The 72,089-nt window shown below is 32.3% G+C and overlaps 1 protein-coding gene, 2 long non-coding RNA genes and 1 pseudogene across 3 annotated transcripts; 2 read left to right on the top strand and 2 right to left on the bottom strand.

Annotated features, from left to right (window-relative positions):
- LOC128159194 (A disintegrin and metalloproteinase with thrombospondin motifs 9-like) overlaps nt 1-3,882 on the top strand; it is a 10,014-nt pseudogene extending 6,132 nt beyond the window's left edge.
- Nucleotides 3,883-12,966: 9,084 nt separating this feature from the next.
- On the top strand, nt 12,967-66,476 carry LOC128160587 (uncharacterized). Its single transcript, XM_052823919.1, has 6 exons — nt 12,967-13,039; nt 19,600-19,845; nt 60,582-60,853; nt 60,973-61,143; nt 66,195-66,348; nt 66,436-66,476. The coding sequence occupies exons 1-6, from the start codon at nt 12,967-12,969 to the stop codon at nt 66,474-66,476; spliced, it is 957 nt and encodes a 318-aa protein (XP_052679879.1).
- LOC128160589 (uncharacterized) lies at nt 22,062-23,342 on the bottom strand. Its single transcript, XR_008240305.1, has 3 exons — nt 22,907-23,342; nt 22,521-22,670; nt 22,062-22,265 (listed from the first exon to the last, which is right to left on the bottom strand). It is a non-coding gene; the product is annotated as an uncharacterized LOC128160589 (long non-coding RNA).
- LOC128160588 (uncharacterized) lies at nt 42,109-45,112 on the bottom strand. The gene is made up of 2 exons (XR_008240304.1): nt 44,667-45,112; nt 42,109-42,405 (listed from the first exon to the last, which is right to left on the bottom strand). It is a non-coding gene; the product is annotated as an uncharacterized LOC128160588 (long non-coding RNA).
- Nucleotides 66,477-72,089: the final 5,613 nt, after the last annotated feature.

The raw sequence follows: 72,089 nt of genomic DNA, 5'->3' as shown, positions 1-72,089 counted from the left end.
CAATTTCTTACTCTTTGTTCCGTTCCAAGAACCATACATTGTGTTTTCTGAAGATTGATAGTAAGCTTATTTTTATTCATCCATTCTAAAATATTGATAAGGTCTCTAATAATTTACATATATATTCTATAACACCAGTTGCAAAGATTGACGCAGAAAGTCGTTTGTTTGTTTAACTGTTGCAAAAAAAATAAAAAAAAATATGGAAAAATGTTATTTTTAGGACGCTTTAATGTGGGCGTTGTGTCCTTAAAGACAAAAGGAACATAGCTTGCACAATGATATGAATTTCTTCTAGAGGATATTTTTCTGAGACGCACTTCAATACCAGATGACCTTATAGAACTTTCCATGGCAGTATGGTCAGGACATTTCTCCCGGCATATTTACTGTGCCTCGAAGTGTACCCAGCAACCGGACTGTGTGTCATTATTGTACACCATGGCTAACGGATCATGTGACCTCTTCAACGTGATCTACGACAGTGACGATAGCGGTGACGTCGACTATTACTGGGTGTTGGAGGACAGAGGAACTCGATGGGGTAAGACAAAAAAGCCCTCAAAACGGCGAACACATATTAATATTTTAGATCGAAATCGCCGCTTATAATATACGTACAATATATTCTAATTAGGGAGAATGGTCTGCTTAACATAGTTATATATTTACGTTGCAGTGAATAATTTATTTTTAAAATATAGTTGTATATCGGAGTTTAGCAAAAATGAATTATATTTTGAAGTCTAATAATTATGAAAATATCAGTCCAAATTAATTTTCACCCATTGTTCTAAAAATAAATCCTAGGAGACCTGAAGATAAATATTAACCAAAATTTAATAATAATAATAAAAAGACAGAGCCCGTTCATGAATTAATGATAAGTCAAATTATCAAAACACATTGTAAAGATTTGTCATTGGTTATATTACAGTTTCAAATATAAAAGATGTTCAGCAATGATTTTTCATCGATTTCTCAAATAACGAAATTAACTTCAAATTTATAAATATTGTCATTGCAGTTCCAGAGTCATGTCTCGCCCTCTCAAATTGTTCGGGTATTAAAACAGACGGAGAATACTGGGTCTATCCAACTGTAACAAATCGGAGAAGAACGAAAATATACTGTCACAGCCTAGCGACTGAACCTGCACATTTTATAACCTTAAAATACCCCAACATCTTTGTTTACCATGACGGATCAAATCAGATAATACAGAAGAAATAGTGTCAATTGGACATTCGTCTTCCGTTGAATACGACAGAGTTTTTAAAAGTGAAATTACAGATAGAGGTACCGCATGGTTTTTTTTATGTATAAACACTGATGGAATTATAGTTGTAAATTGTATGTTCATTATTTTTTAAAATACTTTAAAAATGCGAAATGTCTGTTTACAGACCATGGTAGTAAATGGAACTGATAGTACGTTCACATCGCTGACCGGATCAAAACCAGTCCAGTATGGATATGCTCATGACTGTAATGGGGAAAGCTTTAGAGACCATTGCTCTCACTTTGGGACAGCCACCATTGATACTAGAGGAACTGGACTGATCGTTGATCCTACAGTATGAGCTATTTTGAATACTTTTTGTAATGTTTTCTTAGCTGCATCAATTCATAGATTAGAAAGAAGCCCAGTGCACAAACAAGTTGTAAACCAGATATTGACGAATGATTTTTTCGTTAGCTATGGCTGTATGTTTTCCATGTGTTAAGGTATATTAAGCTAACATTTTTTTCCCGTGTAAAAATGCATGTTTTTTCTTATGTTTGTATATATTTGTACAACAATTCGTTGTAGTAATGGATTATTTAAAATGTGCTGTGAGTGTTAACATTGGTGAATTTGACTATTGCAATCTCAATCGATATTTCTCTGGGCCTTCGGTAACATCATTTGCATTGGTTCTTATGTAGATGTTATTTATATTGTGTGGATGTTACTTCATTTTCTCAACGAGTTAAAATAATGCATTTTTAGTGACTTTTTTATGCGAGATTTTTTAATGTCCATTTAAAAAGGGCTAGTAGACATTGAGGTTGGATGGTATTTTTCCAAAAATTGATGATTTTTACTATAAAAAAAGAAAATGATTAGTACGAGAAAAATACTATAAAAGTGATTTCCTTTACTTTCAATAAGACAGTATTTTAATAAATGCAGTGTCTTTTAATAAAACATAATACATTCTCAGAAAACAACTTTACTCCGATAACAAATATAAAAAACCCAGTTGATGGCAATGTAGAAATAACGAATAAACATATATTGAACTAATTTGGTTCTATATTCTTTTTTAAAATAGAATGAGCTAAAATGTTGCTATTTTCCGCTTCATTGAGTTGTCTCTTACATACATGATCACTATTGTGGTTATTATTTTTATTTTAACATATGATGCCGCCATTACCCCTATGTTAAAGGCATTTGTAGATTAATCAGTAAAACCTCAACATATCGCATTTACTGTAAATTCCTTAAATTTCGCGAGTACTTCATTCCGCGATCCCGCTGGTTTGTTTCAAATCGCGAGAATATAAAAAAGCGAACACTGAACTTTTCTCCTTATGTCTTATAGTGTTCAACCCTCACAAAATAATGGGGAGATTTTAAAATCCGCGAAGGATGCCTTTCGCAATTATATTATTCCTTGCGTTTTATCGGGATTTTTATCTTATATGGGCTAATGTATTTATCTATATGGAATAACTGCACATCATGCTAAAAACGCAAAAGGACTTTTTAAATTTTAAAACCATAAATTAAAACATCATAGAGCAAAGATTCGCTTGTAGAGTACCCTAGGACGTCAGATGCCAACATCTTTTTCCGTGCTTCTTACTAATGTTACATGCAAGAAGAATGTCTGATCCATAATCGAGAAGTAAAGAGAAGAAATTAGTATGCAATGTAGTAATTATTGTCACTCATGCAGAGGGTCCTAACTGATGGTACGTACGTAATAAAATCTAATTAAAACAATCACTAACCTTCCGAGTCAGCTGTTACATCTGTGAAATTGGGGCTTTTCTGAATAGAAATGGTCGTACTACTTAATCATGAAATTGTTGGTGTTTTACTACTCACGCATGCCTCGTAGAATCCCAGTGTCAGGTAAACACAGGCATTTGGAGCTAAACATATCTTTTTGACTTCTCAAATTCCACAATGAAGCGTGACGTCAATGGTTTACATCATTCACAGTACACACTGCAAGTTCGGGTCGTTTGTGCTTTTGTATTCCAGCCATTTGTAAAAAAAAAACTTTCGCGTTCCATGTATATGTAGTACTATTCATGATGTTTGGTGGGAAGTCAATTCAAATCACCGTCATCAGTGGGTTTTTAAGTCTAGCGTGGTTTTTGACCAAATCAGATTTAGGTTTTAAAGATAAGGTGTGTCAGAAGAATGCTCGGAATTAAGACTAAATTTCAGTTTGGTTAAATCAAAACCATCTCTGTGTAATGTAATCTTCATAAGCCTAACGTTAAGCCCATGAATCCCAAACCATGATATTTATACAACACCACAAAACAGTGAATAAGGTAAGGAATAAACATTTCTTATCAATGTTAAGTTGGTACTTATTATAACTTTCAGACTGAATTTGGTGTAGAAGGGTTTGGGGCGGCTATAGAAAAATTCCACCGTTCCGTGAATGGGGACCAGATTTCATTCACCTGTGCTGGATGGTGCGGCCTTTGTGGACCGATCTCAGGACATATAAAATTTCAGCATTCTATGGAATTAAGTGGGTTCGAGAGAGCTTTATTTGTCTTTTAAAAAGATTAGAACACTTCACAATTTAAAGGGTAAACAACATTCTAGTTTCAGCTGCTGACGGTCAAGCTGTTATTTGCAACAAGTGAAATTTAGTTCTTCAAGGACATAGGTATAGTAATACATATAATAAAAATAAGGCCTATAACATTTTAATTTAAAAAAGCCATTTAAGAGCATTTGTCTAAATATTTTCACCTTTTTTTTTTACAGTGGATGCGGAAGATATTAAACCAGCGTCTTCGACATTTGATGGATTTTAAAGTAACAATGACAATTTGTTTAAAATAACATCACTTATCGTAGCAGAGAGTTGCATTAAAGTTTTATCGAACATTTTATTGACAACAATGTATTCAGATGTACTGTATGTCACCTGAATGCAGCATGTTGGTGCAAATGTTAAATATCTTTGAAACTCTAGGTATTTTACAACATTTGTAATCGTGTGAACAACGCATGGTTTGTCTTTTTAAAGAATTTTAAAGAATTATTGTTATAAAAGAAAGGAAATTTTAAAAATATGTTTGTAAAAGTTAATGAAATTCATTCAATTATTCTAGAAATATCAATGATAGTTAATCGTAGGTCAACAATTGCAATTTTCTCTTATTAAGCCACTTACATGTATAAAGTAAAAGAATACCATAATTAATGCCTTCCTTATTTTGTTAATAAATATATTCTTGTCGGGTGGCTAGTCTTCGTAATGTAGTAATGTGTTTTTGTTTTAGAAATTGTTGTTATTAAACATTCTTAAAGATGTTTAAGTGATAGTTATGCCATTTTTTAATATTGAATATTCTAATATATAAAATGGTAGTCAGTTTTAGATAAAAAAAAAACAACAACCAAAAAACCATTGCGCCTTTCTTTGATTGAATCTCTTAAAAAGAATTAAAATTCTTAAATTATTGATTGTCATATTTTATCAATATAAATACCGGATAGTTAGTCTCTGTAATGTGGAAAAGAAATAATGAATCTCCAACAATTTGGTATTTAAGTCGCAACCTTTATTGGTAAGTCTATGATTTCAGTAAAATATTTTAGGATAAATTTCACACATAACTATAAATTGGCTGACTTTTAAAGTAGTTTCTCAACAGTTTAACATCGAAAAAATATAATATTAGATTGTTATATGGTATACAGTGTATAAAATTACAAAAGGCCCGTCACATTATTTCATTTTTTGTTATGCCGTATATTCCACAATGAATAACAATTAATCTGATGGGACTAATTTTAATTTGACTAGAATTCCCTGTTCCTCTGATGTCATTGGACAGAGTATTTTAATGTGTATTGATTCATGTACCATTTAAACATATGTGGAAATAATTAATAAAATTGAGACATCAGAAAGTATGCAAATATTTCTTAACTTTTCATTTCATTTAAAAAATTGAGTGACAATTTAAATCGATTTCTAACTCGTGTACCAAGATTAAAACGAGGCAGCGTCATAGAAAAGAGAATATATACCACATAATGTATTCAAATGCTTCATGAAAAAAAAAAAACTCAACCTAGAATACTAATAAGTAATATTTGGAAATTCTGTAAAACAAAGTTTCACATGTCTTAGATAATTCTACAAACATTCAAGTTTAAATAAATAAACGAAAATATCTCTTTTTGTAACGTTTGTGCAAAACAAATGGTAAAACAGCAGTTAAACTAAGTCTAATAATGGAATTTGATTGTAGTTGAATAACTAAGAGAGTAAAACTTTGCTTTATTCAAAAATCATTTAATATTTATTCATTTGATGAGATATCGGCGCTTCTGATTGGTCGATTTTTCTTTGATACCTGAATCAATAAAATTTTTGCCGGATCTACTTTTCTCAACTGTTCTGATCTAACACTATTTATAGAACGGGAATACACTGTCAACAAAATGTAAAGTTGTGTCTGTTTTATTGTCAGCAAACAAAATGCAACCTTGTGAATATAAAAAAATGAAAATTTAACCTTCAAAAATAAACAAAACACATTATTTGATTCACGAAATAGAGAATTAAGCGTCCTCTCACGATTTCGTCTGCTTGAGATCAATCAACATTTACAGCGAGGCTGGCTGTTCCTTTTCCAGGAATATTATAACGAACATATAGGCCTATAAACTATCACGGTAACATTGCTGTTCAAATTTGGTAACGATGATTTTTGAATTTACACACGTACATCATCTGTCATCAGAATAAGCGTCGTAAAGAAAAGCTATGAGTAATGCATCAACTCCTTCGGCGCATTGCAAGCGGCACAAATACCGTTTTAGTACATCACTGGCTATCTAGTTACCACAACGTTTACAAAAGTCGCTTATACATACAATTCTCTGTCGACATATCAGCTATTTTCATCCACGATCGCCTTTCCTTGGATGATTATGTCCAGTTGCATATTCCAGCGATCTCACATGAAAACTAGATTTATTACGAGTTTTTCTGCACAGTGAATAATATCACAAGCTATCGCATGTATTTTCCTTTCGTTTTCAATTCAGCCGGTTCAGATTTTAACTCACTATTTGCGTTTAATCCTTTAATTCAGCTCAATAGCTCTGCATCAGCTGAAGGAGCATCCATTTTGAATATTGTTGCTGTTGTTGTTTTGTATTCATACGCGCCGCTTCATTCACATTATTTACATTTTTGATCAATGACACTTCACATTTTTTTATTTGAAAATGTTTTATTAAATGATAAGAAATGAAGATAATAATTTTTCTATTGATCGACGTATCAAAGAAAAAATTGACCGGAAAACATCATCAATGCGCGTAGCGCATTGATGAAAAAGTCTTGTAATGTACATGTATGTTCAATATATTGCGGTGTTTATTCTATATCTTGTGATGTATATTCGATAATTTTATGATCTATGTTTAGTATCTTGTTATGGTTATTTTATATATTGTGATGTACATCCTATAATTATGTGATTCATATTCAATATCTTGTTATATATATATAACTAAATTCATATCTTGTGATGTATATTCTATATATTTGTGATGTATTTTCAAAATCTTGTGTTGTGTATTTTATATCTTGTTTTACTGTAACGAAAACATCTTCAGCAGCAATTTATAATTTATTTATTACATTCACAGTTTTAAAGAGGTAGTTAAATAAATTGTGTTTTTTCATTGTACTCGCTATCATCCTTGGATAAAATTGCATGGAAAAAATGTTGTTCAATGTTCATAAAATACGCTGTAGCCTTAGCAATCGAAAATAATTAACAAACTGTTAATATGTATATTGAAAGATTGACACAATAACAAACATTCAGACCCGCAATGTGTTTTCTACAAATTCTATTAAATGTAGACTCAGTGACTGAATTCTTTTCCGTTTTCCGTTTGGGGTATTTTGAATCACGTGTGTACACTATGTGTACATATAGATTAATAGCCATATAGATAAACACTTTTTAAAGTGTTGAATTTTAAAAAGATATTGTGTACATGCAAAGCAATGCAATGCCAGGGCTATCAAATTCGAACAATGTATATAGTGAGGTTTGGACTGATACTGGTTCTGTTTGTTCTACAAATAGCGAACATAAGACAAAGTATTGGAGTGTTTTTTTTTAAACAAATGAATATTGCTTTCTTAAAAGCTTGCATTACTAAACAAAGTATTTCATCGGAAGCATTATTAGTTACCTTAACTCTAGTACACAATGTTGTTGCGATGACACCCTCCACCCCCCCCCCCCCCCGGCCTTAATACTTATTTTTAAATCAGGAGTACACACGTCCTTGCATGTGGCAGAAGACAAGTTGTAACTTAACTGCCAACTATAAGTTACCGATATCATCTCTTTGGAAATGTATTTCTCCGTAAGTACGTGTAGTAACTGATACATGTAATTGTGAAAACCATAGAGGAATGCATGACCTGCTTTATACAATATTTCTTTTTCCAGCATGCTTTAAGTCAATGAAAATATGAAAATATATGCTTGACTTCATATCGGAAATTACTCATTTTCTTTATTCCCCTTTTCAATAAACAAAACAAACCAACAAACAAAACTGATCCAGATAAATATAATCAAAAATAAACCTAAAAACAAACTGCACATTCATCCTTCACCCACAATATTGCCTTTTCGATTTCTGTCATCGTTGTCGACCCGTGTAACAATCTATTAACTAGGTGCTTGCACGACATAGAACCCCTTGCTGGTCAACGTTTTCATTAACGCATATGAAGAAAAAAAAATTTTTTGATGTAAAAAAAGAAAGAAAAAAAGTTCTCAGTCTCTCTTTATGCTTGTTTGTTAGCGAATAATCTAAGTTCATTTTGCATATCCTTTTGTAATTTAAAAAAAAGCGATGTAAATTTTTTTCCATGCAATATTTCGGATAAAGCAATGAAGAGTAGTATCTTAAAACTTCATCCAAATTTTATTGAATCATTAAATTGAAAAGTGCTAACATTGAAAATCGTGTCCGATTTCTTTCTTTCATTTAAGGTAAAACTTATCTGATTAAAAAAAAACCATGATTCTTTGAGACAAAATAAATTGACATAATCAATAAGAGTTTGAGAATCTCTAACTGCAGGTCTGTAGCTCTTAGTTTGAAACAGAATCGGATGGACGACCTAGGGCCCAGATCGTTCATCCAAATTTCTTTAATATTGCAATTTCTTTAGTATGCAGATGCATGTTTGCGGAGTACTCACTAAGACTAAATGGTTCGAATTTTAAGTTTTAACTGCGTTTAAAGGTGATATTGGCATTCCGAAAATTTTGAAAATGATTAATGAAATAAAAATGGTTAAAAATTACCGTAAAATTACCGGCACCGGTCTTTACCATCAAGGATCTAGAAGGGAAGGGAGAGGGTTACAGACCCCACCCCACCCCACCCCCACCCCTGCAAATTTCCTTGAATTACATGTACATGTAAAAATTACCAAAAATATGCCCCGGACATCCCCTGGCACACTCAACCGTCAGACCCTCAACCCCCATCCCCGGAACATTTTCTGATCCGCGCATGCTCCCCCTCCTCGAAAAACAGAATTATTCTTCAAAACCCCCTTTAAAATTTCATGGTCTCGGCATATATACTAAAAGATTCATTGGCGCTTGCGTTCGATAAAAAAATCGTTTAAAATGTTTGGTCTTTTAGCTTCATACTGGGCATACCCATTGCGTGAAAATAATCGTCGTCCATATTCTGTCTATATTAAGTCAATTATGATGATTAGATACATGTAAGTTTCTCAAAATAAAATGCAGCTGAAAAAACAACATGCGGCGAATCAAACTATGGAAAACTTTTAAAGATCTGTATTGGCTTATATATACATGTAGTATAGTACTTTGTTTCATTTACTCAGTGTTTATACATCTAATATTGTACCATGGTCAGGTATCATTTTTTTGTATTCCGTCTTAAGTATGACGCAGCTACGACGGAAGACCTAATCGTTGCTTACAACGAGCTCGTCTCTAGTTTAGTTTTGTCTTATTTTATGCAGGACTGTGGCTGCACAAGTCATTGAGGCCTCTTCCAATTGCCTTATCACCTATCAACCCCATTGCTCACCATGTATTATTCATTTTCAGGTAGAGGTGCAGAACCGATCAGACCCAACATATAGCTATTTATGAGTCACGTTCAGCCTTTTGCTTTACAAAGACAGTAGGTTCTAAACAATCTAATTAAGCAAAATGTTTGAAGATTTACGAGACATGAACACGGTTGCATTATTTTGGTACACAATGGCCAGTAGTTAGCTGGAACTTGGTTTAAAATTTGGTATTTCTTGCAGATGAAAAACTCATTACTTTTTCAAAACGAATTCTCGTCTTAGCAATTTGTAACACACTTCTTAACAAATAAAATGAATCTTGTTTACGAAATGTCGACGCATGTTAAGATTAACACCAGATGACATTTGATCAGGTATCTTAAATGTAAATTAAAACCTTTGTCACCAAGGATTTAATTACTTGGAACAAGGTTATCTAGAAAATGTAAATGTTCACAATCCTTGAATCTGACACAGATCTGGGATAAAGAGGTGACACATACACATACGAACCATCTTCCATAGTATGCTGACTTTCGTAGTTACTGAATGAAGCACTCTGTCGATTAAAGTCTGATGGCACATACCGTACGCTCTAGTAGCAAGTACATTTATGAGTTGTTTCCTTCATGAACATGTTTACACAAAACGTCACATTGATTGTTTGAGTTTTACATTTCCATGACATATCAAAGCAAACAATAGGTTAATATATAAATACAGGTGGAAAGATAGAATGATAAATGTTATGCATATCATACATGCACAATATTCTGGAACCGAGTCGTAATTTTTGTGTTTCTTTCATAAGGAATGCTATTTCTCAAATAACGAAAATAACTTCAAATTTAAAAATATTGTCATTTGCAGTTCCAGAGTCGTGTCACACTGTCTCAAATTGTTCTGGTATTACAACAGACGGAGAATACTGGATCTATCCAACTGTAACAAATCGGAGATTTTATAGCTTTAAAATACCCCAACATCTTTGTTTATCATTGCAGCTCATATTGGATAATACAAAATCAACAGTATTAATCGGCTATTTGCGATTCGTTGAAAAGACAGAGTTTTTAAAAATGAAATTACAGATAGAGGTAAAACTTGTGTACCGCATGCTTTTTTTTATGTATAACACAGCTGGAATTATAGTTGTAAATGGTATGTTCGTTATGTTTTTAAAATACTTCAAAAATGCGATATGTCTGTTAACAGAACATGGTGGTAAATGGAACTGATAGAACGTTCACATCTCTGACAGGATCAAAACCAATCCTGTATGGATATGCTCATGACTGTAATGGAAGAAGCTTCAGGGACCCTTGTCCTCACTTTGGGACAGTCACCATAATGATTGATACTAGAGAAACTGGACTGATCGTTGATCCTACATAATGAGAAAATTTTTATTACTTTATGTAATGTTTTTTCTAGCTGCATCAATTCATTTATTTTCAAAAAGACCCTATCAAACAAACAAGTTGACATGTAACGTTGTCAAACATATTTTGACTGATGAGTAATTCAGATATATCGACGACCTATTATCAATCAATAATTGTTATTGCCATACCTACGTCGACTCCAAAAATCCCATGAAACTTGAAATTAAAGATACTACATAGTCTACGTCATATGTTTTATATTTGGATTGGACAAATTGAAATGTGAATACTGTGAGTGTATAATATAAAATGAAAGAATGTGTGGTTGTATACTTGCTTTACCCAACGAGTTAAAAAAAGTAAACTATATATTAATGAGTTTTGTCGAAACATATTTGAAATGTATGCGTGGTTTTTTTTCGTGTCTTTATTAAAAGACACAGTTAACGTTGGAGTTCGATGGTATTTTTCCAATAAGTTGACGTTTGTGATAAAAAAAATACCCAACGATTAGTACGGGAAAATAATATAAAAGTGATCTGTAAAGAAAAAAAATAAAATTTTTACCTCGAAATTTAATGCATGCAGAGAAGTCCCAACTTTTGTAATTGTGAATAAATATTTTAGAATAAATTTTTCACTGATAAACATAATATGCTTACTTTTTTTAGTAGTTTCTCAATACTTTAAGATCTAAAAATATGATTAAGGTTTCAATCGACATCTAAATAATCTTAAGAGTGAAACCAATTGAGTAATTTCATCTATTTTTAAGAAATCAAAATCAGTTTTTTCAAACTTTTAAATGAAAGTTGTTTTATCTCTTCAAATAAACCCATCACTTAATTCAAAGGCCGTATTTCCAATTATTCCTATTTTTGCCGAAAGATCTCTAGGGCATAACAAATAATTAATATGCAGGTCCCAACTTCAATTTGACTTCAAAACCCATGTTCTTGTGTTGTCAGAGATGAAGTGTTTAGGTAATATTAAATAGCTGAGTATTGTAAGAATCATTTATGAATGTAAAACATCAGAAAGTCCGCGGATAATAAATTTCCAAAGTATTCAGTTTGTTTTCTTTTTAAGTTACTTTTCAAATCGATTTCTTACTCATGTACGAAAATAAGGTTGTTTAAGTACGTTTTCTATATGTGTTTATTGGTGTATTTTAACTTTGTTTAGTGATTTTTTAAATCGATCTCTGTGTTTACTATTGTCGTTGTTTCCATAAACCTCAGAATTTTTTTTTGATTGCGTTTCCTTTGATAAATTTTGATAAATTTTACAATTTTTTTTAAAACTCTTGGAAATGTACATTTTTAATATACTTCAGGTACTTCTCTCATTACAACTCCATTCTTTCTTCGTTTATGATTTTGTGTGATCAATTGACACAGACTGGTACATTTTAAATTAATATTTCATAAAATATAAACAGGTAATTTGAGCGTACATTGAAGCTTAGCATTATGTCATCTTCACTTGAATCGCTCTTTTTAACATAGTTAATATTAACTTTACAGATCCTAGTGCTGAAGCAGTATATGTTCAATATTGTTCTGCTGCGAACACCCTATAAAATAAAAAAAAAATGGGTTAATAATATTATTAATGCAAGACATTGGCAACCCCAATTTTCTTTTACTATTAGATAGTGGGGTTCAAAATACAATGGCTGCAAAATTTTGAACCCCCTTAGATTTCTCTTTTGCTATTGGAAAGGGGTTTTAATAGATAATGGCGGCTAGTTTACGCTTACTTTACATTATTAAGGTTCAATCAATTTTACGGTCACTTTTGATATGTCCTTTTGATATGGTGTGTGCATATTTATATAAAACGACACCATAATATTCCTGTTGAAAAGGCCATAAGCATTCTTTTTCCAAAAGCACAATCACATGTAATTTTTAAAGATGTCGGCAACATATGGTTTTTGTGTTTTCAAATTTTGTTTAACATTGCATCATAAAATAAAAAAAAAACAGGTAGATTATTGAATGTTTTTTTTAATGTCGTCCTAAAAATTAATCTTTGATTGCAGGTAATCAATTACTCATACAATTAATCAATAAAGTTACTTTGCTTTAATTTAAAAATTGATTGAAAACAACCGCCATTTCTCGGAAATGAACAGCAACAGTATAAGTGCGAGTATAACAATTTTATCATTTCTGATACTGGTTCTTTACTATTAATTTGAAATTAAGTGCTGAACAATGCTACGCTATACACAAAATATAGTAATCGTTTTGTGTGTACGCATCATCCTGTCTTCTTTTGGAAAAACAGGTAGGAATTAAAATCTGTTGTTTAGGTAATCGTCAGCGGTAAAAATATATAATTTGTGTACCAATGAAAATTTATTTTTAATCTAAAAATGAAGCGATATTTTTGAGAGAAAGAGATTTTTCATGTTTTATTATATCATATTTAAATTGCATGTAATAACACTAAAGTATTGCGATTTGATCCACGCTGTACAATTAATTCACTTTCTCTAAATTGTTTAACTTGCGAGTATTCACAATATACATATACATTAAAATACAATAATGGAAATAAGTTAAAATTTAAAAAAAAAATGAAAAAGTGAAGGAGAAGTGTTGGGTTTAGGAAAAAATGTCCGAAGAATTTGAATCATACAAGAAAGTGTTTAAAGAAAGTGAATAGGCACTTTTTTTTAAAGATAAGTATGCTTAGTATTTTTGCAAATAATTTCATTTAGAAAATGATGACACTAAAATCAAATGACCAATTATTGCACTGTAGGTCTTGATGATAAACCTAAAAAAACACACATCTTTTAAATCATAATATTGTAAAATCAGTTTATGAAAAGTATTTAAGATAAATGTAAAATTTCATTAAAGGTTGATAGATATCACGGTTTTGATATCAAGTTAGATATTAAGTTAGATTTTCATATAAGATTATATTATTTTTTACTTTTTTGATATTTGTGACACATGGCTTTAATTAACAATGTTCAATTAATGAAACAGTGAGCATTTAACTTTGATATACAAAACTTCTATAAACTTTAGCAAAATATATATACACTATGCGTTTTTATTAAATATTTTAATTGCTTGAAGAAATACAATTTTGTAAAGCGTGTTTTAAAGGCAAATAAACAGAAAATTTGCATTGTTTGTTTAAAGTAAAAGTGTACTGAAAAATTCAGTAATTTTCTAAGGAATATTAAACAATGATAGACTTAATATCTATGATAGACTTGATCTTATATAAACAACCGAAACCTACAAAACCGAAAAAAGATATGCTTATAGATGATCTTATTTCAAGAAAGAATATTTTAGGGATTTCATGGTTTTTTTTATTTTAAAACAGTATTATTTACCATAAATAAGATTTAAACTGCCTTACAGGAGTATAAAATGTAATAGATATAAAATGTTTTTAGAAGTGTATTAATTACATATTACATTTGATAATGTATAATAGTTACACGATTTATTTTAATAAGTTACCCTTTTTCAAATTATTGAACTGTTTGAGCTGTTTGCCTGGTGTTTATGTTAATATGTTTTCACTCTAACTGAACATAGGGTGAACATTGTGTACTGACTACCATCAAGGAAGAGTCAACTTGTTGCTAATGCACATCTTTATTCAGTCATTGTATAACTATAATATGATGATTTACGACATGATGACGTGACTTGATGTAATGACACGTGATGTGACGTGATGTGATTAACTGGAAAAACAAAGAAAACATACACAAGTTTTGATGCTATGAATAAACAAACAAAACACACTCAGCATATGACAAATATCACTCTAGTAAATATATATGCCCCTGTTCTTGTAAACAATACTTTCACTTATATATATGCTCTAGTAAATAAGCAAATATAACAAAACTCGTACTACTAGCAAATTACACAATTCAAAATAAATATATATGTACGCCTATGGTAGAGTGCACAAAACATCGCATCCAAACAATGAAACCTTAATTTCCGATATATCATACAATAGAAACATGCTACGATGATACTTATTGCTTTAAATTTATATAACATTCTAGATATATCACTTGTGCCAACATCTAACATGTTACTAAAAATACATCTTCACAGTTGAACACTTTTGTTTACACATTTATATCTATCGTTTATACATAACTTTCTGCACAAAACAATACACAAGCAGATTTCACTTACCAACTTAGAAGTTTTCTCTCGTAGAAACAAACATAGTAAACATGGTAAATGTAAATGGTGTTCAGCACAGGGACTAGGAAAAAAATCTAAACTGCTCGTCCCCGCGAAAAATCCTAATAACAAAACCAAATCCGGAAATCCGGAATATTCTAAAATTCAAACTCAATCCGGAAAATGTATATAATGTCAAATTGGCTATAACACATTGTTTTGTATGGAAATTATCATCTAAAATAATATTGCGCTTTCAGAGCATTGCGCTGCTGCGCTACTTCGTATGACATGAGGAACGTCTGTATGTTTGTTTTATAAATTCACACTATAATTTTAGGTAAAGGTTTAGGTATAATTTATTTTATTTTTGATAACCAATCTGAAGCAGTAAGATAATATCAATTTAAAATGTTAAACCATTTTAAAATCGTTGCGTTTTAAATCAACTTCAAAAAGACTGTTTAAAGCATATAAAATTACATTTCAAAATTAAATTTACAGGAAATGTTAAGTAAATTTCAGTAATGAAAAAGGTGTCAGAAAAATAGCATCAGGCATTTTCAAATTAGATTTAAAAAAAAACTGTTTATTTTTAAAGCACACACCATATATTTTTAAAAAATCTTTTATCGTGTTAATTTTTAAATCAATGATGAAACCTTCAAAAATATATGTATTAAATACTCCTCAGTTGACAAAAAGTGTCATTAGCTGCAATTTTCAATTGAATTTGTGTTAGATTTGGAAAGTCAAACATAACGAGCAAACATTGTTGATTTTTTATTTTAAACTTATTGTTTATTTGTTGTATAAAAATAAATATCCTAGTTAAAGGTGTTTAAATGTACATTTTCACAAATATACATTTTTTAAAGTGTAACGATAATTTATCTATCGAAAACATGCGAATTCTAGCATTTTAATTCGCAGGGGAGAAGACATGGTAATGAAACATAACTTTTTTTAACCATTAAGTAAACGTAACTTGCTTTTTGATCTATAGTTCTATCATAGACAGCGACGCTGGAAAATGTACATATTTAACGTTATTTACTCTGTTGGGAATTTAGGAGCAAAGTCGAAAGATCACAGCGGAACGACTTTATTATTAAGTTATCAAAAGTACAATCAAATTCTACTTTATTTCTATTGTGCAATTCATGGGAAAAATGTCGTGATTTCAGACACCGACGCGTAAATACCCCATGCGACGATATTTAAACATGTTTTCATCCTAACTCAGCATTTATAAATCTTTGAAGAAACATGAAATGCAAACACATTTTCAATTTTGTTTTTTGTTTCCTTTATTCAAGCGTCTGTTGCTACGTACGATGTGGATCCTTCTTTAGGTGAACATATATACATAAGATATGAAATTGTTTTCCTTAGAAACGTTAACTTTATCGTCATGATGCAATGAGAATCTTTTCAGGGAAGGAATAAATTCATGACAAATTCAATACAATATAAAACTACAAAGTTCGGGAGAACTGAATTAGACAAAATATGAAAATAACGACACCAATAAATGTACAAAGAGTGGCTGGAATAAAGATGATTATACTCAAGATGATTGGCTCCAAAGTGTGATGGTCACACCGATGGTCACGGCAAAGTCCGATGGTCTGCGCCAAAGTCTGATGGTTTGTTAGAGATAGGGATCCCAAAGCCAGATGGTTACACTAAGGTCCCACGGTCTGTCTCCTATAGACACGGCACGCCAAAGTCCGACTGTCGAACATGCCAAAGTCCGAAGGTCCGCCGTTTGTTTACGCGCCACTCTACTCCGAAGTTGCACGAACAAATATTGAGGTCTATGACGTCACGTTATGAGACCGTTATTGTTACGTCAAAAAAAACCAATTTTAATTCAAGAATCCTAAGATGGATACCTTCTAGAAGAGGAATATTTTTTGAGAAAGTGAGGAAAACTGAAGAGGAAGAATCAATATTCGTATACTTTTTCGTTGGAATTGGATAATAACAAAGATTAATCGTTCTTTCACTGCATTAACTCGGTTTATTTTTTTCTTAAATTTCTTAGAGAATTCTGATCGTTTAACAATGAACACAACTCCCATGAGCAATTTTCATGAAACCGGCTCCGTTAGCGACTTTGGAAAAATTCGACCAGAACGAGGTCGACTTTGTAGATTTTAAACCAAATTAAGTCCTTCCTGCTGGAATAAATGTCTTTCTTTCTTGTTACTGGAGAGAGGGACGGGTGATAAAAATTGACACAGATGATTACAAGTGGAAGGTCTTTACAATGAAAGATTGTGAAAACGGAAAAGTGCACCTTCTCTTGAAATATCTGTTGCGCTTAAATATGTTTTGACGCGGGGGAGGGAAGTTGAACTATTCAAAAATTATATAAATAATGATTTTGACCTCAGTTTTTGTTTTTTTTAACTTCTAATTCGGTTTAATTATGAACCTACGTAAGTCATTTAGTATAAACATTGATTGTATAAACAGGATCGTGAACGATTTCGCGCCTTTTTGTGAACCATCGAGCTTTTAAATTTTTTTTTGTCTCAATGCTCTGTCAATATATTTTAGCAATACATTGCTGCGTTGAAGGAATGAGTTAATCATACTGTGTCTTTATGTATACACGTTGTTTAAAATACCAAGAAACGAAGACACCTAACCGCCGTTTTAGCATTTTACCTAGTCAAATTCATTATACTCATGTTTTGAATTATCTTGGGGTGTTTATTTTATAAATAAAATTAAACCTGCTGTTACTGAATTCAATTTTTATTTTTTAACTAAGCTATTTTGCGTAAATGCTGTCGTCAGTGACACACAGTCTCATAATAAATAGTTTCCTTTTATCACCGATTTTTTTTGATTTTACATTAGTGATATTGAAGCAGAAGATTAATAAAATTGTTATTTTTAATTATGGAAAGAGGAATCATTCTTAGAGTATCATGAAGTGATAATTTCGGAGGCTTTGTGATAGATTTGGACACGCCCCCGACCGAAATCATGACCTCATAATAATGAAAGAATGATTCCTTTTAAGGAAGGAGTCTTTTCTGGTTTTCGACTTGTCAAACGTAAAATTGATTAATTGTTCAGTAAATCAAGATGAGAGGAAATTAAAATAGAATATTTTTCTTTCTTTTTTATTATCGTACAACTTGGCATAGAAAATGTAATCAAAGTTTACAATCTAACAGGGACATTATTTTTGGCATAATATTGGCGTGGGAAAATATCACATGTTGCGCAATTCAGAATTGCTGCATATTAATGAGTTTGATTTAGCATTTTAAAAACAATTTTTTCACTAATGTAAACTAAAGATATGATACTTAGGTTTCAGAATATGCTTTTAAAATATGATTTGCCTATCAAACTACATGTTTATAGGCTTTTTAAAGCGCCCATTCTATACTGATAACACTGATTTTTGTGAAAAAATCAATTTTTCTCTCTTATTAAATGATCAATATATTAGTTTTTCTGTCAATTCATATCTTTTTATAAAGTCTTCATTTTACATAAAAATCAGAAATATTTTATTATTTGAAGCATAAAAAAATAGTAAAAATTTCTTCAGAAGTTAAGAAAATTAGAGGAAATGCGGGCTAAGCAATATCAATTTTAGTATAAATATTTATTCCAAATTGGTAGTATAAGCTGATAGACATTCTTATATTCTATCATTTCACTGAAGAATAGAATATTCAAATCTTAAACAAATATCTACAGAACTACAAAGAGCTACACTTATTATTATCATACTTTACGTTGAGGAAAAATGTAGTGACCTTGACCTGACCTTTATGCAAAAACAAAAAGGTCAAATTTGATAAAACTGATAGAATCATTTGGTAATATGATCCGTTTGACTGTGTCAAAATTTAATGAATTTATTATTATAAGAACTATGTTTGATAACGAGAAGACTCCTTCCTTAACTTATATTTATATAATTTTCAGCAATTGTACCAGTAAATATTTGAACATAAATAAACACATCCCGCTTGTGCCGCGATTGTACATTTTTTTAGAATTTATTGGACTGTATAGTTAAAATCGATACGCAGTGTTATCACAGGCAAAGACACTGAAGAGTGTAAATATTTTCTATTGCTCCTAGTGAATTGTCACTGTGCATTGAACATTAAAAAACTTTAAGCTTTAAATCCCAGACAAATTATATAAAAAAATAAAAATAAAATAAAGTTTTGCATTTTGAAATTTTGAAAAATTGCACAAGGTTTTTTTTCATCCTTAAAATTTAGATTTATATCTCAAAAAAATATTTTAAAAAATAGTTTGCAGTATTGTAAATTTTGGAATATCTTAAACGAGACCCCCCTAAAGTCAGAATTTCGTTGAATGAGATCAACTGTGGTGTTATTAATAAAACATAAGAAAAGATTAAAATATATGTTTGAGATTTTAGATAAAGGTGGTCAAATATTTCTTGTTTCAATTTACATTTTTGTTTTAAAAACAACATAGATATTTAGAATTAAATTTATATTCCCATTTATCACACAAGATTAAAAATGAATCATACAAATAAATGTTATATATACATTAACATATAAATCTTTCTTCAAAACGTTATCTCGTAAGGAGATACTTGAATATTCATAAAAATACTTACCAACAAATAAAAACAATAATTTTTTCCAGACGATATACTTCTGAGACGGACTACAACCCGTGTTGACCTTATTGAGCCAAACATGGCAATATGGTCGGGATATTTCCCCCGTCGTAGTTACTGTGCCTCCAAGTGTTCCCAGGAACCGGACTGTGTGTCCTTACTGTACAACATGGCTAACGGGTCATGTGACCTCTTCAACGTGATCTACGACAGTGACGACAGAGGTGAAGTCGACTATTACTGGGTGTTGGAGGACAGAGGATCCCGATGGGGTAAGCTATAAACGGACATTGAGCTGTACGAATAGTTTGTCAAGTAAAATAAAGCTCGAAATCTCTACCCTTATTAATCATTAAAAACATTTATGTAAAAACTAATGGTATGTTTAAGGACTACGTTTACTTAAAATAAAAAAATCTTATGATGGAAATGAAAAACCATCTGATGCGTGTTAAAGACTTTTAATTGTAGTGTTCTTTTTCACTTTAAAAAAAAGTAGGTAATGGATTTTATTTTTGAGTTAATGACCATTAAATATTTTTTTTTTAAATTAAGAAATATTACTTAAGAAATTACATTGTGTACCTACTTTCATTTTTGATAAACAAGCCCGAAATAGCAAAAATGAGTGTAAGGTGGTGAACACGCTTTGGCAGATCCAAGTCAGGAATAACAAAAAATGTCTCAATATATCACACAAGAAACCTCTCCACATATTCAAGAAAAACATAACTGAAAGTATTCCTCAGCCTCCAAAATATTTTTCATTTGGTAAACGCAATATTAATATTTTACATACCAAGTTGAGACACAACTGTATTTTGAATTATGATCTGTATAGAAGAAACATTATTGAATCACCCAATTGTATTTGTGGTCAAAAGGAGGATGTTTATCACTTTTTCTTTGTATGCAAGAATTATGTAAATGCAAAAAACAATCTTTTTCAAATACTTTTTAATAGGCTTGATGAAACAATTTTAATTAACTCACATTTGCTTCTTTGGGGTAGTGACAATTTGTCTTACAATACAAACTGCTTTATTTTTTCAGCAGTTCAAAAGTTCATTAATGAGTCTTGAAGATTTAATGATTAAATTCCTTTTTGCTTTTGCTTTCTATACTGTATATTAACGTTATCTACTATATATTTGCAATTACTTTGTAAATGTATGTCTATGAATTTAATTATTATAAAGTCAATAACTATAAGTAACATGTATTATTACATGTACTATGACAATTGTATAATTATATTGTATGTATTATCATTAGGAGAGGAACTTGTAAGTTGCAAGAACTTGTTTTCAATCCTTTTGTGTTATTTACACAATAAAATATGTTCAAATCAGGGATAGTCTCGATCAAAATATATCCTCGCAATGAAATAATATTGAATGATTACGTAACGAGTGAATATATTTACCGTGAGCCTATTTAAAGAAAACACAAAAGTTAAGATTTAACAAATGTCAAATAAATAAAATAAGTCAATTCGTTTCTTGAGTGGTCGATTTTAGTTTTGATACTCAGTCGTTTGCAAAGCATGACCTCTGGTGAGAGAATGGGATAAAACTTTTCAGAGCAAGGCAACTAAGAACGCGGATTGACTAATTAACGAAAAGTGCAGGACGAGTTTTTTATGCATCGCAGGCAGATACCTTGGATCAGACTTTGATTAATACAGACATTTGATAAAAAAAACTATTGCAACTTTAGTATTAATGGAAAGAACTTTCTAGAGCGGTGTGTCCAGAAACGGGTTGCCAAATTGATATCATGGCGGAAAGTGAAGGATGAATTAACCATCGGGGAGGTTTACAATATGTATGCAAATGGATAATAATGCATAATCTAGCGTGTTTTCATACATTTTCATACCACGACAGATTGGTTGTTAACTTTAGACATAATTTGTAAACATCAATGAACAGGTCATTGAATTCTACGTCTATATGGATAAATGATGTATGCAATAAACGGGGAGGTTTAATGGGGATGCGCCACCCCCTCCCTCTCCAGATTGTTTTTATCTAAAATTATCATAATGATTATAAAGAGTATTATAGAAATTATATAGAAAATTGACCTAAAGAACCAAGTTTATGGAGAGATACATTAAAAACCCATTCACTGGTTTGAAATAAATACAGTAAAAAAATCAGTTTGTTTTTCATTTCAATTTTGAAAAAATAAGAAAAGGAAAATATCGGACAAATTATATACAAATGAACCAAAAATATTGTTCAACAAAGTAGATACAAAAATGAACCAAACATATTGTTCAATATATAAAGCATTTTATCATAATAATGTGTAAAGTGTTAATTCCCGCGCATGCGCGGGTTATCGTCTAGTATAATAATTTTTTATGTCCAAGATGTCCTGATTTTTTTTCCAATCAAATTAATATTTTGATAAAAATCAAAAAGCATGCATGCACTTAAGCAGACCATATAACAATTTCTTTTAATGTTAAATACTAAGTTTAGTTTAAGCTGGTAGGACCTACACGTCATCTCACGTAGCTGTTCCTCGGTCATTTTCGGGAAATCATCGATGGTTGAAGCATCTCTTCACATCGAGAATTTCCTACTGTGCAAGCTCTCTGTCTTCACTCGCTCTTTTAGCCCATTGACCTGACGACTAAGATGCAACATTTTAGCCGCCACTGCAACATTGTCGTCATGGGCTATTTAGAAACAATCAAAATAATTTAACTGAAATGTCACTTTATTACAACGTTGGAAAAGTTCCTGTAAAAAGCTTTATGCATATGCGCGAAACCAGAAATTGTTCCCAGGAAGGGAGGTGGTTTACCAGGGGGAGGGGGGATACATGGCCAATTCTGTTACTTGCACTTTATTGGTTGCATTGAACAAGTCTGAATTTTTACAAGACAATTCTAGTTCCGCGCCGTGCATAATGCATATGTTATTTTAAATACCTGGTGTAGTGGAGGTAAGAATTTGTTAGAGATGGCGCAGATAATTCGTATGTAGTCTCCAATGTAAGGGACTTGGTTTGTTGGGAGAACTTTGTCAAGGTACTTCCACCTCTTTATTCGGGCATTCGCCGACTCCATTACCCATCGCACCTTTAGTTGAAAACATAAAAAAATATTACTATATAACTGTTTAATAATTATGATCAGACATTTTAACAGTTTAAATTAAATATTTCATTGATTAAGAAAAATATTCTCATGGATGACGACTTCGATAAATAGACCTACACACTTCGTATTGTAGATGCAGATGTCATGAACGTGCATGAACCATGTTTATGTAAAGTGGTTAGGCCTATATATGATCTGTGTAAATTGATACGTACATTCAAGTCGTTGTATCCATGGTATATATCTATGTGTCCTCCATCTTCTAAGCTTGTGTTTTTCGCAATCTGTGTAAATTGATACGTACATTCAAGTCGTTGTATCCATGGTATATATCTGTGTGTCCTCCATCTTCTAAGCTTGTGTTTTTCGCAATCTTGAAGAGAATTTTGGCTATGTGAAATCTACTACATCATTTGGAGTTATCTCCCGTTGAGTAAACAGTGACCATGGCGACACGGTGTCGAGGGTAGGAATTTGGAAAAACATCAATCGAAAGATTACAATATGCCTATTGATATACATTTTTTTTTATTTCAAGCAACATCATATTAATAAGTGAAGTTCCACAACTTAATGTAATAAAAAAAAATATCAGTCAGAACATTGGCTAATACTATTACTTATTTGGTTAGTTACTGACTCACTACGGAAATATATTGGGTTGATCAATCTCATAGATGGCGAGGCGAGATTGATCAACCCAATATATTTCCGTAGTGAGTCAGTAACTAACCTAATTAGTGTTTTGTTTTCCCGAGGACTATCAAGCGACATATTCATTCACAAATAGCGGTGATCTACGCAAAGCCATGTACAAGATGCCTTACATCTCGTCCAATTAAACTCATTTAAACTCTTCAAAATTATCAATACCACCTTTCAAATACGCTTAAAAAGTCTTTGCTTCAGCCATATTACTTACAATGTTTTGTTGCTCTTCAATTTTAAACTTCTGCAGAGATTTGAGCAAATTTAGACGCTGCCATTTTGTTCTGCTCCAGACACAACAATGTGACGTCAATATTCAAAGGGCAACTACTCTAATTTAAAAAAATAATTCCAAAGGGCCACTACTCTAAATATTTTAATGACTTACTAAACACGATTTCTGTGTTAAATAATATGAAATATCGAGATGAATAGGTGAGGCGGCGGCCAATGACGGCCATATTGCCTAATATTAATCCTCACAGAACCTACATAGTGATATATGAGGCAATCACGTGCCATGTTTAATCCAATGAAAATGTGACATTTCAGTCCGAGGGAAAACAAATGTATGTAATGCTATATCCCCGAGTACCCAAACTCCATCACCGTAAGCAGAAAACATTCCGCGTTTCTCTGCAGTTGAGACACAACTGTATTTTGAATTATGATCTGTATAGAAGAAACATTATTGAATCACCCAATTGTATTTGTGGTCAAAAGGAGGATGTTTATCACTTTTTTTTTCTTTGTATGCAAGAATTATGTAAATGCAAAAAACAATCTTTTTCAAATACTTTTTAATAGGCTTGATGAAACAATTTTAATTAACTCACATTTGCTTCTTTGGGGTAGTGACAATTTGTCTTACAATACAAACTGCTTTATTTTTTCAGCAGTTCAAAAGTTCATTAATGAGTCTTGAAGATTTAATGATTAAATTCCTTTTTGCTTTTGCTTTCTATACTGTATATTAACGTTATCTACTATATATTTGCAATTACTTTGTAAATGTATGTCTATGAATTTAATTATTATAAAGTCAATAACTATAAGTAACATGTATTATTACATGTACTATGACAATTGTATAATTATATTGTATGTATTATCATAAGGAGAGGAACTTGTAAGTTGCAAGAACTTGTTTTCAATCCTTTTGTGTTATTTACACAATAAAATATGTTCAAATCAGGGATAGTCTCGATCAAAATATATCCTCGCAATGAAATAATATTGAATGATTACGTAACGAGTGAATATATTTACCGTGAGCCTATTTAAAGAAAACACAAAAGTTAAGATTTAACAAATGTCAAATAAATAAAATAAGTCAATTCGTTTCTTGAGTGGTCGATTTTAGTTTTGATACTCAGTCGTTTGCAAAGCACGACCTCTGGTGAGAGAATGGGATAAAACTTTTCAGAGCAAGGCAACTAAGAACGCTGATTGACTAATTAACGAAAAGTGCAGGACGAGGTTTTTATGCATCGCAGGCAGATACCTTGGATCAGACTTTGATTAATACAGACATTTGATAAAAAAAATTATTGCAACTTTAGTTTTAATGGAAAGAACTTTCTAGAGCGGTGTGTCCAGAAACGGGTTGCCAAATTGATATCATGGCGGAAAGTGAAGGATGAATTAACCATCGGGGAGGTTTACAATATGTATGCAAATGGATAATAATGCATAATCTAGCGTGTTTTCATACATTTTCATACCACGACAGATTGGTTGTTAACTTTAGACATAATTTGTAAACATCAATGAACAGGTCATTGAATTCTACGTCTATATGGATAAATGATGTATGCAATAAACGGGGAGGTTTAATGGGGATGCGCCACCCCCTCCCTCTCCAGATTGTTTTTATCTAAAATTATCATAATGATTATAAAGAGTATTATAGAAATTATATAGAAAATTGACCTAAAGAACCAAGTTTATGGAGAGATACATTAAAAACCCATTCACTGGTTTGAAATAAATACAGTAAAAAAATCAGTTTGTTTTTCATTTCAATTTTGAAAAAATAAGAAAAGGAAAATATCGGACAAATTATATACAAATGAACCAAAAATATTGTTCAACAAAGTAGATACAATAATGAACCAAACATATTGTTCAACATATAAAGCATTTTATCATAATAATGTGTAAAGTGTTAATTCCCGCGCATGCGCGGTTTATCGTCTTGTATAATATTTTTTTATGTCCAAGATGTCCTGATTTTTTTTTCGATCAAATTAATATTTTGATAAAAATCAAAAAGCATGCATGCACTTAAGCAGACCATATAACAATTTCTTTTAATGTTAAATACTAAGTTTAGTTTAAGCTGGTAGGACCCACACGTCATCTCACGTAGCTGTTCCTCGGTCATTTTCGGGAAATCATCGATGGTTGAAGCATCTCTTCACATCGAGAATTTCCTACTGTGCAAGCTCTCTGTCTTCACTCGCTCTTTCAGCCCATTGACCTGACGACTAAGATGCAACATTTTAGCCGCCACTGCAACATTGTCCTCATGGGCTATTTAGAAACAATCAAAATAATTTAACTGAAATGTCACTTTATTACAACGTTGGAAAAGTTCCTGTAAAAAGCTTTATGCATATGCGCAAAACCAGAAATTGTTCCCAGGAAGGGAGGTGGTTTACCAGGGGGAGGGGGGTCACATGGCCAATTCTGTTACTTGCACTTTATTGGTTGCATTGAACAAGTCTGAATTTTTACAAGACAATTCTAGTTCCGCGCCGCGCATAATGCATATGTTATTTTAAATACCTGGTGTAGTGGAGGTAAGAATTTGTTAGAGATGGCGCAGATAATTCGTATGTAGTCTCCAATGTAAGGGACTTGGTTTGTTGGGAGAACTTTGTCAAGGTACTTCCACCTCTATATTCGGGCATTCGCCGACTCCACTACCCATCGCACCTTTAGTTGAAAACATAACAAAAATATTACTATATAACTGTTTAATAATTATGATCACACATTTTAACAGTTTAAATTAAATATTTCATTGATTAAGAAAAATATTTTCATGGATGACGACTTCGATAAATAGACCTACACACTTCGTATTGTAGATGCAGACGTCATGAACGTGCATGAACCATGTTTATGTAAAGTGGTTAGGCCTATACATGATCTGTGTAAATTGATACGTACATTCAAGTCGTTGTATCCATGGTATATATCTATGTGTCCTCCATCTTCTAAGCTTGTGTTTTTCGCAATCTGTGTAAATTGATACGTACATTCAAGTCGTTGTATCCATGGTATATATCTATGTGTCCTCCATCTTCTAAGCTTGTGTTTATCGCAATCTTGAAGAGAATTTTGGCTATGTGAAATCTACTACATCATTTGGAGTTATCTCCCGTTGAGTGAACAGTGACCATGGCGACACGGTGTCGAGGGTAGGAATTTGGAAAAGCATCAATCGAAAGATTACCAAATGCCTATTGATATACATTTTTTTGATTTCAAGCATCATCATATTAATAAGTGAAGTTCCACAATTTAATGTAATAAAAAAAATATCAGTCAGAACATTGGCTAATACATGTATGTAATGCTATATCCCCGAGTACCCAAACTCCGTCACCGTAAGCAGAAAACATTCCGCGTTTCTCTGCAGTTGAGACACAACTGTATTTTGAATTATGATCTGTATAGAAGAAACATTATTGAATCACCCAATTGTATTTGTGGTCAAAATGAGGATGTTTATCACTTTTTCTTTGTATGCAAGAATTATGTAAATGCAAAAAACAATCTTTTTGAAATACTTTTTAATAGGCTTGATGAAACAATTTTAATTAACTCACATTTGCTTCTTTAGGGTAGTGACAATTTGTCTTACAATACAAACTGCTTTATTTTTTCAGCAGATCAAAAGTTCATTAATGAGTCTGGAAGATTTAATAATTAAATTCCTTTTTGCTTTTGCTTTCTATACTGTGTATTAACGTTATCTACTATATATTTGCAATTACTTTGTAAATGTATGTCTATGAATTTAATTCTTATAAAGTCAATAACTATAAGTAACATGTAATATTACACAAAAGTTAAAAAAAAAAATTGCGGTTTATATCATTTGCAATCACTAAATATAATCTGAAACGATATAATTCATAAAATTATCAACAAAAATATTTTTATTATTATTTAAATAAGCCCTCTGAATACGACGTTTATCACACGTACTATCATAACTTATGAACCTAACTCCGTCACCTACATGATCTATGATACGCCAGGGAATGAAGACACATTAACAATTTAACTTGTATCTAGGCCATTTTAAAAGAAGCAAAATCGGTGGATACAATTTAAATTGTATTTAATTTCATCAAAGTGAAATGATCGCCAGAATTAAAAAATGGGTCCTTGTAACAACAACCACAATGACCTTTTCAGGATGTATGGAAGCCGTTTGATTTCTGTCCTTACATATTTCATAAATATCATATCAATAATGAATATATTGATGATTATATTATTTATTTATTACATTTTTAATAAATGTAGCATATTCTAAACACCGACATACCGTATATATCTGTAACCCTGTATAAGGCAAAAATTACGGCATGAGCGATTTGACGTTATTATCAAGTCTAGTGCATGAATGCTATTGCGGACTGAAAAAGATGTATTAATGACCTTAATAAAAAGTAAATTACATGTGAAATGTTTCATCTTGACCTCTCTTAAAATGACTGACCACCGTTAATCATCTAATGGGCCCGCATATCAGAAATATCGTTATTTTAGTGCACCCGTGAAAAGGTGTTAGCTGACTTCATGCAATTATTGTTGCATAAAATGAACAAAGTGTAATTTTGTTATATTTGAACACATTCTTAAATTTAACCGTTGTAAATTGTTGACATTTGATTGAAAATTTTTGACATTCAAAAAATGACGTCATAACCGCACTTGATTTTAAACGGCGAGGAGTTTCCCGAAAGTGACGGAGTATGGGTAGTGACGGAGTTAGGGGGCTATGCGATATATAGGGCCTGTTATAAATGGAACAACTAGATTTCATTAATATATTTTTATTCCCAATAAAACTAAGAAATAAAGCAATTCCATACATTTTATTAACATGTATTTGCAATAAAAACCGTTTTTCAATTAGACCAACATTGTAACACCGTTATTATATATATAACATAGGGGTTTCCCCGGGATTTTATCGTTCTGAGGATTTTGACGCTGAAAGAAAAGTTCGATTTCGACGTGGCCACACCTATAAAACAAAATAAGAGTATGCATTATTTATGCCTTTTTAAATGTCCTTTAAAAAGACATATTCTTTATTTTGTACGAAGGGTGTGGCCATCACGAACATTTGAAGTAAAGACAAAAAAACTGATACTTTTTTAATAAAAAGCAGCAACGAGCGCGTGTTTAGACGTCTACAGTGCAGTTGTGACGTCATACAATATTTTTTGTGTACTACAGATTTAGAGTTCATTACTTATAAGAACTATTTTTATTATTATTTTCCTCCTCAGCCTGTTTCATTTTTCATGAAAAAATTAGGCTGATTTTGACCCTTCGTGGCTCTAGCTCATAAGACTAGACTCTTGTTGCAATGGAAACACAATTAAAAAGGTCTTCCGTTCTGATATACTTGTATCAGTTGAACTATAAGCCATTGCTTCTCCTACGTAGAAAAAAGAAATAATGAATATGATAATAGCTGTGATTGAAATATCAAGACGTTTAGTTATTTCTGTGATCTGATGAGGACTGCAAATAACAGCTAACCAAATAAAACTAATGTTAAACATTTTCACAATCATGAGTCAATCTTCTCTCAAAGTTTGTTGTTCAAATCTCTACCAAATATGAGATAACTTTGAAACTAATCTTTTTGTTTCGCGACCGGAAATGAAAGAACGGAAGTGTTTAATGAAAAGAAAAGCTAGAACTTGTTGTTCATTTGGCTAGTTTACATCACTGTTTATCAGGGTAGATGATCACCCAAGAAACTCAATTCAACTTGTTAAAAATATGATTTGGATGAACCCTTCCGCTGAGAACCGGAAATGACAGTTGACAAAATAAGACCTGTTAATAAAAACACATCTTCTATCAAATATGTATCATTCCCTAAATGTTTTGTGTCACAACCACTTAGAGTGACTTATATCTCACAGGTATCAGATTTGGAAAAGAAAAGCTTTCATTAGTATTCAAGGGTATCAATTTTCATGGATAAAGTGAAAATCATAGTTTCAAGGATACGTAAATTCGTGGCCAATGACCCTATGAATACAAAGTATTAGTACAATTTGCAGTTCAATGAATATTTAGTTTCAATGATAATCTTAACAACGAAATCAACGAAAACTGGTAATCAACAAATATTAATGAAACCACAGTATTTGAGATATCTCACAGGAAGTAAAATTTGTTTGCTTATTAAACATTGAATATATGACTTATATAAGATTTTATCCTGATATATTCATTCCATGTAAAATAAATAAAATAAGAAGTAAAAAAAAAATTCTTATGTGCTTCCGGTGACGACTGGAAGCTACGCTGAAAAAGAAAACAACAAATACATAAGAAATAAGATACCTCTAAAAATTATTATATTCAATTACTTCTGATAATTTCAGTTCACTAGACGAAAAAGTGAAAAAATAATAATAACTAGATTCGATCTCGTTGCGAGCAACGAGTGGGTCTTCCGTCCAATTTTTGAATAGATTAGATCATACTTATCAATTCAAAGATAAAACCGTAGATCTAAGCGAAAAAAAGTAAAAAAAAAATTTGCGACACTTGAGGCTTGAACCCGGGTCGCCTTGGCCATGTCCACGACTCTATCGACTGAGCTACTCGGACTCTCGCTTCAGAACTTTGACGCTACATTTCTCGAGAATGCCTTGATCGATTTTAAAACAAATTACATATTCTGAATTGGTAAAAGGGTCACTATAATGTGTAAAAATTTCAAAAAAAAAATTTAAAAAATAAAAAAGTCGAAAAATTCAATTTTTCAAATTTCCTTCCGGTGACGACTGGAAGTAACGACGGACATTCTCTTGACCGAGGTGCACCAGAAAAACGATAGATCTATCATCTCTGAAAGTTTCAGCCCTATATCTTTACTCATTTTTGAGAAACCTGAGAGACAAAATTGACTTTTTAAAAATCGTAAAACGGCGATAACTTCCGACCGGAAGTAAATTTTGAAAAAATGTCACGGGGGTACAAACTTCAGATGGCGAGGCATCATCAGTGAAAATTTGAAGGAAATCGAATCAGCCATTTCCGAGAAATCGCCTGCACAAAATGTGTAAGGAAAAAAAGAATAATAACTAGACACGATCTCGTTGCGAGCAACGAGGAGGTCTTCCGTCCGATTTTTAGAAGAAAATATGACATCATCGACTTTGATTTTCGACAACAAAACATGATATGGAAAAAGGAGTGAAGTACTAATGCTTTATTGCATCGCTTTTTATAAGTTCTATTACATCCCTTTTTTAAATGCTTGCATTTTCTCCAATTAAGATTGAAAAGATTAATTTTGTTTACATCTGGTCCCTAAAAACCCAAATTGGGTAACACAAGAGAAAATCATTATATTGTTAGAATATATGAACGTATTATACCTAATCTAGCATTAATAACCTTTCACAAAATGGGTCTCATTAAAGGGCTATAGATGAATTTTTTTAGAGCCCTTTGATCACTTAATATAAGGGGCCAGCCCCTTTTTCTTGAAATCAAATGAAAGGACATTTATTTCTGAAAACATTTTGTCAACAAGTGTTTAAAAATTCGTTACCGTTTTGGAGATATATGAGAAAGAAGGTTTAAGGGGCCGATCCCTTATCTCCTTATAGGGGCCGTTTGGCGAAATTTTGAAGATTGCATCTAGTTAAGAACATCATTTTGAACAAATTTTCTTCTGTACTGCATTTCAAAATATTTTTCCTTTCTGAGATTTGGGTGATCGAAATTTTGGACTTTTGGCCCCTAAAACCTCTTAATTACATAATACATGACAAAATCATTACATTGCCTGGATACATAACTGTGAGATAAACATATTTCCTTCTATAACCGTTCACAAAATATCTCTCAGTAAAGGGCTACATATTAAAGACTTTGGAGCCCTTTGGTACCCTAATTTGAAGGGCCAGCCCCTTTCTCTTGATATTATATGAAAGGTCATTTAATTCTAAACAAATTTTGTTCAACAAGTGTTTAGGAATTCGTTACCATTCTGGAGATATATGAGAAAAAATGTTTTAGGGGCCGATCCCTTATCTCCCTATAGGGGCCGTTTTACAAAATTTTGAAGGTTGCATATTGTTATGACCATTAATTTGAACAACTTTTCTTCTGTATTGCATTACAAAATATTTTTCCTTTCTGAGATATGGGTGATCGAAATTTTGGACTTTTGGCCCCTAAAAACCCTTAATTACGTAATACATGACAAAATCATTACATTACTTGGATAAATAACTGTGAGATAAACATATTTGCCTTTATAACATTTCACAAAATATCTCTCAGTAAAAGGCTACAGATTAAAGACTTTGGAGCCCTTTGGTCCCCTAATTTGAGGGGCCAGCCCCTATTTCTTGATATCAGATGAACGGTCATTTAATTCTAAACAAATTTTGTTCAACAAGTGTTTAGAAATTCGTTACCGTTCTGGAGACATATGAGAATGAAGGTTTTAGGGGCCGATCCCTAATCTCCTTATAGGGGCCGTTTAACGAAATTTTGAAGGTTGCATTTTGTTGAGAACATCATTTTGACAACTTTTCTTCTGTACTGCATTTCAAAATATTTTTCCTTTCTGAGATATGGGTGATCAAAATTTTGGACTTTTGGCCCCTAAAAACCCTTAATCACGTGACACATGATAAAATCATTACATTGCTAGATACATAACTGTAAGATAAACACATTTGCTTCTATAACCGTTCACAAAATATCTCTCAATAAAGGGCTACAGAATAAAGACTTTAGAGCCCTTTGGTCCCCTAATTTGTAGGGCCAGCCCCTTTTTCTTGATATCGAATGAAAGCTCCGGTAAATATAAACCTTTTTTACATTACATGTCTTAACAAAATATTTTTCAGTAAAGAGATAAACAAAGAAAACCAGAAAAAATACGACATTTTTTTAAACTCAATTTTCGGGTCCAGGCGAGCTTCAACGCCTTTTAAGCCAGATCAAAATGAAAATAAAATTGCAAATCTACAATCTTTTGTCTACTATCCCTGAAAATTTGAACTCGATATCTTTTATAGTTTAGGAGAAGTTAGAGGAACAAGCCACCCCTCTAAAAATCGCTAAAACGTCAATATCTCAAAAACGGAACTGACGTTATCAATATAATAAAAAACCTATAAGGTTCCGATCACTATCTATTATATCTGTAAGTTTCATGAAAATCGGTCAAGTCGTTTCTGAGAAATCGCGTGCACAAAATTTGTAAGAAAAAAAAAGAAAAATAATAATAATAGGGAAAAAGAAACCGAACGAAAACAATAAGGTCTTCCGTTGGAAACGGAAGACCTTAATAAGAAACAGTACGAAAACAATAAGGTCTTCCGTTGGAAACGGAAGACCTTAATAATAACTAGATACGATCTCGTTACGAGTAACGAGTAGGTCTTCCTTGCGATTTCTGTTTTTTTAATCATACCATGAATAATCGATATAATTTTAGAATTACCCCCCCCCCCCCCACACACACACACACACACTTTCAGATAATGTATACAAATCCCTAATTACGTAATAAATGGGTGTTGCAATGAGTTTTCCAGATAGATATTGCTACAATTAACAACTTTGCTTTTATAATGCATTACGAAATCTTAATCGTTTTTATGTAATTTGTAATAGACTTTACGAGTTTCTTGCCCCCCCCCCCAAAAAAGGGGGCCAGCCCCTTTTTCTTGATTTCTTTGAAAAGGTCTTAAAAATACTAACAATTTTTGTTCTTACACCCATCTAAAATTGTTGATCATTTTTGAGATACAAATGTATGAATATTTTAGGGGCCAGCCCTCTAGATCCTTAATGGGGACAGGAATTCGTGTTTTGATAAGTGGAATCGATTTAAATCATAAATTCAAACATTTTCTCTTCTATCATGTCTAACAAAAAATGTCTACTTCTCTAGTTATATTGAGTCAAAGTTTAAGTACTCTGGCCCCTAAAAATCCCTAATTACGTAATAAATGGGCGTGGCAATAAGTTTTTCTAATAGATATTGGTACGATCAACAACTTTGCTTCTATAATGCATTACAAAATCTTTATCGTTTTTAAGTTATTTGTAATAGGGTTAACGAGTGCCTTGGCCCCTAAAAAAAGGGGCCAGCCCCTTTTTCTTGATTTGTTTGAAAAGGTCTTCAGAATACAAATATTTTTTGTTCTTACACCCATGTAATATTGTTGATCATTTCTGAGATACAAATGTTTGAATATTTTAGGGGCAAGCCCTCTAGATCCTTAATGGGGACGGAAATTCGTGTTTTGATAAGTGGAATCGATTTAAATCATAAATTCAAACATTTTCTCTTCTATGATGTCTAACAAAATATTTCTACTTTTCTAGTTATTTTTCGTCAAAGTTTAAGTACTTTGGCCCCTAAAAATCCCTAATTACGTAATAAATGGGCGTGGCAATAATTTTTCCTAATAGATATTGGTACGATCAACAACTTTGCTTCTATAATCCATTACAAAATCTTTATCGTTTTTAAGTTAATTGTAATAGAGTTTAAGAGTGCCTTGGCCCCTAAAAAAATGGGCCAGCCCCTTTTTCTTGATTTTATACGAAAGGTCTCATGAATACTAACATTTTTTGTTCTTACATCCATCTAAAATTGTTGATCACTTTTGAGATACAAATGATTGAATATTTTAGGGGCCAGCCCTCTAGATCCTTAATGGGGACAGAAATGCGTGTTTTGATAAGTGGAATCAATTTAAATCATTTATTCAAACATTTTCTCTCCTATGATGTCTAACAAAATATGTATACTTCTCTAGTTAGTTTTCGTCAAAGTTTAAGTACTTTGGCCCCTAAAAATCCCTAATTACGTAATAAATGGGCGTGGCAATGTTTTTTTCCTAATAGATATTGGTACGATCAACAACTTTGCTTCTATGATGCATTACAAAATCTTTATCGTTTTCATGTTATTTGTAATAGAGTTTATGAGTGTCTTGGCCCCTAATTTAAGGGGCCAGCCCCTATTTCTTGATTTTGTTGAAAAGAACTTTCGCTTATCTACCTTCTTTGTTATATATGTTTTGACAAAATATCAACTCATAAAAAGATACAGATCAAAACGTATGAAAAATTTGATTCGAAATTCGTACCTAATTTTCGAGCCTAGGCGAGCTCATAGAAATGGCGCCACTGGCGCCAAAAAACTACATTGTGCACAACTTCAACCTATGGTCTACCTATCCTGAAAATTTCATATTCCTATCTCTGATAGTCTCTGAGTTTATGTCTGCACAAAATGGGTCGTAAAAACTGACAAAATCGGCCGTAAATCGGAACCGGAAGTGCCGATTTCAAAATTTCAAAAAACTTCTAGAATTATGACCACTGGCTATCATCTGAGAAAAAATGGTTGAAATCGGCCGAATAGTTTTCGAGAAATCGCGTGCACAAAATTTGTGGAAAAAAATAATAATAACTAGATACGATCTCGTTACGATTAACGAGTAGGTCTTCCGTTCAATTTTTAAACGATACGATTAAAATATAAATGAAATTTCAAATTTCCCCCTCAACCACTCCCTTTCAGATAATGCATACGATTGTCAATATCCCTTGAAATGCTTAACAAAGAGTTTTGCTTTTTCACATACAGCACATTTAAGGTTTAAGATTTTAGTCCCCTAAAATCCCTAATTACGTTATTAATTGGTTTAGAAATTCGTTTTACAAAGTGCTATTGTTACGACCAACAACTTTGTTTCTATAATGCATTACAAAATCTTTATCGTTTTTAAGTTATTTGTAATTGACTTTACGAGTATCTTGGCCCCTAATTTAAGGGGCCAGTCCTATTTTCTTGAGTTCATTTGAACGGTCTCACGAATACTAACATTTTTTGTTCTTACACTTATCTAGAATTGTTGTTCATTTTTTAGATACAAATGATTGAATATTTTAGGGGCCAGCCCTTTAGATCCTTAATGGGGACAGACATTGGTGTTTTGATTAATGGAATCGATTAAAATCATCAATGCAAGCATTTCTCTTCAACAATGCTAAACAAAATATGTCTATTTTTCTAGATAAATGTTGTCAAAGTTTTAGTACTTTGGCCCCTAAAAATCCCTAATTACGTAATAAATGGGCGTAGCAACGATCTTGCCTGATAGATATTATTACGGTCAACAACTTTGCTTCTGTAATGCATTACAAAATCTTTATCGTTTTGAAGTTATTTGTAATAGAGTTTATGAGTGTCTTGGCCCCTAATTTAAGGGGCCAGCCCCTATTTCTTGACTTTGTTGGAAAGGACTTTTGATTATCTACCACTTTTGTTATATATGTTTTAACAAAATATCAACTCATAAAAAGATACAGATCAAAACGTATGAAAAATTTGATTCGAAATTCGTACCCAATTTTCGAGCCTAGGCGAGCTCATAGAAATGGCGCCACTGGCGCTAAAAAACTACATTGTGCACAACTTTAACCTATGGTCTACCTATCCTGAAAATTTCATATTCCTATCTCTGATAGTCTCTGAGTTTATGTCTGCACAAAATGGGTCGTAAAAACTGACAAAATCGGCCGTAAATCGGAACCGGAAGTGCCGATTTCAAAATTAAAAAAAACTTCTAGAATTATGACCACTGGCAATCATCTGTGAAAAAATGGTTGAAATCGGCCGAATAGTTTTCGAGATATCGCGTGCACAAAATTTTGGGAAAAAAATAATAATAATAAGAAACAGTACGAAAACTATAAGGTCTTCCGCTGGAAACGGAAGACCTTAACTAGATACGATCTCGTTACGAGTAACGAGTAGGTCTTCCGTTCAATTTTTTAAACGATTCGATTAAAATATCAATGAAATTTCAGAATTCTCCCTCAACCACTTCATTTTAGATAATGTATACGATTGTCAATATCCTTTAAAATACTTTAGAAAGTGTTTTGCTTTTTCAGATACAGCACATTAAAGATTTAAGGTTTTAGTCCCTGAAAATCCATAAATACGTCATCAATTGGTCGGGCAATGAGTTTTACAAACTGATATTGTTTCGATCAACAACTTTGTTTCTATAATATATTACACAATCTTCATCGTTTTTAAGGTATGTGTAAACGACTTTACCAGTGTCTTGGTCCCTAATTGAAGGGGCCAGCCCCTTTTTCTTCCGTTTATTCGAAAGGTCTCACGAATACTAACATATTTTGTTCTTACACGCATCTAAAATTGTTGTTCATTTTTGAGATACAAATGATTGCATATTTTAGGGGCCAGCCCTCTAAATCCTTAATGGGGACAGAAATTCGTGTTTTCACATGTGGAATCCATTTAAATCATAAATTCAAACATTTTCTCTTCTATGATGTCTAACAAAATATTTCTACTTCTCTAGTTATATTGCGTCAAAGTTTAAGTTCTTTGGCCCCTAAAAATCCCTAATTACGTAATAAATGGGCGTGGCAATATTTTTTTCTAATAGATATTAGTACGATCAACAACTTTGCTTCTATAATGCATTACAAAATCTTTATCGTTTTTAAGTTATTTGGAATAGAGTTTAAGAGTGCCTTGGCCTCTAAAAAAAGGGGCCAGCCCCTTTTTCTTGATTTTATACGAAAGGTCTCATGAATACAAATATTTTTTGTTCTTACACCCATGTAAAATTGTTGATCATTTCTGAGATACAAATGATTGAATATTTTAGGGGCCAGCCCTCTAGATCCTTAATGGGGACAGAAATTCGTGTTTTGATAAGTGGAATCAATTTAAATTATTTATTCAAACATTTTCTCTTCTATGATGTCTAACAAAATATGTATACTTCTCTAGTTATTTTTCGTCAAAGTTTAAGTACTTTGGCCCCTAATAATCCCTAATTACGTAATAAATGGGCGTGGCAATGATTTTTCCTAATAGATATTGGTACGATCAACAACTTTGCTTCTATAATGCATTACAAAATCTTTATCGTTTTTAAGTTATTTGTAATAGAGTTTATGAGTGCCTTGGCCCCTAAAAAAAGGGGCCAGCCCCTTTTTCTTGATTTTATACGAAAGGTCTCATGAATACTAACATTTTTTGTTCTTACATCCATCTAAAATTGTTGATCACTTTTGAGATACAAATGATTGAATATTTTAGGGGCCAGCCCTCTAGATCCTTAATGGGGACAGAAATGCGTGTTTTGATATGTGGAATCAATTTAAATCATTTATTCAAACATTTTCTCTTCTATGATGTCTAACAAAATATGTATACTTCTCTAGTTATTTTTCGTCAAAGTTTAAGTACTTTGGCCCCCTAAAAATCCCTAATTACGTAATAAATGGGCGTGGCAATGCTTTTTTCCTAATAGATATTGGTACGATCAACAACTTTGCTTCTATAATGCATTACAAAATCTTTATCGTTTTTATGTTATTTGTAATAGAGTTTATGAGTGTCTTGGTCCCTAATTTAAGGGGCCAGCCCCTATTTCTTGATTTTGTTGAAAAGAACTTTTGATTATCTACCTTTTTTGTTATATATGTTTTAACAAAATATCAACACATAAAAAGATACAGATCAAAACGTATGAAAAATTTGATTCGAAATTCGTACCCAATTTTCGAGCCCAGGCGAGCTCATAGAAATGGCGCCACTGGCGCCAAAAAACTACATTGTGCACAACTTCAACCTATGGTCTACCTATCCTGAAAATTTCATATTCATATCTCTGATAGTCTCTGAGTTTTTGTCTGCACAAAATGGGTCGTAAAAACTGACAAAATCGGCCGTAAATCGGAACCGGAAGTGCCGATTTCAAAATTTCAAAAAACTTCTAGAATTATGACCACTGGCTATCATCTGAGAAAAAATGGTCGAAATCGGCCGAATAGTTTTCGAGAAATCGCGTGCACAAAATTCGTGGAAAAAAAAAATAATAATAATAATAACTAGAGCAAAGCTCGTTGCAAAGCAACGAGTGGGTTTTCCGCTAATGTCGAAAGCAACGCTAGAAGTACGTCTAAGAAGCAGAGTTCTTAATCTAGTAACAAAGAAACCTAAGTACAAAAAGATAAAAAAAAAATCGAATGATTCTTGGTAAAACTTAACATGATCCGAATGTTTTTAAGTACGACTTAACCAAAAACCCTTAACCATTTCAAGAACGACGTAAGAAAAAAAACCAATGTGTTTAAGTACGACTTAACAAATTTGACTTCATTTTAGGTACAAGTTTACTTTACCTTGAACTAACATCTTTTTTCTTAACCCAGAATGCAAAATTAAAATTTATGTAAAAAATCAATTTTGTTTAAAACATAATTCTGAGCAACTTTTCCTCTTCACTGCTTTTCAAAAGGTTGACCTTTCGTACTGTGTGCTCGTTGCGTCATTAATTGTCAGAAACTTATCGATGTTAAGTTTACTTTACTGTACTTCTGTGAATATTTTCTATGTAAAATTACTATGAACCAGACAACATTGAAATGGTGAACATTTCAAAGGGCCCCGCTTATGTTATTTCAGAGAATTCTGCTTTGACCTTGACCTATAACTTGAAATTTTTCCAGCTGGCATAGAACTTTTAATTCAATTTCATTCCCCCTAACATAGATGCATTTTTGTTCAATCTGACCAAGATTAAGCATATTTGGAAAATAATCTACTATTTAAAACTAATTTTAAAAAGATCTGCTATGACCTTCACATTGACAGACTTGGTTCAAGGTCACTGCACGCCATTAACCAATAAACTCTGTAAAGGTAAAATATTAGCCAAATAGGGGCTAAAAGGAGAGTATATCTATGCTCTTAAAATATGGATTTTTGTGTGATCTGATATGACCTTGACTCTTCATCTACAAATATCATTCGAGGTCATTGCATATATTTTGAACAAAGGCATCATGTGGGTAAAATATGAGGCTGAATGGAGCAAAGGGAGAGAAGATATACTCCGGACAAGGATTTTTAAAAATATAATTCTGATATGACCTTCACAGTTTCTTTTCACTGAAAATAGGTTCAAGGTCACTACACACCCTTTCACCCTTTACTCAAAAGCTCTGCTTATGTGAAGTCTGAGCCAAATAGGGGTTAGTAGAAATTATATTTGCTCTCAAAAAAGGATATTTGCATGATCCGATATGATCTTCACCCGTTACCTAGAAATTTCATGCAAGGTCACTGCACATCGTTTAACCATAGAGACACTCTGTGAGTATTAGCCAGATTGGACCAAAGGGAAAAAAGATATGCCCCAGACAAGGATTTTATATATATAATTCTGCTATGACCTTAACCTTATACCAAAAAACATGGTTCAAGGTCACTGCACATCCTTCAACCAAAGGAACCCTGTGGATGAGGTATGAGCCAGATTTGGCCAAGGGGAGAGAAGCTATGCTCCTGTCAAGCAATCTCGGATGGACAGACTGACAAATTGATCACTAGAAGGCGCCCGCATAAACATGCCTTTTTATCTAAAATAGTATCCATGCTATCTGCCCATGGTGAATAGTCATCAAAACCATTCATTAGCAGAATTTGATTTCCCTCCTTTTTAAGGTGGTATTGGACATCTGTCGATATTAATGTGGATTAAAGTACATGTACTATATAATTGAAAACTTTTCACCGGTTTAGAATTTTCAAATTTTACAATATTTAACCAAAAAATAGCTTTTAAAAATATTTGAAAAGGTAAAAATTGTAAAAACCCCAGCGGGATTCGAACTCATGACTTACAGGTTCCTAGTAAACCCTCTAACCCACTGTGCTAAGGAGTTAGGTGACCATTTTTGAGAAGAAACTACATGTACTTATATAATTACACTTTATTTTATTGTTTATTTCGATAAACAATACGTCACAACATGGAAGTGTCCCATATCACCTTAAACTCGGAACACCTCTGACCTAATAAGATCGCCGCATTAAATACAAAGTTTGATTTAACTCTAATTTGTTTATCATCAAGAAATTCTGCATCGCTGACAAATAAAGTTTTCTTCTGTATAATGAAATACCAATTAACTGACTATTCGGACAATAGCAAGTTTATTGTCCCATTCCACAGCTACTATTTCCCTTGGCTTTGCCTCATTAAATATTTGCTGTCTTGAGGGACAATAAACTTGCTATTGTCCTCATACCCAGTAAATACTAAATAGGCATATAATATCCCATCCACCTACATTTCATGTTATATAACCTCCCGTTTGTAACCTTCAATTTCACTGTAAAGTCAACATATCTGTCATAGCCGCAAGTTTCACAATTTATTTCTGCTTCTCATGTACCGGTACTTAAAATTAGAGGCTTTAATATTGCTTACCAATTCCAACAACAGACATCCCTCTAACTATTGGTAATCATTAAAATTCATTTCATGAATCTACGCAACAATGATAAACCTTCAAGTACAGTCACTCTCAATTTTACAGAAATATTGATGGTACTTTATCCGAGACTGTTCCTTGTATCTTTAACTTAGTACACTAACATTTTTATGAAAAGACGGGTTTGTCTTAGAATAAGAAAGCTAATGCAATTCTGAGAAAAAGAATACCACATATTGCCAATTCCATTGAGGTTTAATAAAAATATGGCCATTTAAGTGAACCCACCATTTCCAATTTCCTTAAGTAAACACAGATTTACAGGGTTCTCCATAGTAAAACATCTTTATCTGACCTTTTAGAGGTCAACTTTTGTTCAACCACCTTTAAAAAGAAACCTTATTCAATACAACATATGCCTACATGATATAATTATGATAAAAGCTTCACATCACTTAGAAATACCCTTACATGTATACCCCCCACCCCCCAATCTTTTGATTTTCATAAAAAGTCATGGTTTGAAATGTTTTACCTAATTTTATGAAACATGTGGCAATTTCCTTGAGTCATTTCTCACACATATTTGAAAACAATCATCAATGATTCTAAAATGTGATCTTTATTTGTTTATTGTATGATTTGTACCATTTTAATTAACAAATAGACAGCTGTCCTGCTTGTGATTTCTTGTTTTCATGAAAAAAGTAAGCTAACAATCATATTTAGTGAATATCTAATCTATTCTGATTTCTAGTCTTCTTCTAACCATGCTAAAACAGTAAGTTACAACCTACAAGTTAGACATCTGCCTTAAATTAGAATTAAATTCAAACACACCCAGGTAGCTGGAGACAGAGTTGATTTCAATGAAAAATGTTCAAATTTGACATGTTTTTCTACTTTTTTATGCATATATACCTTAGAAAGGTAGAAATAGGTTGTTTCTTGTTCATTTCAAAAGTAATTATCATAGCAGATGTTATTTCAAAGTCAAATGTACATTTACATATCCTACATGTAATCTTAATGCAGACAATTAAATAGAAGGGGGGGGGGGGTTTCAATTATGTAAACACATCTAAATATCTTTATGAAATAAAAAATAAAGGAAACATAATTGTATACTTTTATTGAAAAACAAATTTTCACAGCAATTATGAATTTCTTTAAACAGCCTTAATTTTGTTTTCATAATTTCTTATCAAACACAAACCACAACATGGCATGATGCTTTCTTCAAGTTCCATTATTGTTCATGCATTATGGGATTTAATTTGAATTACCAGTAAATAGTCTGTAGAACACAAGGAATATGCATGTGGATAGAGGTGACAGGTTAATCTCAGGAGCTGACCCACAAGAATCAACAGGTACCGGTAAAAGCCATGTGGTAACAAGAGTCTGTTTTGAGCTGAAATAAATAAAAAAAATAATTAGCTGTGTTTACATACATGTACTAGTAATAGCTGTGTTTACATTAACATATGCATAGTATTTCTGTAAAAAATACACTGACCATGCAGTGTAATAAGTATGACCTATCCCAATACATGACATAACATTTAGGCAGTTCAAGATCAAAAATTTGCATATCAAGTCATAATATAATATTAAAAAATTTTCATAGGTATAAACACTTATCAAATTGAGAAAGAGAGAGAGTTTGAGAGAGAGAGAGTTTATTACCATACTTGTAGTGCAACAGTCAATATTTCAATTCGTAAATTACAAACGAATATTACCCACCGAACAGCGTCAAAGTACATGTACTGGTATTAGCTTCTGGTATACCATTTTTTATCAATTCTACTGTGTATTTTTTGTTTGCAAATAAATTTAGCGAGGGTTTTTGTTTATTTTCTTATAAATTACATGTTTTAAAAACAATACTACGTGTAATAAGCATAAAACATGTATGAGTAAACTTAATGAAGAATTTTTAATAGATTATTTTTCAAAGAATGTGGTACATTACATGTATGTCAATCTTTATAAAACTAGCGTATATTTCGTGCGCCATAAATTGCAAGTTTTTTGTAAATATCATTTACTTGCATGATAGGTATATATGGTCTAACCAAAATTTTCTTCATAAAGCTACAGCTGTATGTACCACATATATGTTTTGTCACAAGTATACATTTTAAAAAAAAATACCCAAATTCCAACAGTTTAAATAAACTCAACTCATTCTCTGATAAGTTCATTGTGTTTTGTGCGTGCATATCTTATTTGTCTGCTGCAACAGCAGCCAATCAGCGGTAAGCTGAATCCACAAAAAGAAAGTTTGTGTTTTAGGAGCGGGTAAATTGTTTATGCGACACTGTCAAGAAAACCACACCAAATAATGACAAGAAACATAAATATTCACTTAAATGTATTCTGTTGTAAAGTAAAGGTTTTTAACACTTATTGCATCTTGCAAAACATGTGATGACCTTAATCATCTGTCATATATCTGATATACATGTATATGTAAAAGATGGGAGAAATAACGACGGAACAAAGTGGGATTCGAACCTGGCCTTCTGAATCTCTAGTCAAGTGCTCTACCAACTGAGCTACATGTATCTGGCACCGGTATTCAAACCAGTCTGACCGTCACATTCCTCCCCCTTAAATGATCTTCACCCTCGAAGATCATCCCTGGCAGGATCGAATTAACCTGTTAGTTCCAGGGGTTGGTCACAACACCAATATTGTAACAGGATGGAAGAAATAATGAAGGGATTTGAACCTGGGCCCCCTGAATCTCTAGTCAAGTGCTCTACCAACTGAGCTATCTGGCACTGGTATTCAAACCGGTCTGATCGTCATATATATAAAGAATTATTTTAAACAATGTTGTTCAATTAAAAATAACACTCGCAACCTTCAGTTTTTGTCTGTAATTAATCAATATTGGCGTGCGATCAGTTCTCGCCGAGTACCATTTCTCACCAGTGCATTGTTATGTCATTTTATCAACACATAAAATTATATACGAAAATATGATGTAACAGTGCACCAGCGAGAAATGGTCCTCGGCGAGAACTGCTCGCACGCCAGTACTGCCAGTAGTCAGATTAAAAAAAGAGAATAAAATTTTTTATCTAAAACATTAACAAGGACAATTTAAGTACACATCATAACTGCTAAACAAGAAAAATTATGTGAACTGGTAGAATGGTAGGCATAGTTCTAACTTGTAACCTACATGTACAAGTACATGTACCGGGTACCCGTTGGTCTGCTATACCTCTTTAATGATACAATGATCGGCATCATAAAGATATTAAAGTCATGTTTTAACTCTGAAGTCTGAAGTATACAATTTATTTACTTGAAGTTATGTCTACAGGGTATTCATGACTACATTTGGAGTCCTCTGCACAAGAATATACATGTATGATATGTTTCTATAATATAATTTGACCCTGCTTTGAATTTTGAGTTGAAAATTCACAATCTGTTATTTTTTTAAATAGATAAATTCAGTTACCCTTTCCAGTCCCCCATGAACCTCGAGCGAGTCTAAACATCCATGAAACATGTAAAAATTACACGTTAGTAAACAAACACCCCACCATAACAAAAACATCTAACAGTGTGCACGTACTTACATGTACATCTATACTATATACTAAATTTTAACCAGTTAACAAGAAACTTTAAAAGGAGTAAAAGCCTCACCTTCTTCAGTAACATCCACATAAATCACACACTTTAATGTCCATCTTTTCTCCTTTATTACTCGTAGCTTATCAACGGCTGATCGTCGACAGAAGTGTGGCTGTCAGAATTTCCTTGTAAACGATTCACACGAGAAAAATATCCTCCTTAAACAAATATGTAGTATTGTTCCCTGTGCATGTTCATATGTTTCACAGCAAATTGAAAATGCATGTGTACACCGAAAGAATACACAACTTCTCTTCTGCATTACGGCTCTCTCTTTCCTACAATGCCGTTCGTTACTGTTTACATTCGGCGCGCGCGCGCGGGGGTCACAAACAGGGGCGCCCCGACAAATAGTCGCACATAGAACGTTTAAATAATGTGTGTTCATTGAATTCATAAATGATATAGATGAAAAAAATGAAATTGAATCACAACAAGACGCAACACAACGTAATGCAGTAAATGCCTGGGCCTTAATGTGGCATTTGTTCGCTTGTGTGTCTATGTAGACATATTAACTCGTTCATGTACGATTCTCACATATTTGTTTTATGAAATTTAAAAAAAAATATAGGACAGAACTTGCTTAATTTGATACCAAATGACAATATTTAATATATTAACAATAACTAAATTAATTTTTTTTCATAAAATGATAACGATTTTTGCTATCAGAAAAATACGTGTATGAGCTGCTGACCCCTAATTATAGGGGCCAGCCCTTTTTTCTTAATTTTAAATGAAAGCTCTCGTTATTCTAAACAACTTTTGTTCTATATGTATTAACAAAATATTTTTAGTTTAAAGGTTATAATACAAAAAGCAACAAAATTTCAGCCCCGAAAAAATCTTAAACTTTGGCGACAAATAGCTCAAAAACTAACAAAGAAATTACCAAAATGTTCATGCCAGCAAAATTATAAAATGTTACCGACAATTTCGCCAAATTTCATGCATCTATCATCTGTAGTTCCCGAGATCAACTCTGGACAAAAGACCCCCCAATTTTCAATTAAAGGGCAATAACTCATAACCGGAAGTAAATTTTAAAAATTTGAAAAAAACGTCTAGAGATATTAATATCATCTACATACCCTGAAAGTTTCATAGCAATCAGACAAAAAATCTTCGAGAAATCTCGTGCACAAAATTTGCGGGAAAAAAAAAAATAATAATAAGAAACAGTAGAATAACAGAAGGGTTTTCCGTTGAAAAACGGAAAACCCTAATAATAACTAGATACGATCTCGTTACGAGTAACGAGTAGGTCTTCCGTTTAATTTTTTAAACGATTCGATTAAAATATCAATGAAATTTCAGAATTCTCCCTCAACCACCTCCTTTTAGATAATGTATACGATTGTCAATATCCTTTAAAATGCTTAACAAAGAGTTTTGCTTTTTAACATACAGCACATTAAAGATTTAATATTTTAGTCCCCTAAAATCTCTAATTACGTCATCAATGGGTTTGGAAATGAGTTTTACAAACAGATATTGCTGCTATCAACAACATTGCTTCTATAATGCATTACAAAATCTTGATCATTTTTAAGGTATGAGTAATTGAGTTTAGGAGTCTATTGGCCTCTAATTTAAGGGGCCAGCCCCTTTTTCTTGATTTTATACGAAAGGTCTCATGAATACTAACATTTTTTGTTCTTACGTATACATCCATCTAAAATTGTTGATCACTTTTGAGATACAAATGATTGAATATTTTAGGGGCCAGCCCTCTAGATCCTTAATGGGGACAAAAATTCGTCTTTTGATAAATGGAATCAATTTAAATCATTTTTTCAAACATTTTCTCTTCTATGATGTCTAACAAAATATGTATATTCTCTAGTTATTTTTCGTCAAAGTTTAAGTACTTTGGCACCTAAAAATCCCTAATTACGTAATAAATGGGCGTGGCAATGATTTTTTCAAATAGATATTGGTACGATCAACAACTTTGCTTCTATAATGCATTACAAAATCTTAATCGTTTTTAAGTTACTTGTAATAGAGTTTACGAAGGCCTTGGCCCCTAAAAAAAGGGGCCAGCCCCTTTTTCTTGATTTGTATGAAAAGGTCTTAAGAATACAAATATTTTTTGTTCTTACACCCATGTGAAATTGTTGATCATTTTTGAGATACAAATGATTGAATATTTTAGGGGCCAGCCCTCTAGATCCTTAATGGGGACAGAAAATCGTGTTTTGATAAGTGGAATCAATTTAAATCATTTTTTCAAACATTTTCTCTTCTATGATGTCTAACAAAATATGTATACTTCTCTAGTTATTTTTCGTCAAAGTTTAAGTACTTTGGCCCCTAAAAATCCCTAATTACGTAATAAAAGGGCGTGGCAATAATTTTTTCAAATAGATATTGGTACGATCAACAACTTTGCTTCTATAATGCATTACAAAATCTTTATCGTTTTTAAGTTATTCGTAATAGAGTTTATGACTGTCTTGGCCCCTAATTTAAGGGGCCAGCCCCTATTTCTTGATTTTGTTGAAAAAAACTTTTGATTATCTACCACTTTTGTTATATATGTTTTAACAAAATATCAACTCATAAAAAGATACAGATCAAAACGTATGAAAAATTTGATTCGAAATTCGTACCCAATTTTCGAGCCTATGCGAGCTCAAAGAAATGGCGCCACTGGCGCAAAAAAACTACATTGTGCACAACTTCAACCTATAGTCTACCTATCCTGAAAATTTCATATTCCTATCTCTGATAGTCTCTGAGTTTATGTCTGCACAAAATTAGTCGTAAAAACTTACAAAATCGGCCGTAAATCGGAACCGGAAGTGCCGATTTCAAAATTTAAAAAAACTTCTAGAATTATGACCACTGGCAATCATCTGAGAAAAAATGGTCGAAATCGGCCGAATAGTTTTCGAGAAATCGCGTGCACAAAATTCGTGGAAAAAAATAATAATAACTAGATACGATCTCGTTACGAGTAACGAGTAGGTCTTCCGTTCAATTTTTAAACGATAAGATTAAAATATCAATGGAAATTTAGAATTCCCCTCTTAACCACTCCCTCTCAGAAAATGCATACCATTGTCAATATCCCTTGAAATGCTTAACAAAGAGTTTTGCTTTTTCACATACAGCATATTTAAGGTTTAAGATTTTAGTCCCATAAAATCTCTAATTACGTCATCAATTGGTTTGGAAATGAGTTTTACAAACTGATATTGTTACGACCAACAACTTTGTTTCTATAATGCATTACAAAATCTTGATCGTTTTTAAGATATGTATAATAGACTTTACGAGTGTCTTGGCCCCTAATTTAAGGGGCCAGCCCTTTTTCCTTGAGTTCATTAAAAAGGTCCCATGACTACTAACATTTTTTGATCTTACACTTATCTAGAATTGTTGTTCATTTTTAAGATACAAATGATTGAATATTTTAGGGGCCAGCCCTCTAGATCCTTAATGGGGACAGACATTGGTGTTTTGATTAATGGAATCGATTAAATTGATCAATGCAAACATTTTCTCTTTTACGATGCTTAACAAAATATGTCTCCTTTTCTAGATTTATTGCGTCAAAGTTTAAGGACTTTGGCCCCTAAAAATCCCTAATTACGTAATAAATTGGCGTGGCAATGATTTTTCCTGATAGATATTGTAACGATCAACAACTTTGCTTCTATAATGCATTACAAAATCTTTATCATTTTTAAGTTATCTGTAATAGAGTTTACGAGTCTCTTGGCCCCTGATTTAAGGGACCAGCCCCTTTTTCTTGAATTCAATCGAAAGGTCTTACAAATTTTAACATTTTTTGTTCTTACACCTATTTAAAATTGTTTATCATTTTTGAGATACAAATGTTTGAATATTTTAGGGGCCAGCCCTCTAGATCCCTAATGGGGATAGATATTGGTATTTTGATTAATGGAATCGATGAGAATCATCAGTGCAAGCAATTTCTCTTCTACAATGCTTAACAAAATATGTCTCCTTCTCTAGATATATTGCGTCAAAGTTTAAGTACTTTGACCCCTAAAAATCCCTAATTACGTAACAAATGGGCGTGGCAATAATATTTCCTGACAGATATTGCGACGATCAACAACTTTGCCTCTATAAAGCATTACAAAATCTTAATCGTTTTTAAGTTATTTGTATTAGAGTTTACAGGTGTCTTGGCCCCTAAATAAAGGAGCCAGCCCCTTTTTCTTGATTTTGTTGGGAAGAACTTTTAATTATCTACTACTTTTGTTATATATGTCTTATCAAAATATTAACTGATAAAAAGATACAGATCAAATTGTATGAAAAATTTGACGCAAAATTCGTACTTAATTTTCGAGCCTAGGCGAGCTCAAAGGAATGGCGCCACTGGCGCAAAAAAACGACTTTGTGCACAACTACAATCTATGGTCTACCTATCCTGAAAATTTTATACTTATATCTCTGATAGTCTCTGAGTTTATGTCTGCACAAAATGGGTCGTAAAAACTGACAAAATCGGCCGTAAATCGGAACCGGAAGTGACGATTTAAAAATTTCAAAAAACTTCTAGAATTATGACCATTGGCAATCATCTGTGAAAAATTGGTGGAAATCGGCCGAATAGTTTTTGAGATATCGCGTGCACAAAATTTGTGGAAAAAAAAAATAATAATAATAATAACTAGATCAAAGCTCGTTGCAAAGCAACGAGTGGGTCTTCCGGTAATGTCGGAAGTAAAGCAGGAAGTTCCTGTAAGAAGCAGAGCTCTTAAATCAACAACAAGAGTAACTAAAACAAAAAGATGAAAAAATCGAATTATTCCTGGTACGACTTAACAAAATCCGAATGATTTTAAGTATGAATTAACAAAAACCTTTCTGATTTCAAGAACGACTTGACAAAAAAAATCCGAATGTGTTCAAGCACGACTTAACAATTATTTTTGGTACGAATTAATTTTACTTTGAACATTACGCTATTTTTTAAACCAAGGACGCGGAATCAAAATTTCCGGAAAAATCAATTTTTAAACCCCGATATCTCTGTAATGCTTTGTTTGATTTTCAAACGGATTTCAGATTTGAATTCACCATGGCAAGTTCTATAAGACTGTAGTATTGTCTTATTTTGTTCAAAAAAATGAAAATTTCCAAAAATTGGAACTGCTTCCGGTTTTGAGCAAAATTGATGAACAAAATTTTAAACCCCCCAGTACATTATAGAATTGATACATCTATCATCAGTAAAAAATTCAAAGCGATATCTTTAAAGTTAACGGAGATCTCTTCCGGACAAAATCACTTTTTTTAAATTAAAAAATGGCCGCCAAATTTGAACGGAAGTGACGTAAATGCTGAAACTTTAACATCTTTGAGGCACGGTAAGTTTACAAAAGCTCTGAAAATTTCATTGAAATCGGATGAAAACTTTTTGAGATATAAAGCCGAGAAGGAGTCAGAAAAAAAATAAAAAATAAAATAATAATAAAAAGAAACCGAAGAAAAACAAGAGGGTCTTCCGTTGGAAACGGAAGACCCTAATAATAATAAGAAACAGTACGAAAACAATAAGGTCTTCCGTTGGAAACGGAAGACCTTAATAACTAGATACGATCTCGTTACGAGTAACGAGTAGGTCTTCCTTGCGATTTCTGTTTTTAATCATATCATGAATAATCGATATAATTTTAGAAATACCCCCCCCCCCCCCACACACACACACACACTTTCAGATAATTTATACAAATCCCTAATTACGTAATAAATGGACGTGGCTATTTTTTTTTCTAATAGATATTGGTATGATCAACAACTTTGCTTCTATAATGCATTACAAAATCTTTATCGTTTTTAAGGCATTTGTAATAGAGTTTAAGAGTGCCCTGGCCCCTAATTTAAGGGGCCAGCCCCTTTTTCTTGATTTCTTTGAAAAGGTCTTAAGAATACTAACAATTTTTGTGCTTACACCTATTTAAAATTGTTGATCATTTTTGAGATACAAATGTTTGAATATTTTAGGGGTCAGCCCTCTAAATCCTTAATGGGGACAGAGATTCGTGTTTTGATATTTGGAATCGATTTAAATCATTAATTCAAAAATTTTCTATTCTATGATGTCTAACAAAATATTTCTTCTTCTCTAGTTATAATGCGTCAAAGTTAAAGATCTTTGGCCCTTAAAAATCCCTAATTACGTAATAAATGGGTGTGGCAATATTTTTTTCTAATAGATATTGGTACGATCAACAACTTTGCTTCCATAAAGCATTACAAAATCTTTATCGTTTTTAAGTTATTTGTAATAGAGTTTAAGAGTGCCCTGGCCCCTGATTAAAGGGGCCAGCCCCTTTTTCTTGATTTCTTTGAAAAGGTCTTAAGAATACTAACATTTTTTGTTCTTACACGTATTTAAAATTGTTGATCATTTTTGAGATACAAATGTTTGAATATTTTAGGGGCCAGCCCTCTAGATCCTTAATGGGGACAGAAATTCGTGTTTTGATAAATGGAATCAATTTAAATCATTAATTCAAACATTTTTTCTTCTTTGATGTCAAACAAAATATTTCTATCTCTCTAGTTATATTGCGTCAAAGTTTAAGTACTTTGGCCCCTAAAAATCCCTAATTACGTAATAAATGGGCGTGGTAATAATTTTTTCTAATAGATATTGGTACGATCAACAACTTTGCTTTTATAATGCATTACAAAATCTTTATCGTTTTTAAGTTATTTGTAATAGAGTTTACGAGTGTTTTGGCCCCTAAATATAGGGGCCAGCCCCTTATTTTTGATTTTGTTGGAAAGAACTTTTGATTATCTACCACTTTTGTTGTATATGTCTTAACAAAATATCAACTGATAAAAAGATATAAATCAAAACGTGTGAAAATTTTGAAAGAAAATTCGTACCCAATTTCGCGCCCAGGCGAGCTCCAAGAAAAGGCGCAACAGGCATTAAACAACTACATGCTGCACAACTCCAAACTATCGTCTACCTATCCTGAAAATTTGATATTCATATCTCTTATGGTTTACGAGTTTATAGCTGCACAAAATGGGTCGTCAAAAATTACAAAATGGCCGACAATTCGGTACCGGAAGTGACTACAAAAAAATTAAGAAAAATGTATTAAGTTTAGATCAAGTCCTAACATCTGTGAAAAAATGGTTGAGATCGGTCGAATAGATTCCGAGAAATCGCGTGCACAAAATTTGGAAAAAAATAATAATAATAACTAGACACGATCTCGTTGCGAGCAACGAGGAGGTCTTCCGTCCGCTGAAGACGGAAGACCCTAATAATAAAAGACTGTTTTTGTCTAAATCTTAATTAAAGAGTGTTTTTCAACTTGTACTACAGTCCAACACCCTTTTATGTTGAATATTTTAGTTAGAAAATTAGATAAAAAGGAGAGAAAGAACTAGAGAGAAAGAACAAATCTTGGCTCCGGCGAGATTAGAACACACAGCCTTTGCAGGTGTCTCAAAACATGGCTGACGCAAAATAATTCCCGAATATGTCTTTGAATTTTGGGAGTTTCCGCCCGGGAGAGGAGCTGAGTTTTGTATGAGATGAAAAACAACGTGTAAGATGTCTGACTATTCAGGTTTGGTAACAGTGCGAGGTCATTTGAAATATTGATGCGTGTTTGTGTCTGGAGGGGGATGAAAAGACCCGAGCTTGATTTTCGTCTTAAATAAATCGAAAATAGAATTTTGAGGTGTGGATCTCGGATTCGGTTAACAACAATTAGGGGAAGTCCTAAAACAATGACTGATGCATTTTACCCATGTATTTCAGTGTTGAGAATGTTTTTTCGTGTCGTTTACTATTATGTTTGACTGTTTTATTTCAGCAGGATTGATAAAATCTTTATAAATGTAGAAATAACGAAATCAGTAACACGTAAATTTATTCGGTAAAAAATTTGATGACAGTAATTTCCACAGTTCTAGTTAACACGCTATCGTAGATACAGACTAAACGGAAAACAAGAAATATACATGCAACAGAAATATTACGCGGCTGCTTACATCCCATGTACTGTGTAAATTTTAAGTCCCCGTACAGGCTATACTCGCTGTTTGATCTCAGGAATTTCTTCTTAATTGTTCAATCCGCTGCATATTTGGCAGACAATAAGAATGGGGTCCGAGATACATTTACACAAAATTTCATTAGGATTGAGTAAGGGGCTCGGGAGTTAGAATTTTTTTCTACAGTACATGTCAAGCACGCCAATCGAAACTCAAATGCCCAAAAAATCATAACTCTCTTAAAAATGAACGAATAGGTCTGGTCATTAGAACAAAATTCTAGAATTGAACTAGGTTGAAAATAAAGGTTCAAGATGAAAGATCCAGTAAAATCAGGCCAGAAAAACTACATAATTTTGTGAATAGGAAGGAGGGGGGGGGGGGGGTCGGTGCGTGTACTGTGTTAATTTAATTTCCACGTATAGGCAATAAGCGTCGTTTAATCTCAGGAATTTCGTCTTAATTCTTCAATCCATTGCATATTTAACAGACGATAAGAATGTGGTCCGAGGTTCATTTTCACGAATTTTCAGTAGGATTGAGTGAAGGGCTTGGGAGTTAGAATTTTTTTTTACAGTAATTGTCAAACACGACAATTGAAACTCAAATGCCAAAAGCTTCGTAACTCTGTTATTAATACAAGTAAAATCGGGCCAGAAAAACTAAATGATTCTATGAATGGGGGGGGGGGGGGGGGGGTCGGTCGGTCGGTCGGTCGGTGCCTTCTATATTAAACGTAGATTATTAAATTCTAAATATCACATATTACACATGTACAATTTCTAAATAAAATAAATATGTTAGAACAATGTATAAGCGTTGTTTGAAAGATGTAACTTTTGATTTTTTTTTTTACATCTGTTTATTCTTAGGCTCAAACACTCATAAATGGGTGGTCAATTTTCAAACCTTGTCGCAGTCACCCGTTCGTTTGTATAGTTACGTGTATAAACTTTGGAGGTTTTTCTTAATCCCAGACAGGCAACAGATTTGTATCAGTATATAGACATGCACCAAAAAAAAGAGAAAAAAGTACACCATCTGTAATAAAAATGACTTTTTAGCGTTGACTTCCAATCAGTAAGAAAACAATCATTAAACAATGAATTTCAAATTATTTGAATCCATAGACATTATCCCGTTACTTAAAATAAATACCTGTATAATTTTTGTGCGCAGTGTACATTTAGCCTCTATCCAATTTACTGCATGTTACTTGTATTAGTTCTTATTCAAATGCTAAAACAGTTGTACTTTAGAGAGAGAGAGAGAGAGAGAGAGAGAGAGAGAGAGAGAGAGAGAGAGAGAGAGAGAGAGATATTTCATAGTGTTTTATAGTGTTCAGGAAATTAATATATAAGCAACCTATGTCAATAAACGCATGTATTCATGCATGCGTTAATCTATATAATTATGTAAATAAATACTAATCAGTCCTCATTTTAAAGCCATGTAGAATAACGTTTGTGCATTGCTAAGTAAATGTTGTGTGCATAGAGTCAAGAAGATGGCGGCATTTTTTTTATGCCGGCAAAGCGACCCAGTGAACTCTAATGCAGTCGTACTGCAAAGAGCTTCGGCGGCATGTCTTTGATGCTTGCGATGCGACGAGCGTCTTAATTAAGCCAACTGCTGACAGAAACGATCTCTATATTTGTACTAAAAAAGCTGTTATTATCTTTATTAATATAAAAATAAAACGGAAAACAATAAAAACCATCATTTTAAAGATAAAATCATTAAACAAAACAAAATTAGGGAAGAAATATAATCGGCACTTGGGGACGGAACCCGGGTCGCCTGGGCACAAGTCCACCACTCTAACGACTGAGCTACGCGGACCCTCGCTTCAGAACTTTTGAGCTCAAAATCTCGGGAATGCGTGGATCGATTTAAAAACGAATTTCATATTCTGAAGTGTTTTAAGTGTCTCTATCGAATAAAAACATAAATAAAATTCAAGTTCAAAAAATTGAAAAATTAAGGTTTTTCATTTCCTTCCGGTGACGACCGAAAGTGACGGCGGACGTTCGGATATGCGAAGGGCACTGCGGCCGTTCACTCTCTACCATCTCTGAAAATTTGAAGGTTCTATCTTAAATACTTTTTGAGAAAAATCGTGAACAAGCAAAAACGTAAAATCTTTAATACCTCGGTACCGGAAGTGACGATCAAAAAAAGCTCGTGTAATTTTCTTACAAATTTTGTCATGAATAAGAACTGAAAATTTCATGAAAATCGGCTGAAGCATTTTTGAGAAAACGTAGGAGAAAAAAAAAAGAATAATAATAATAATAGAGGAAAAGAATCAAAGCAATAACAATAAGGTCTTCCGTTGGAAACGGAAGACCTTAATAAATAATAATAAGAAACAGTACGAAAACAATAAGGTCTTCCGTTGGAAACGGAAGACCTTAATAAGAAACAGTACGAAAACAATAAGGTCTTCCGTTGGAAACGGAAGACCTTAATAATAATAACTAGATCCTTAATGGGGACAGACATTGGTGTTTTGATTGATGGAATCAATTAGAATCATCAATACAGATATTTTCTCTTCTACAATGCTTAACAAAATATGTCTCCTTCTCTAGATATATTGCGTCAAAATATTAGTACTTTGGCCCCTAAAACCCCCAAATTACGACATAAATGGGCGTGGCATTGATTTTTTCTGATAGATATTGTAATGATCAACAACTTTGCTTCTATAATGCATTACAAAATCTTTATCGTTTTTAAGTTATCTGTAATAGAGTTTACGACAGTCTTGGCCCCTAAATAAAGGGGCTAGCCCCTTTTTCTTGAGTTCATTCGAAAGTTCTCATGAATAATAACATTTTTTATTCTTACACCCATCTAAAATTGTTGATCATTTTTGAGATACAAATGATTGAATATTTTAGGGGCCAGCCCTCTAGATCCTTAATGGGGACAGACATTGGTGTTTTGATTAATGAAATCGATTAGAATCGTCAATACAGATATTTTCTCTTCTACAATGCTTAACAAAATATGTTTACTTCTTTGGGTATATTGCGTCAAAATTTAAGTACTTTGGCCCCTAAAAATCCCTAGTTACGTAATACATGGGCGTGGCAATGATTTTTTCTAATAGATATTGGTACGATCAACAACTTTGCTTCTATAATGCATTACAAAATCTTTATCGTTTTTAAGTTATTTGTAATAGAGTTTAAGAGTGCGTTGGCCCCTAAAAAAAGGGGCCAGCCCCTATTTCTTGGTTTTGTTGGAAAGAACTTTTAATTCTCTACCACTTTTATTATATATGTTTTAAGAAAATATGAACTGATAAAACGATACAGATAAAGAGGAATGAAAATTTTGATTAAAAATTCGTATCCATTTTTCGAGCCCAGGCGAGCTCCTAAAGTTTGCGCCTCTGGCGTAAAAAAACTGCATTGTGCACAACTTCAATCTATGGTCTACCTATCCTGAAAATTTCATATTCATATCTCTGATAGTCTCTGAGTTTATGTCTGCACAAAATGGGTCGTAAAAACTTACAAAATCGGCCGTAAATCGGAACCGGAAGTGACGATTTCAAAATTTCAAAAAACTTCTAGAATTATGACCACTGGCAATCATCTGTGAAAAAATGGTCGAAATCGGCCGAATAGTTTTCGAGATATTGCGTGCACAAAATTTGTGGAAAAAAATAATAATAATAATAATAATAATAACTAGATACGATCTCGTTACGAGTAACGAGTAGGTCTTCCGTTTAATTTTTTAAACGGTTCGATTAAAATATCAATAAAATTTCAGGATTCTCCCTCAACCACCTCCTTTTAGATAATGTATACGATTGTCAATATCCTTTAAAATGCTTAACAAAGAGTTTTGCTTTTTAACATACAGCACATTAAAGATTTAATATTTTAGTCCCCTAAAATCTCTAATTACGTCATCAATGGGTTTGGAAATTAGTTTTACAAACAGATATTGCTGCTATCAACAACTTTGCTTCTATAATGCATTACAAAAACTTGATCATTTTTAAGGCATGAGTAATAGAGTTTAGGAGTCTATTGGCCCCTAATTTAAGGAGCCAGCCCCTTTTTCTTGATTTTATACGAAAGGTCTCATGAATACTAACATTTTTTGTTCTTACATCCATCTAAAATTGTTGATCACTTTTGAGATACAAATGATTGAATATTTTAGGGGCCAGCCCTCTAGATCCTTAATGGGGAAAGAAATTCGTCTTTTGATAAATGGAATCAATTTAAATCATTTTTTCAAACATTTTCTGTTCTATGATGTCTAACAAAATATGTATACTTCTCTAGTTATTTTTCGTCAAAGTTTAAGTACTTTGGCCCCTAAAAATCCCTAATTACGTAATAAATGGGCGTGGCAATGACTTTTTTAAATAGATATTGGTACGATCAACAACTTTGCTTCTATAATGCATTACAAAATCTTAATCGTTTTTAAGTTACCTTTAATAGAGTTTACGAAGGCCTTGGCCCCTAAAAAAAGGGGCCAGCCCCTTTTTCTTGATTTGTGTGAAAAGGTCTTAAGAATACAAATATTTTTTGTTCTTACACCCATGTGAAATTGTTGATCATTTTTGAGATACAAATGATTGAATATTTTAGGGGCCAGCCCTCTAGATCCTTTATGGGGACAGAAAATCGTGTTTTGATAAGTGGAATCAATTTAAAACATTTATTCAAATATTTTCTCTTCTATGATGTCTAACAAAATATGTATACTTCTCTAGTTATTTTTCGTCAAAGTTTAAGTACTTTGGCCCCTAAAAATCCCTAATTACGTAATAAAAGGGCGTGGCAATGATTTTTTCAAATAGATATTAGTACGATCAACAACTTTGCTTCTATAATGCATTACAAAATCTTTATCGTTTTTAAGTTATTCGTAATAGAGTTTATGACTGTCTTGGCCCCTAATTTAAGGGGCCAGCCCCTATTTCTTGATTTTGTTGAAAAGAACTTTTGATTATCTACCACTTTTGTTATATATGTTTTAACAAAATATCAACTCATAAAAAGATACAGATCAAAACGTATGAAAAATTTGATTCGAAATTCGTACCCAATTTTCGAGCCTATGCGAGCTCATAGAAATGGCGCCACAGGCGCAAAAAAACTACATTGTGCACAACTTCAACCTATAGTCTACCTATCCTGAAAATTTCATATTCCTATCTCTGAAAGTCTCTGAGTTTATGTCTGCACAAAATTAGTCGTAAAAACTTACAAAATCGGCCGTAAATCGGAACCGGAAGTGCCGATTTCAAAATTTAAAAAAACTTCTAGAATTATGACCACTGGCAATCATCTGAGAAAAAATGGTCGAAATCGGCCGAATAGTTTTCGAGAAATCGCGTGCACAAAATTCGTGGAAAAAAATAATAATAATAACTAGACACGATCTCGTTGCGAGCAACGAGGAGGTCTTCCGTCCGATTTTTAGAAGAAAATATGACGTCATCGACTTTGATTTTCGACAACAAAACATGATATGGAAAAAGGAGTGAAGTACTAATGCTTTATTGCATCGCTTTTTATAAGTTCTATTACATTGCTTTTTTGAATGCTTGCATTTCCTCCAATTAAGATTGAAAAGATTACTTTTGCTTACATTTTGGTCCCAAAAAACCTGAATTGGGTAACGCAAGAGAAAATCATTATATTGTTGGGATATAAAAACGTATTATACCTAATCTAGCATTAATAACCTTTCACAAAATGGCTCTCATTAAAGGGCTATAGATGAATTTTTTTAGATCCCTTTGATCCCTTAATTGAAGGGGCCAGCCCCTTTTTCTTAAAATCAAATGAAAGGACATTTAATTCTGAAAACATTTTGTCAACAAGTGTTTAGAAATTCGTTACCGTTCTGGAGATATATAAGAAAGAAGGTTTAAGGGGCCGATCCCTTATTTCCTTATAGGGGCCGTTTAACAATTTTGAAGATTGCATATGTTTAAGAACATTAATTTGAACAACTTTTGTTCTGTATTGCATTTCAAAATGTTTTTCCTTTCTGAGATATGGGTGATCGAGATTTTGGAATTTTGGCCCCTAAAAACCTTTCCTTACGTAATACATGACAAATTCATTACATTGTTTGGATACATAACAGTGAGATAAACATATTTGCTTCTATAACCTATCACAAAATATCTCTCAGTAAAGAACTACAGATTAAAGACTTTAGAGCCCTTTGGCCCCCTTATTTGAGGGGCCAGCCCCCTTTTCTTGATACTAAATGAAAGGTCATTTAATTCTAAACAAATTTTGTTCAACAAGTGTTTAGAAAATCGTTACCGTTCTGGAGATATATGAAAAAGAAGGTTTTAGGGGCCGATCCCTTATCCCTTTATAAGGGCCGTTTGACGAAATTTTGAAGGTTGTATTCTGTTAAGAACATTATTCTGAGCAACTTTTCTTCTGTACTGCATTTCAAAATATCTTTCCTTTCTGAGATATGGGTGATCAAATTTTGGGACTTCTGGCCCCTAAAAACCCCTAATTACATAACACATGATAAAATCCTTACATTCCTTAGATACATAACTGTAAGATTAACACATTTGCTTCTATAACCTTTCACAAAATATCTCTCAGTAAAGGGCTACAGATATAAGACTTTAAAGCCCTTTGATCCCCTTATTTGAGGGGTTAGCCCTTTTTTCTTGATATCAAATGTAAGGTCCTGTAAATATAAACCTTTTTTCATTACATGTTTTAACAAAATATTTTTCAGAAAAGAGATAAACATAGAAAACCAGAAAAAAATACGACATTTTTAAAACTAAATTTTCGGATCCAGGCGAGCTTCGGCGCCTTTCAAACTAGATCAATATGAAAATAAAATTGCAAATCTACAATCTTTTGTCTACCATTCCATGAAAGTTTGAACTCAATATCTTTTATAGTGTAGGAGAAGTTAGAGGAACAAGCCACCCCTCTAAAAATCGCTAAAACGTCAATATCTCAAAAACGAAAGTGACGTCATCAATATAATAAAAAACCTATAAGGTTCCCATCACTCTCTCCTATACCTGAAAGTTTCATGAAAATCGGTCGAGTCGTTTTTGAGAAATCGCGTGCACAAAATTTGTAAGAAAAAAAAAGAAAAATAATAATAATAGGGAAAAAGAAACCGAACGAAAACAATAAGGTCTTCCGCTGGAAACGGAAGACCTTAATAAGAAACAGTACGAAAACTATAAGGTCTTCCGTTGGAAACGGAAGACCTTAATAAGAAACAGTACGAAAACAATAAGGTCTTCCGTTGGAAACGGAAGACCTTAATAATAATAGAATTGAAAAAGAAACCGAAGAATAATAGAAGGGTCTTCCGCTGAAGACGGAAGACCCTAAAAAGAAACATTACAATTACTATAAGGTCTTCCAAACGAAATACTTAATAAGCAACGACATTTGCTATCGGATATTTAGATAAAATATTTAAAAATACTTTAAATCGACTTGTTTATCCGCGTAAAATTGGTTTCGCTAGTAGCATTTTAAAGTAAAGATAGTTAAGGTTGAATAACACATCATCACAAAATGGCTGACCGCTGATCGAGACGACATTTCGTTTTATTAAAAGCATTTTATAGACTTAAACAGGTAAATTACTTGATAGCCAAATCGATGAAGTGTCGGGACTTGTGATCCGTACATCCCGAGTTCTAATCCCGCAGACGCTTTTGTCGTTACTTACTGCAATAACTATTTTAGATATTCATTTTTTTCCCAAACAGCAAATTTTTCGCTTATTTGACATTTGTACAGTTTATTTGTCATTATATTTTTCATTATCAAAATATTTCCTGTTTATTTGAGTGACTTTTTCTAGGTGTGTTATTCCACCTTAACCGCAAACATTTAAGATAGCTTTTCCTTGCAGTTCCAGAGTCGTGTCTCGCCGTCTCAAATTGTTCTGGTATTTCAACAGACGGAGAATACTGGGTCTATCCAATCGTAACAAATCGGAGGAGAACGAAAATATACTGTCACAACCTAGCGACTGAACCTTCACATTTTATAACTTTAAAATATCCCAACATCTTTGTTCGCCATGACATCACAAATTGGATAATACAGGGTCAAGAGTGTCAATCGGCTATTCGCCTTCCGTTAAAAAAAGCAGAGTTTTTAAAAGTGAAATTACAGATAAAGGTAAAACTTGTATACCGCATGTTTTATTATATGTATAAACACTGACGGGATTAAAGTTGTTAATTGTATGTTCGTTATTTTTTTTTTAAATACTTCAAAAATGCAATGTCTGTTTACAGAGCATGGTGGTAAATGGAACTGATTATACGTTCACATTGCTGACCGGATCAAAACCAATCCAGTATGGATATGCTCATGATTGTAATGGGAAACACTACACCAACCCTTGTATTCACTTTGGGACAGCAACCATTGATACCAGAGGGACTGGACTGATTGTTGATCCTACAGTATGATTGAATGTTGAATAATTTTTTTAATGTTTACTTAGCTGCATCAATATATAAAGGACTGTATTTGATATTAATAGCTGCCCCCACCCCCATTGATACCAACTTTTAAATAGTATTGAATCAAAATCAAATCTCTATAAAACATTATAAGGAGTTCGTCTCTTACATTTATAAGTAATCATTATCCAAATGCTGTTAACATTGGATTTAATAAAAGAAAACATTGTCCAATACCTGACATTGAATTTAATACGTTATCAATGTCCAAAAGCTGTTGACATTGAATATTTGATATAATAAATCATTGTCCAATAGCTGTTGACATTGAATTTGATATCAGTAATCATTGTCCAAAAGCTGTTGACATCTAATTAATCAAAGAAATCATTGTCCACACTCTAAAAAAGTTTTACTTAGTAATCATTTTTTACTTAAAATCATATTAATAAGTAATAGGTAATGACTTAACATTTACTGACAAATTTAAAACAATTACTGAACTTCATGTCAATTACTAAATAAAAATATTTTACTTACATTTACTTAATGTGTAGAAATGCTTTACTAAGTAATTCCTTTTCACTGATTATTGTTATGAAAAAAGGGACAATCAATTACTAAAAACAAAACATGATTTACTAAGTAATTCCTTTACTGATACTTGTTATGATAAGGAACTATCATATACTTAACATGATTTACTAAGTTATTCCTTTACTGATATTTGTTATGATAAAGAACTATCATATACATTAAGCAAAACAAGGACTTACTATATAAGTATATTATGAGAGAGAGAGAGAGAGAAAGAAAGAGAGAGAGAGAGAGAGAGAGAGAGAGAGAGTTTGCACACAGACAGGTTGGGCAATACAATAGGAAATTTGAAAGTAACTAGCTTTTCAGAAATGGCATATATCTCCTTTGCTATCAAAAAGGTATAATAGTGTCTAAACCGCTTGATGTTGAATCATGAAGATTGAAGAATTTTTCGTATGCTGTTCAGTGTTTGTTTCTACTTTTACTTTTGTTTCAATGTTAAGCTACGCGCGCCCTGATTGGTCGATCAATAGCTAGCCGCCAATTTTCACATTCTATGCTGCCATGTTGTTTGCCATCACCGAGATGGTGAAATTAATGAAAATAAAGGAATAAGGCTGTGCACAAGGTAAAAGAATGATTGTCAATGGAGTGTTTACTTTTGGAATATCCACGGCTAAACAGAGGACGAATATAAGTGAATGAATCGAGTCTCAACACCCAAGGCCACTGCATGCACCATCTCATGCATGATCATGAGCACGTTTTTGAAAAAGTAAGTGAAGTAATGAATATATATTCGTTGAATGGCAGTTTAAACAGTTTTTGGAATATAAAATCTTTCATAATGAGTTTAACAATTTAAGGCCGTCCCTATGACAATAGACCAATCCACACTTTACAAAAGTTATCTCCCTTGGCCGCCATATTTGGGGAAAAACCCATATATTTCTCACAGTAGCCTTTGTAGTTTAGAGGATTGTAACTTCGTCATTTGGCATTAGAAATCGGTTTCCTTTGTGAATTTTGATTGCCCCAAGTTGGGGCAAACCACACATCAAAGGAATAAATTAAATCCTAAGAGATTTCTTCACAGGACGCCCAAATATTTGGTTGCATAAAGAAGGTAAAAGTAGTTTTTTCCCTTTTGACCTTTGGGTTGACCCCGCAAAGGAACAACTTTTGCAAAGTGTGGATTGGACTATGCCGGTAGTCGAATCAAGCAAAAAGCTCGTTATTGACATCGTTGTGATGCATGAAAAAATAATTTGAATTCAAAATTTATTTAAACAACGCCAAATTTAGATAATTATCATTACATAGTGTATAAGTACATTTTATATGACTTACATTTTTATTACTTAAATAAAAGAATTCATGTTCTACTCACATAGTCAGAGTTAGTATTGCAAATTTGTAGCTATATACTGATATAGATTAATAGATGGAGTAAGTATGATATATATGACAGGCTAACTTGTTTTTCTTAGAAACTGCTTTAAATTTGAAAAAAAAAAATGTTCTTATATGAAATCCATTTATCTTCCCAATAGGTGTCTGCCCTGGTGACCGGGTTACACAGACCTAAAGAAAACCTTGCATGAACAACTAACTCACTGATTTTATGATCAAATTATGCAAACAAAAAAGAGTGAAAACAGAATTTGTGTAGGACTACATAGAAAAGCATATAAAGAACAGTGCTGAAGTCTGACCATTCCATTGTGGACATTATTGTGATATTCGGATATTTGTGTGATATTGTTTATGTGTGAAATTATATCGGAGAGCACATACAGGAGACTGTCATAAAAAAGACATCAAGAAGTATGAGTAACTCATTATTAAATAATTATAAGTGTTTATTAATTGTTTTTATGTTGTAATATCTTAAAGTTGCTATGTTTATCTGTAAGCTTGCGGTAACTGTTTGTCGCAAATTTGCAGCAAACTCTCAGCAAATTTGACGTTGCATTAAAATTTTGTACAAATTAACGTCATTTTCTTATTAATGGGCCTTATTTTCTGCTTTAAGTTGTTAAATATAAAATTATCTGGAATCAATTTAATTTCTTTCTAGGTATATCTATATTTTCCTTATTTTTATTGTTTTATATGGTTACTTATATTTCCGTGCATGTTTGATTGTTTACAATGTACATATTGTTGTGAGTCATTACGTATTTTGCCATGCATATCCTGCAAAATGTTTAAAAATGCAATGTTGAGGTATGTTTTACAACTAATATTTTGGTTGTTGTGAAGGAAACGAGAGAATTTCCTTTCAAGTGTATATAAAATGTGAAATACGATTTTTCTATCCATTATTTTTTCTTTCAGTAAAGCTTTAAATTGCAATTATTACCAACAGAATTTCTATATACTGTAGCTTTTTAAAGAACTTTCTTATCTGGAAAATTAATTGCAATGCTTATGATTGCTTGAAATAATTACTGTTTTCTCTCAAATGCACATTTGTTGTAAATCCAAGCTAGTCAAATTAGCAACCTTGTACACATAACATTTTGTTAGCCAGTTTATTTATATATGTGTTATGGTATTACAGATTTATTGATTTACACAGTTGTCTGGTGTTTTTTTCCCTAAAATTTTCTTAATTCACAGTTATCAGCGAGTGCAAGGAAACAGAATTTTAGACGTTCAATTTTTAAAAACAATGTGATATAATATTTGGAGAATAATATGTCTACAACAAGTAAAAAACAAATGGGTAAACCATATTGGTATGAAATAAGTAAATTATTTAGATAAAATAAGTATTGCTATTACTTAATTAGAGAATATTTTAAAATAAATGAATTTGATTACTTGAAATGGGAATTATATTGAGTAAATAAATAACAAGTATTTATATACATTTTAGTAATTGCAAAAAAGTAAATAGTCTACTACAAGTAATTAAATTACTTATAACAAAATGATTTTGATTACTTAAAATAAGTATTAAATTGAGTAAATAGATAACCAATCTGTATATACATTTAAGTAATTGCAGAACTGATGAGTAAAATAAATCATAAGTAATTGTATTAGTGGTATTTACTAATTACGATTCCAATTACTAAACGAGATTGCCTTTTACTTGCTATTCTGACTAATTGTATTACTTAATATTTATAGTTTTTCTTAATTCAAATACCTATTTTAAAAATGTATAGTAAAACTTTTTGTAGAGTGCAAAAGCTGTTGACATTGAATCTGATATGAGAAATCATTGTCCAATAGCAATTGACATTGAATATGATATTAGAAACCATAGTCCAATAGCTGCTAACATCCAATAGAATGATGTATTGGCTGCAGATGCAAGTAATTTATGCCAAGTATCATCTTGTTAATGTTATTACGTCATTTTATCACAACATTAAATTACTTTACGAAAAAGTAAATATGCACTGGCAAGAAATGGTACTAGATGAGAATTGGTCGCACGTCAGTTACGCTCCTACTTCAGTACTTGCACTAGAGTGTTTGTTTGTGAACTGAAGGGTCCTAGGTTCGAACCTAGTAGTAATTCTACCTCTTCTATTACAAACAATAAATTATCTTTAAAACAAAACATGATATATCACTTATACAGGTCTTACTGAGGGTGCAGAGTGTCTGAGATCTTCCACTGGTTGTATTCAATATAAACCGAGGCCCCAAGTCAAAGGGTGTATAGATTACAACCAAGAACCAAATTTGAAATGATTATGATTAGGACTGGTGGGTTTTAAATAAAAACTGTTTGTGTTATAAAGGAATTGGGCAATGTTTTGTCATTCCATAATTAAAAATGAAATATCAGACCAAGCCGAATCTCTGCGATGAACCAAAATTACACTGGTACCTGAGTTTTTAATGTTTCAAAACCTGTAGTTAACTCAAATACCAAAAAAAAAATGCTTTGTGACCATTCAACTTTTATAATTTTGTACCTTCTTATTCATTATAATATGTGTTTTCAATCTTTTTCTACGCTGACATTCGACACGCGCGTTTTTAGTCGTTAGTCCGCAATTTCTTCTGCAAAATCGTAATCTGACTCGACAACACAGTTCTTGTATAATAAAAAAAAAAAGACCGGATTTGGTTTATCCGAACTCCCCGACTGGGTTAAGTAAAAGACTCTACCGTTTGTGTTTTGGTATTCAAGCCAATTAAAAAAAAAATGTTCGCTTCCCATGTAGTGCGCGTCATATATTTTGGTGGGAAGTCAATTAAAATCACGGTCATCAATTGGGTTTTCAAGTCGTGGTTTTTGACCCCATCCGATTTAAGTTCTTAAGATAAGGTTTGTCAGGGGAACGCTCGAAATTAAGATTAATATTTAGTTCGTTAAAATCAAAACTACTTACGTGTAATTGACTCTCCTTCATGAGCCTGAGTTTAAACCCAGAATCATGAATACAAAACCCTTATATTTACACAACACCACAAAACAGTAAAATATGTATGGAATACGCATTTCGTAGCAATGTAAAATTGGTACTTATTATGACTTTCAGATTGAATTTGGTGTCATAGATGGGTATAGGGCGGCTATAAAACAATTCCATCGTTCCGTGAATAGAGACCAGATATCATTTACCTGTGGTGGATGGTGCAGCCTTTGTGGACCGATTTCTAGACCAATCAAATTCCAGCGTTCTATGGAATTCAGTGAGTTTGAAACAGTTTTATTTGTCTTTTCAAAAAAAAAAAAATATAGCACTTCACATTTTAATTGCTTTAGCAACATTTTTCTAGTTTCAGCTGCTGAAGCACAAGCTGTTATTTGTAAGAAGTGAAATTTAGTTCTACAAGGAAATAGGTATAGTATTACATACTAATAAAATTAATAAAATTTTAATTGAAAATCGATTTAACAACAATTGTCTTAATTTTTTCACTTTTTTAAACAAAGGATGCGGAAGATATTAGACCAGCGCCTTCGACATTTGATGGATTTTTAAGGTACCAATGACGATTTGTTTAAATAACATCACTGTACGTAGCAGAGAGTTGCAATTTAGTTTTATCTAAAATTTTATTGACGACAACGAACTATTCAGATTTGCTGTATGTCACTTAAATGCAGCATGTTTATGCAAACGTTAAATATCATTAAAACTCTGGGTATTTTACAACATCTGTAATCGTGTGAACAAAGCATGATTTGTCTTTTTAAAGAAGTTTTGTTATAAAGAAGTAGAAAGAAATTTTAAAAATATTTTGGTCATAGTTAATGAAATTCATTCAATTATTCTTGAAATATCAAATGATAGTTAATCTTAGATCGATAAGAAAAACCCAGCAATTGCAATTTTCTCTCATTGAGCCACTTACATGTATATAGTAAAAGAATACTATAATTAATGCTTGCCTTATTTTTTTACAAAGATATTTTTGTCGGGTGATTAGTTTCCGGAATGTAGAATGGTTTTTTTAGAAATTGTTGTTTTTCAAAAAGTAGATAGAAAATTTAAAGATCTTTTAGTAATGGTTATGCCATTTATTTATATCACATATTCCAATATATAAAAGGTAGTTAGTCTTAGATTTAAAACATCTAATTATTGCGCCTTTTTCTGATTGAATCTCTTAAATAGAATTAAAATTCTTAAATTAGTGCTTGTCATAATTTTATAAATATAATTACCGGATATTTAATCTCTGTAATGTGGAAAAGAAATCACTAACCTCCAACAATTAGGTATTTTATGCATAGTGAGAAGTCGCAACTTTTGTTGGTAAGTCTATGATTTGAGTAAAATATTTTAGGATAAGTTTAACACTTAAAATTATGAGTTGGCTGACTTTTAAAGTATTGTCTCAATACTTTAACATCGAAAAAAAAATAATATGAGGTTTTTCTATGGTATACAATGTATAACATTACAAAGCATTCCATTGGAATATAATCAATCTATGAAGTGAGGGCGATTTTGTAATTTTATTTATCATATTTTTACAAAATGAAAATTAACTTTTTAAAGTTGCCAAGAAAGGTATTTCTACATCTCCAATAAACGTTTTACTATAATAAAAGGCCTGTCAAAATATTATTTTACGAAAAATATTTGTGTTATGCCGTATAGTCCCTAATGCATAACAAATAATTAATCTGATGAGACTAATTTTAAGTTGACTAGAATTTCCTGTTCCTGTGAACTGATCCTGTCATTAAGATATAATATTTGAATGTTGATTCATGTACCATTCGAACATAAGTGGGAAAAATATATAAAGTTCAGACCTCAGAAAGTATGCGAACATTAAATTTCTTTCAATCTTAACTTTTTAAAAAAAATTCCTTTTAAGAAACTATTTAAATTGATTTCTTACTCGTATACCAAAATTAAGTCAAGGCAATTTCATAATCTGATTCAATGATGTTCTCAGCTGGGTCATTAAAAGGAATTAGTATAAAATTCATTATAATTGGAAATTTTGTAAAACAAACTTTCGCAGGTCTGAGATGATTCTACAAACATTCCAGTTTAAATGAATTTCAAAAACCTTAAAAACAAGAATTTCTCTCTCTTTTTTAACGTTTATGCAAAACACATTGTTAAACAACAGCTGTAACTAAATCTAATTATGTAATTGGATTGCATTTTAATAACTATTGCGTGAAAAACATTGCTTTATTTAAAAAGGTGTTATATATGTTTAGTAACTTGCTATGGATATTCTATATCTTGTGATATATATTCCACAATTTTTTATGTATGTTCAAATTCTTGTGTTGTGTTTTCTTTATCTTATATCTTGTGATGTATATTCTATAATAATATGATGTATGTTTTAAAATCGTGTGATGTATATTATATAATCTTGTGATGTGTTTTCTATAAATCTTGATATACAGTATCTGCAATAATTGCATAGTGGGTAATATGATGCAACGGTATTCTATAGACTAGCAATTGCCAGTCTTTTGTCCCATGCACCTTGTGTTCCAAAGAGTTTTTCCGGGAACATGGTCTTTCCGTAAAGATTTAAACATCAAAGTGACAACGACATACCGAGTATGTAATTAAGGTCTTCCGTTTTCAACGGAAGACCTTGTACTGATTCTGTTGGTAATTCTTTTTATTCTTTTTTTTCTTCTAGACGTTTTTTAAAACTCAAATATCTTGCTTGTTTGTTGTCCTATAAAGTTCAAATTTGCAGAGCTTATTGGTAGTTACTATTTCTCAATATCTATGGAAAATCGTTGATATCGACACTTCCGGTACCGAGTTATTCCCCTTTTTCCCCAAAATATAGGCATTCTTGTGCACGCAAAGGTTCTGAAAACGCTCACAGCCTGTGTTACAAAGTCACAAATCTTCAAAATAGAGAATTTGAACGTTGTCCTCCGAGTTTTGTTTTTACAATTTTCCTCCTTTAAAGTTTCAAAAAATTAATTTGAATTTGTGTTTCAAAAAATGCTGATTTTTTGTTGTGTTTTTGTTATGTAGCTCTTTAGTTTAAAATTTTCTCTAAACACATATAGAACAGAATATGTGCAAAATGTCAAGGGCTTTCACTTGACACCATTGAAAAAGGGCTGGCCCCTTAAATTAGGGGTCTAGAGCACTTAAAAGTCTTCGCTTTATAACTCAAAAATGGTTAATATTTCGCTATAGCTGTCGATAGAAAAGTTGTTCATTATTGTGTTATCAATGTCGTTACAAAACTATTTTGTACCGGTAATGCGTATTATGAGTGTAAAAAGCTTGTCTTGTTAACATGTACCTATATTCATTTGGCAAGTAAGCGAATCGTCTTCGTGCGAATAACGTACATATATTAACAGCTGAAAGTGTTCCAGCATATACGGGATGCTTTGATTCATTTGAAAAAGTGTCTAAAAGGTATACGTGTACATGTTTTTCTTACAGCCTTTTTTTTTTTTGGAGTAACCTCTGTTTAGGTCCTATAGTGGACAACCGTTAAGAAAAACAAAAACGAGAAAATATAAACGTTCTTTTTCTTATCTAGTGAGATACATAAACTAGATTTAAAAAAAAAAATAACTTCCATGAAATGGATTTGAGTCATTTTACTGCAAGCATTTCAATTCGACCTAAATTCTTAGTTGTGTGCGTCATTACATAACCCATCTCGCCCGCGGCCGAGAAATTCGATCGCCAAGGTCGCGGCTGGACTACCTAGCGGTCAGCGGTTATCTAATACACAAGAATCGCGTCTGTCATATGTGATTTTACTTAGCAGCAAACACAAGAATCGTACACAATGACATTAAAGCTTACTCTCCTTAATTTGAATTAAACGATAGAATAAGAAATCGTTCTGTTTAATCATAAACTCGAACTGAAGCAGTATCAGACAGATAGATCAACTGTGGGATTAAAGGGGAAAAAACTTATATTAATTAGAGTTTATTTATCATACTGCAAACATTGTAAATCTTCCTGGGTTCTGAACTTTTTATGTGTGTTTTAACTTTACGTAAGTTATCCGATCCCTCATCCGCGGCCGAGGAAATCGGTCGCGGCTGCACTACCTAGAGGTCAGCGGTTATCTAATAACAAGATATATATACAAGAACTGTTTCAATTTTATGTTCTTTTTGTTCACCTTCAATTTATTGAATGAAACATTAGAATGTGAATTGAGAAGCCCCTCTAAAAATTGATAAAAGCGATATTGTTCCAAATCAGAAACATCATCAGACATAAATCAATAGTGAATTTGTAATTCTAAAATGTTCTAAAAACTATACATGTACTAATACTGTTATAGATAAACAACGAAAAACCACAAAGATTAAACCTTCAAATGATCACCCCTAGAACATAGCCAAGGAGATTCCGCGCGAGTGGACAAGTGATCCGCGGTAGCTCGTGTTCTTCTGCATGTACTTGATCACACGTGCATGTTTATTGATATTTTGTACGATTCCAACTATTTGTCTATTCGAGATTTTGACCGGTACATGTAAGATTGACTTGTGTTTCAATTTAAGATTTTTTTTATTTACCCACGAATAGTTCCGCTAGATACTGCTGAGAGGTTTTATAGATATCGTAGAAAGTAGTTGACGTCTTCATAAGGTTGCACATAAAATGAGAGAGAAGGAGAGAGAGAGAGAGCGCGCTCAAAATTGGAAGCATTATTTAGCCGAATTAAGAAAATGAAACAGTCTCCAAGCGTTCAAGGCAGGATAAAAAAAATCAAATATCAAATTAACACATGCGGTAGAGGCAATTGCAACTTCTCTGGCCTTTCTGGCAAGTTTGGAAAAACACCTCGAATGTATTAACATCACCGGATGTTAGAATATTATACAAAATGGAGTCGCTTCCCATTAAAATAAGTATCGGCAAGAAGTTTTGTATGTCGTTTCTGTGTTATATTTTAGTGTATATTGATACCTTTAATGAAATATAGCTCACATCTCAACAGATCATAAAATGTGTTGTAATTATATCAAGTTTTTAAAAAAGGGGGGTCGTCATGGACGCCTAGGTAATACATTCGAAGTGTTTTTCCGAGCTTGCCAGAAAGGCCCGAGAAGTTGCGATTGGCGGTAGAGGCTGACACGATAGAATTGAGGGATTTAGTGATTATTTTTAGAATGTTCACATGAGTTTTTAAACAAGATTTGTTTAGATTTTATCGGTTTCATGATCACAGTGCAAGGGATTTTTTTTTTTTTTAAAATGTGGCGAAGACCCATTTTTGGCGACTGCTTAACATGTGTACATTTTTCTCCTCAATGTATGTCACCTTCCCATCCGTGTGTTTATTCGGTCAGTCTATGCTAAGTCAAATGAATCCGCTCCACGTGCGACCGAAAATCTCTTGTCGCGTCAGCGCACATAGCCTAGAATATTGCCCCTGGGCTGCAGATCAGCAATTGATAAATAATTGAGTAACATTTGGAAGGATGCTTTCAATGCAGCGGTCAATTGTTAAACAATAAGTGTTTAAATATTCGATGTCAATCAACCTCACATTAAAGGTGCGATATCGTAATCTGAGAATGTGGCTAAAAAATTAACCTGTTGAACACGCTAAACTTCTATAGTTATGAACAGAATAAAATATATATTATCGAGACTTAAATAACTTAATAAGTTATTTATGTCTCTGTTTTTATAAGTTAACAGTTTTAAGTCAAATATTAAATAAAATTTGTTCTCAGGATTAGAAGTAATGATATACGACTACATTAAGCAATAAAGTCGGTCGATCGTCATTAAATCATCAGAGTACTGCAAGTGTCGACAGTTTCTTATTTCTTTGAAATAATTGTAGTAGTTCAATAGACTTGCAGACTATAATATAGCGACTTTTCTGCCTCCCAAAAATGTATGCATTTAATTGCGATAGATATTTGTTCTTGGGGATTTTACTTATTGTTATATGCACATTGATAAAAAAAATCATTGATGTTGTGTAATATG

Source organism: Crassostrea angulata, chromosome 8 (assembly GCF_025612915.1).
Source record: "Crassostrea angulata isolate pt1a10 chromosome 8, ASM2561291v2, whole genome shotgun sequence".
Classification (NCBI taxonomy): Eukaryota; Metazoa; Mollusca; class Bivalvia; order Ostreida; family Ostreidae; genus Magallana; species Magallana angulata.
The sequence above is the reverse complement of the archived record's forward strand: the minus strand, read 5'-3'. Positions and strand labels throughout refer to the sequence as shown.

Bases quoted from the DNA above. Each gene is read 5' to 3' on its own strand.
- LOC128160587 (XM_052823919.1), top strand. From the start codon at position 12,967: ATGCTACGCTATACACAAAATATAGTAATCGTTTTGTGTGTACGCATC. The intron at 19,846-60,581 runs GTAAGCTATAAA...TTTTCCTTGCAG, and splicing joins GGACAGAGGATCCCGATGGG to TTCCAGAGTCGTGTCTCGCC. The intron at 60,854-60,972 runs GTAAAACTTGTA...GTCTGTTTACAG, and splicing joins AAGTGAAATTACAGATAAAG to AGCATGGTGGTAAATGGAAC.